The following is a 72,089-nucleotide window of genomic DNA, read 5'->3' on the forward strand; positions in this document are numbered from 1 at the left end:
AGCTAGTTTTAGTCTACCATTTGCACAAATTAAACCATCTAATAAACAAGGATTGAGGGCTTTCAATCTACTATTTTTGTTTACCATCCTGTGATTTTTCAAGTCCTTTAATTCTCTTTTAAAGGAATGTTCTTGAGATGATTTCAGCAGACATTTTAAGGCTGCTTCTAGTTCGGTGACAGTTATATTGCCTCCGATTTTATCTTTAGGATTCCGACAATTATTTATAAATCTCAACGCCAAAGCGGTAATTCTCTTCAATTTGGTTAGCGATGAAAATTTTTCGAAAATCTCCCATTCTTGAACATTAGCTGCCAGTAATACATTTTTACTCTTAACCTCAGGGGGATTCAAACAGGACACCTTGGATAGTGGCCAAGCGCTGATCTCTTCTGTCAACCAGCTTGGTCCCTTCCACCAAATTGAAGCGTTGACTAACCTTTCAGCTGTGGTACCTCTGGACAGTATATCCGCTGCATTTTCGGCCGATGATACGTGTCGCCACTGGTTTGGATCGCTGATATCCTGTATTTCCGCTACCCGGTTAGCCACAAAAGTGTTCCACCGCGCTGGTTGACCCCTCAACCAGCATAATGCTATAGTTGAATCGCACCAGTAATGAGTGGCCGATTCCTCTATACTTAACTCCAACTTGATATTTCTAATCAGTTTGGCTAGTAGCACAGCACTGCATAGTTCCAACTTGGGCAGTGAAATACATTTCAGTGGTGCTACTCTAGACTTAGAAGTAAGTAGATGTGCATGTCGCTTACCCTCTTGATCAGTTGAGACGACGTAAGCGCAGGCTCCATATGCTTTTTCCGAAGCGTCGCAGAAACCGTGTAATTGTATATTCCTTGGCGCTCCGTGGTTAATTCCCCTCGGGATTTTCAATACATTTAGTTGTGATAGTTCACCTAGATAGGCCCTCCAGGGTAGTAAAATTTCATCAGGTAGTGTGTCGTCCCATGCTGCTTTTGATTGCCATAATTTCTGCATAATTAATTTGGCCACCACTATTATGGGGCCTAGGAGACCCAATGGGTCAAAAGTTGAAGCTATGCACGACAATATCTGACGCTTACTTTCCGTCTTACTTGACGGTCTTTTAATTTCATATGATAAACAATCTGATTCATTATCCCAGATCAAACCTAGGATCTTTTCAATTTTGGAATTGTTAGTGATCATTTGTTCACCATTGCTTTTCCCAGCAATTTCACCCTGGCCCGACCCAGATGACAATTCCGAAATATTCGATCTCCACTTCCGCAGGGTCATTCCGGCGGACAGTAAAATATCATGTACCTGTTGCTTCAACCTGACGCATGCGTCCAAGTCGTCCTCTCCGGTCAACAGATCGTCCATGTAGAAATCGTTTTCTATGACCTGGCTTGCTACGGGAAATTTAATGCGATTGTCCATACCGATTTGCCGTAGACATCTAGTTGCCAGGAAAGAGGAAGGTCCCAAACCGTAGGTGATTGTCTTCAATTTATAATGCCTGAGTTCCTCTTCTGGAGAGTCGCGCCATAAAATCTTCTGCAGGCTGCGATCCTCTGGGCGTACGTTGATTTGACGGTACATTTTTTCTATGTCCGCCGTCATGACGTATCTATGTTTCCTAAAACGTAAAAGATGAGTGTATAAATCTTTTTGAATAACAGCTCCTACCATTAATGCATCATTCAGGGAAATACCGGTCGACGTTTTAGCCGATCCGTCAAATACTACACGCACTTTAGTAGTGCTGCTCGCTTCCTTTATTACCGCATGATGCGGCAAAAAATAGGAATGGTCCTTTGTTTTCTCACATAGCTCCATGTGATTTAATTGCTCATATTCTTTCATAAATTGAGCATACTGAGATTTCAGTTCAGGATTCATTAAAAATTTTCTTTCCAAACCTTTGAATCTTTTTTCCGCTGTGCCTAATGAGTCACCAAGTTGGTTGACACACGGCCGGCGCGGCAAACTCACTACGTATCTACCATCGCTCTCTCGGGTGTGCGTGGCTACAAAGTCGGCTTCACAAGCTTTCTCCTCGTGGTTATAAAAACTTGGAGGCATCACCTCTTCCATTTTCCAAAATTTTTCAACTTGATTTGACAATGTATTTATTGATAAACTACAGATTTCTGGTACTGGCCTTTTTTTATGGTGAGCGTTGATCGGGCCCGAGATGATCCATCCTAATTCTGTCCTTTGGAGAGTAGGTCCGGTATCCAATCTTAGCCGATCATTCTTCAAGATCTCCCAAAAACTCTCAGCGCCCAACAGTATATCAATTGGTGCTGCTATGTTGAAGTTTGGATCCGCCAATTCCAATCCTGGCGGAAGCTTGAAATCCTTCCTGGCCACCGTTGCTTGTGGTAAATTTGTAGTTATTTCCTGCAATATTAGACATGTGATATCTTGTTTATAATTTGTTTTTAAAGATTTCATTTTAATTGCAACCCGTTTCTTTATATGGGTCACGTTGTTATGTATACCCGACACGGGTTTGTTTATGCTTTCACACTTCAAATTCAATTTTATTGCGAACTTTTCGCACATAAAATTTGATTGGGCTCCTGAATCAATTAATACCCTTGCTTTATGCATTTCATTATTGCGATCTAACACTCCTATGATTGCTGTCGATAATAACACAGTTTTTTCCGCCTTCACCAAGGCGGAGTGGTTGGACACTGAAACTCGTTCAGTTTCCATATGGTCGCTACCTCCAGGGCAGGCTTCACCATTTTTATCGGAATCATTACTCGGGTGATTCCCTTTATGCAATAACGTGTTGTGGCTATCGCTACCACATAACTTGCATTGTATATTAATTTTACAATATGAGGCCGTATGCCCTAACCTCAAACATTTGAAGCAGGCCCTAGACCTCTTTATCATTTCGCTTCTCTCTCCTGAAGTTAACTTTAAAAACTTTTTACAATAATAAATTTTATGTCCTTTATCGTGACAACATATACAATTATTGTGGGCGGCTGCTAAGAAAACTGATTCCTTTCTAGGAATGTTATTGTTGCCGCCATTTATTTTCGGGTAGGTAACATTTTTTTTCGATTCTGTATGTAACATTAATTCTAAAACTTGCGCCCTCGACGTTAGACACTTGAGAAATTCTCCTAACGTTGGTAATTCTTCCTGTAATGTTGTTTGTTCCCAATGCTTTCGCGATATTGCGTCTAATTTATTAGAAACTATATAAATAATTAATGCATCCCATTGATCAATTTTTAAGCCTAAATTTTGCAGAGCCTTTAGGTTCACATTAGTCTCATCAATTAAATAGCGCATGGCTACCGGATCCTCTTGTTTCATTTCTTTAAGTTGAAACAAAGCTTGTATATGCTTATGAACGGTAGTTCGTAAATTTGCAAATCTTTGTTGCAACAATTCCCAGGCTGACACGTAATTTAAATCTGATACTTCGAAATTGGCGATCACTTTCGCTGCATTCCCCTTTAAGCAGGATTGCAGATAATAGAATTTTTGCACATTATTTAACGTTTGATTATTATGCACCAGTGTCTTGAATGTCTCTAAGAAGTTTACCCATGTTTTTTGATCACCATTGAATTCCCTTAATTGGAGGTTAGGAAGTTTTATTGCTACCTTGTTTTGCTCAACGGATTGTAACATTTCTTTTGCTTTCGCTAAAATCGAATAATATTGATTCTCAAAACTTTCCCTTTGGGAATTATTCTCGATGTCGTCAGAATCTGGTAGAGATTCTATTTGATCTTGAATTAATTCAAACTGGTTTAATACGTTTTCAATTTTTTCATACCTAATTTGGATCTCGTTTACCGATAAACTATTTATTGAATCCCCGAACCTCGTGAGTTTACCTTTTAAAACTCCTCGTTTGGCGATTAGCGATTTCATATTATCCATCTTAATTGCGTAAAAACCAAAAAAAAATGTTCCCTTTAAAATATTTTCTGCGCAATCGTATTATAATTGAAACCACAAATAATGAAATAACCAAATCCAGCCGTACCTTGACAAATTCTTACAAATAATATGTTTGAGCTACCTAACCTTAAAAAACCAACAATAATAATACACAATGACTTGCATCTATGCTGTAGGTAGCCGTTTTTTTCTTTTCAAATTATTATATTAGCAAAATACACAGTAAAACATAGCTTGTTTGAACTTGGAAATGATTAAAAAGATAGGAAGGCACAAGGTTACTCATCTGAATTTCTTCTGGAATTGGCATCAATTTTTTCCATCAAAAGCCTTTTGTTTGGTGCTGGTTCATTTTTCCGATAAATCCTCTGATTATATCCATCCGCTCGTTAGGACCATGTTTAGAATAATTTGGGGCTTGATGGAGTCTTTAAAATAACAGACGCATGGTTTAGGTTGCACAAAACTGCATTTGTACTTTATTTAATGTTACGAGTTTAAATTTATTCCTGACCCGGGCAAAACACTTTTACAGGTGGTCAGTTGACCATAATTCCTGACTGTTACTATTTTTTGGAGAGAAGAAGTCAAAAATCCACTCGGCGAGGCTTTTTATAATCTAATCAATCACACACATTGACAATCTAAATATCAAAACAAATACGGTCATAGAAGCCAATGGTAATTAAAACACCTATTTTATCCATAGGCCCTAGTTTTACTACTGACCGCTAGGTGCTAGGCAGTGCCCTGTAAAATAAATGGTTGTGCACTTAGCTAATAACTTGTACATTTTAAACAACTTCATTTTATGTCATTTGTTTTCACAATTATATACCAAAATTTACCTATTTTACAATATTTAACTATCTTTTACCATCATTGGCTCATCACTGCTCAAATTCATAGTTAGGTTTTTCCCACGAAAAGGTGACGATTGAGAAATTCACCAATTTAAGAAAGCCAAACTACTGCATTAAGTTTGCCTCTGTAAATGACTAGTTATAAAAATTGTCGACAGAGGGAAAAATATTCGCGGCGTCAAGACTCGATGGCAGTAAAGTCAATCTAACACTTTATTTTTAACATATTACATACGATTGCTTAACAAAATATCGGTTTATGTATTACAGTATTAAAAAAAATTTTATGCATTAAAAATAAATACACTAAATATTCGTCAATATTAATTTAACATTGTCAATTTTTACTTTGGTGTTATTTTACTGTCTATGAAAGATTGCGGGGCCACTTAAGATAATCAACGGTAAAAATGTTTGAAAACAGGCAAATCGAACGTTGCTGAACAAATCAATTTACTAATCCGAGCCTGAGATTGGTCGTTCAAAGAGTTGGGAACAACGGCCGTTACTGTCCAGACTCGGGACAAGAGCGACTTTCAATATTATAAAATTATAATTAAAAATTGCCAATGTGCCCTTGTCCGAATAAATATATTGGACGAGATGCGAAAATATTTTTATTCTGAAAAACACGTGTTCCGACTTCCTAATTACATATTCGTGCTTAACTGATAGTTTGTTATGATATTTGTCAAATCGGTCGTTACAGGCCCCTCCAGCCCCATTTCAAACAGGAAAACGAATAATTTGACCAGATTATTTAATAAATTAACAATATTTCACATCGGTAAGCTTTCTTACTGTGTGAATGAGTGAGGAGTATATGCCAAAACCAAGATCTTTGGCGGTCCATCATCTCTGCTTACCCCTGCGAGGAAACATCTGTTAGTTATTTAATATATCAAATTCAATATGAAAATTCACCCCAATCTATGCAATTAGAACAAACACTTTCTGAAAAGTTTTTTAATAAATTTCTGCCAAGTAACCATCACGTCCCAGTGAGCACCGAATAAATCCCATAATTTTTCATCGGCTTCTCCGATTCGTCTGAATGGACTTTTCTCACGTTCTAGATGCATTTTCTCTCCAGCCCGGTACAGTAGTTTTCTTACTACTGCACAAAAACGACAGCCTTTGCAGGTCCAGCACCGCCGCAGAACCTACTTAGGTTTCGAGACACGAATTCTGGGACCGGATAGTTTTATTGGCTGATCAATCTCACTTGCAAACATGGAAATTGGCTGCAGTGCTGTGTAATTTATGGTTCTAGTAAATTACCCTCACACTGAACAGATAAATAGACTAAAATAGGTGCGTGTCGGTTATCCGAAATAAGTTAACTTTTAACATATTTTTGGTAGAATTGACCAAGTATCTTCAAATTGGACCTCGGAGTCAAAAAGGTTTTTTGTTGATTAGCTATATCAATTTGCTGTTAAATTCGGATAGATCACCCGAACAAATGGACAAAGAACACCCGTCCAAAAATTTAGACCCCGTATCAACAAACAACCCAATTTATAATGTTCACCTATAACAAAAAAAATCTTTTATAAAATTCGATTGTGTGTTAGTAACTCCGGTTCAATTTAATCTAGAGCTGAGATTTGCATTTAAGTGTCACCATTCTCGAAATTGGAAGTGTTTGTTTGGTGAATTCATCGATAAACCTGTAATATAATATTTTTAGCAGAAAATTATTGTCATTTGAATTTGTCATCAAATTATTGAAAATTGTCATTTTCGAAATTGGAAATGATTTGTCGAGAATTCAGACTATCCGTAATTTTTCACGATAAATTTATTATTTTATAAAAATACTAAATTTCTTACCGTGATCCTGTCGACAGGAACAAAATACCAAGAGTACCAAGTATCATAGAGTAATTATTGTATTCATCAATTGTTTTTATGTTTTATTCGTAAGTCTCCATTTTTTTAATTGATATATATCAATTTCTATAGTTTTATTTTTAATTTCTGCAAATATTTTTATTATTTTACTATCGTGACAGCTGTTCCGGCGTTCAAGGCCATTTTCAGAATGTGTTTAGGCCACATTGAGTTGTCTTATTTATATGATTTTATTTACCCCCACCCAATTTCCAACAATGATGTCTAAAATGATTCATTACCGGTTAAACTGATTTACTGAGAAAGTAATTGTAAAAATAGATTCTTTATTCCGCGGGGTACTTTAAAATCTATTTTTCCCACATTAAATGGTAAATTTCTTAATTATTCAATAATGATGTGACTGCTATTTACATGCTAACCATTTACAAGAAATAAATTAGAGATAAACTGTAAATTATCGGTAAGTACTTTAATAAAACATATTATTTTCGTAATTTTTTTTCAAGGCATCAGTATAATAGAATAAAAATGAATTAGAAAAACGTACAACAAAAACAAGCCGATCTCGAACCTTAAATTTGCCGAGCAGATTTGCTCTACCGGCCCCCTTCTCAGGGGGTTACATACTAGTATAACTAAACTAGACTAACATGAATTCAAGAGCGCAAAAAAGAGCGAGAGCACTTTGTGAAAAGTTCCTTCAATAATGTACGTAAAATCTTTTTTACCTTTGTAAGTTCCTTCCCATTTTTAACCCGAGTGTTTGCTAAAGAAACGAGAAATATGAAAAAAATAATCATATAAGATATCATATGTCATTTGTTTCTTTAAAATTAATAAGAAAATAATATTAGGTCATGATTCTAAATTGCTCACATTTTTGGAACTTTCAAATAACTTAAAAGTGGAGGTAGCTAAGTAATATTCAACCTTCAAATAAATAACAATTATTGTAGGAAATTTTACGATGGAAACTTCCATCAACTAAATGGCACCTTGCAAAAAGTTGGATATCTACTCACGGGCAATAAAACTCACCATTACAGTTGCAAAGTGCAGTTCCCCGAAGTGTTGTGCAACTTTTAAATGAACTTGTTTAAGTGGGGGTTTCTAAGTGACCGTCTACGGCGAGTTATGTTCCGTTCTCTTTACTTCTAAAGTCATTCTTTTCAAATCGACGGCTCCGAATTGAAGTTCGCTTATCTCAAATTTGCTAATTATTCAGGAAATGCAATTAAAGACAAGCCCAAAGATTAAGATTTGCTTTTTGCTAAAATTGTTGATAAACTGCAGAATTTTATTATAATATTAATTTATTCTTCTTCTTCTGTCGTGCAGTGATTTTTAAATAATACTAACTAGTTGTACCCCGCCAAGCATTGCTGTGGTTTAGTCTATAGCGCGTATTACTTTTACATAAAAAAAACATGTTTTTCCAACAGATGGCGCTGTTTTAAATAAATAAAATATTTACTTAATAATATTCAGATTACGTTATCAGGTGACTTCTACATAGTAAAGTTTATAGAGTACATTAAAACACACGGGTTTTCGAATGCGACACGTCGCGTCGTGCCAAAATTTTCAAAGCAATCTGTGAAGAACTTTTTGTGATTTGGAACAAACGAAAATTGTTTTTTTTTTATATATGTATAGATAGATTGAACACTATTTTATTTATTTCACAAGTATTTACATAGGTAGATACCTACTATTTATGCATTATTATTGCATTGTACTACCATGAGTTAATAATATCATTTTTATCTTAGTATGCATTACCTAGATTGGGGAAAAATATTTTATTATTAAATTTTTGTTGGAATCAGAAAAAATCCTTTTTGAGGTTATACCCATTAATGTAATATATCATTGAAGAAGAATATAACACTAATAAATCTAAATAAAAAATAAAAAGATACAAACAAATAAAAATGTAAAGGTCTCGACTGGGAATTGAACCAAGGATCTCTGTCAGGTCAAGGGTCGTTGAAAGACGCCCAAATAAAATAATAAGGAACCGAAATGGCTGGATTCATGTTAGTTTAATAATATGAATCACAAATGTGTGCCTAAAATCAAATTAGCATCCAGCATAGTTCATTTAAAAGCATTCGAAATTATTGCCTACGCCTTGTTTGTCTGCCCTCGTAAGGGGAAATGCAATCATGTTGAGTGCATTCACGTCGTACCCATATAATTGCATTTATTTATTAAACCTCTGTGATAATTTAAGTTATTTTAGATAAACGGAATGAGAAAAGTAACAAAAACCTTTTTGCTTTAGCTATAGCTTTTTCATATAAGATAATAACTGTATTATTATTGTGACCAGACCAATGTTTTATCTTTCGTGGGAAAGATAAATTACAAAAATATATCATAAAAAGTATAATCCTTACCTTTTATTGTGTTACTTGTGTACCATCGAGATCTTAGAATTCTTAGTTTTCAGTTGTTGTCCCGTTGTAACAGTAAATAAAAGTATGTCAATGTAGTAATAATTTATATAAAATCAATATGTGGATAAGTAGAAAAAGAATTTTTGTTTAGAGTTCGTCTTGCAAAGAGGAAGATGAAAAGTAAGGACTGTTTTTTTAAACAATTTGTTGAATTTCGAAGTTAAAATTAATTTACGTGAAAGTTTCATTAACGTTGTTATTATTTTATTGGTTCCATGATAACTCAACACAGTGACAATTAAAGAAAAAGACAAGAAAAAAAAACTATACTACTGAACCTAGTTTTTGTTATTTCAGTTTACTTGACTTTAGATCACTTTTTAAAAGTGTGTTGAATTGTTATTTAAATAATTTATCTGGTCATCTAGTCCCCTATTTCATCTTGGGCCGGTTGTTTCAAAGCAATCGGATGGTAAGAGAACTTAAAGAAAGAAAACATTCCGAGAAAAATTAAAGAAAGACAAACATTCCCGGTTAACGAATAACCCGACAATACTTGAAAATCTCCTAATACCACCACAGTAAGCGGAAAATGTTGCTTGCGTTGTGATGAAGGACTCTACCAGCTGAGGAATTTAATATACCTGAATAGGACTTTCACAGAACTTGAATATTAATTCGGAATATTGAATTTTATGAATTATTCAAATTTCGTGAAACAACCCCATGAATTTCTGCTGTTGCAAATTGGAATATGGAATGGTAGGCGTTGAAAAAGATCAGGATTATCAACTTATATCATGGTCGAGTAACCAACGTTTAAAAGGTACTCATTATAACTCGTTCTTCATCAATAAAACACAAGTATACAAATCTTCAATCTTCTCCAAATTATGATAATCTTCTCCTCTTATCTATTAATATAATAAACCCGTTATACGGGCACAATTTCTCCTCTGGGCCAAGCGGCATCTTATAATATATATTAATTTGTAGGTGACTTTAATTAAAAGCTGGACTGGTTTAAGTTTAATTTCATTTAAGCGAATGCTTGACCCGTTTCTACCCTTAGTAATTATGGCGAATATTCTCTCAAATGGGACCTTTTAGATATTATTAAATTGAATTAGCATGTTTAATGTGGTATACGTTAAAACAATTTATTAAGAAAACGTTTTGCCACGACCCTAATATTTTTTTTAAAGTTTCAAATCAATATAATCTCCAATTTTTTGTAAGGTATATGTAATATAAATGTCAAATTTTCATCAAGAGCCAAAAGAGATGAATTTTTTCAATGTGTTTTTTTTTACCTTTGAATTATGAGGTAAAGAAGAGAACTCTACAGATTTGTCAATATTGTAGCCCTAGATTTTTTTTGGTGATAAATTTTCAATCTAATAATTTAACTTATCTGTCTTTATTTGTAATAACAGTTAGACTCAAAATGTTTCTACAGCATTATTTAATTATTTTGTGTTTTTGTGAGCTAAAAAAGCTTCAATTTACAGTTTCCACAATATATTAAAAATAATAAATTAAAATCAAAATAACACACGATCCTTGCAAATGTTGAGCCAAAAACAGTTACGAATGATGAAATTAAAAAGGCGTACACTTCATGTAACTACTAGAATTACACACAGGAGGAAATATTCACGGATAAAATAACACGAGAGAATTACACCTACTAGAATTAAAGACGTCAATAAAATCTATCCTGATCTACCTTTTTCATAATACATTTGAACATAAACACCCCTGGCTTTTTTAATAAATGTGTTTTAAATTTTACACAACAGATAAACCACCATTATTTTATTAAAAATAAGAGTTGTTTAAAATTTAAAACACGTTTATTATTAAGGCCTAGAGTGTTCAAACAATAATTTATGGTAATTGGTTGTCGGCATGGTATCAGTTGTGTAAAATTTAAGAAGCTCAAAATTTAAAACAACCAACCAATAGATTTATTTTAAATTATATAATTACAGTATGTGTAAATAAAAAAGGCATAATTGTAATTTTATAATTCTAGGTGTGGTACGTGAAATTTACACCTACATAATTTTGTCATGAGTCATGTTTGGTTTTCATACCTTTTGTCAACCCTACATATATGATCTCCCAATTCCAACAAACATTATTCATTTTGTTTCGTTTTTAAATTCATTTACAGTCCATAATTCATGTTCAATGTTCATCTTTATATGTCACTCGGAAGCAGTTTTGATTGCAACAACACCAGTAAAAAAATGGTTGAATTTTTTTAACCGGTTCAGTGCCAATCACTCCCTTGGGCGGACCAATTATTAGGTAAGTTTAACGGTAACAAAAGCTCCTCGAAGCGAATGTGTTTTTTTGCTATGCTTGTCTTTGTTTTTGAACTACCTACAACCTATTTTAGTAGTTCTTTTAACAATAAATATATAATATTCCTAACTGCCATTAGGTTCTTATAAACAAGCAGTCTGACTAACAAGTCCGATACAAATTTTCCAAACCCGAGAATTTTTTTTCCATTCATTAATTACATCGCAAATTTCACAAAAAAATAATAAAATAAGACTTTTTCATCTTTTGTAAATATTTCTATTATATTTTCTAAATGTCAGTTATTCTCTTCAACACAGTCGATATAATGTAAATATAAAATACCTTTGTAAACACTGTATTTTTGTTGGGAAGCATTATTTTATTGTTTGGAGAGGGTGCGAGTTCACAACAGTCCCCGTGCTCGAGAGTGAACCATTAAATCAAATATTACATACAAAAATGATATATGAACACGAAATCCCTAGAAGGGGTGAGAAATGTGCGCAATTAGTCGGAATAATGACTCTTCATCCGGCGATATGCGTGGACTAATGTTTTTTAATTAATCTGTGTTTGTACTGGCATCATTTACACGCGAATAAATACAAAGCTGATGTTGTATCATGACTAACTGGCTGAAAATTAAAGTAATCTGATTAATTAAAAAATGGGTAGATACTAAGTCGTGCGAAAAATTTTTTTCAGCGATTTGTTATATTTTGGTGCAGTTTTAGAATGTGGTGTTTGAAAAACATATATTCTTACACGTCGCCTCCGATGATGGGTACATTGATCAGGAATGACCCGATGTTTGCAAAAATAGTTACGCCATTATATCATTGAGGCTAAGTTTAATATTTTAGTGCGCCCCACAGTTGAATTTGGCTGCCACTTCTGAATCTGAACCCCAAAATACCTGAAAAAACCTTTGACTATGCAGAAATATACCATCCGTTTGATGGATTCCCCTCCTTCCCAATCCTTAGAGCACAGGCGTCAAGTAGGTAGAATGTCCTTGTTCTAACGGTATTACAATGGAAGATACTCCAACGAACTATCGTCATTGATCTCTTCAACACCGGTGTTTAATCGGAAAATACGCCGCGCGACTTTACAAACGACGAATTATTTTTCTACTCCGTTAGTTTGTTCACTAATATTTAATGAATAATGAATGTAGCATGCATTTCTAACAAATCAGTACAGTTCAACACAGCTTTCTAAAACTGAATTGATAATAATTAAATAGGTACTTCGGAATGCTAGAACGTAAGTAAAAGTACCATAATGTTATTATGATCAATGGATTAAAATGCTTTTGGAATTGTTTTTAAAACCGATATCAGTAGATGACTATTGCAAGCATAAAAAAGTTTATGATTTCAATTAATCTAATCGTTTTTTTCCAAATCCAGATGCGGTGGCTAAAAGGAAAAGAAAAAACGATAATTAGGAGTAGGGGGAAGGATGTGGCGATTGACAAAGATGGATCGTGCGAAAAAAGTGGGACAAGGAAGAAAAAAAGCAGAATGTGGATAGAAATAAATTACTCTTCTGATGGCTGGGGTGTGATCGAAGGTCTGATTAAATTCTATATCCTCAAACTATGGTTCGCTTGTATAATATTTTAAATTCCAGTACTCGTTTATTTATTGATACATTGGAAAAGAAATCGGAAGATAGAATGTCATTTAAATATAAAATGAGAAAAAAATACCTTGAAGAAGAAATGGTTGTTCCGAAACCGTTCGTCATAAATAAATAATATGTAGTAGTTTGAGCAGATAATACACAAAAAATATAATTTAGGTGTTTGAGTGGAAGGTTAACAAAGGGGGGCGGGTAATTGCGGGAATTCCGGCAATAACAGAACGGTTTTCTGGAAATATATCTAGAATGTGACTAAAAGATAAATTAATTTGGTTATTCAATATGCTAGCGTTATTATTACGGGATTTTTTTGATTTCAAGGGCTTCTAAGTTATCTAATCTTTTGCTTTTTATTATTACGGTGAAGAATTTCAACCCATGTTTCCTTATTAAAAGTATGATTGGTGGAAATTTCCACCAATATAAAAATATTCAATATCCGACTCATACATGAATGCGAGACGAAGGAACGAAGCAGATGTAAATGCTAGATGTACTTGTTGGCGTTGTCGGTCATTTCTTCTGCGTGTGTCAACTACGAACTGGCGCGCTTTTCTCCGTTACAATTGTCGTTGTTGATTTCGTTCAGCTCGTTCCTCTTCTGATTGAGATTTACCCAGTTGCGACATGCTCACACGCACATTTTTGGTATCTTGTTGGATTTGTATGTCTGTTCTTTCTACTGTACTATTTCGCATGTTTGTTGCTTTATTCGTTCGACGGTTCAAATGGGCCCCCTTGCGTCTTGCTGGCATTGTCACTGTAATATACGCACACAAATAGATCAATTAAAATAAATCGTACAAAATTATGCAGGCACTGCGTTGCGATACATAACAAATGCCAAATGAAACGTGAAAAAGTCGCGACGCACAGTGGGCTGAAAATCACCTTTCATAGACGTAGAGACTTGAATTTTCAAGGGTATTTTTTTTTGGCTAGAAATGGATTTTGCTGATCATTACTATGCTATAAAATTTTGTACAGAGCAATTGCGTGTACAAATGAAGGAGTTATCATTTTTTAAAGAAAAATTTGTATGGCACTGACATTAAAAATGAGGCTATCTCTGGAATCATAAGGTTGGCCATTCTGTCCTTACACACAGATATACTACTATTTATTTGTATTTTTTTTGACATACTTCGTATTGTGACGCAACTTGCGATTTTTTTTTTTTTTAAATCCTCAAAGTTGAAAAAAACACTTTTAAATGTAAAAAAAATACAAATAAATAGTAGTATATTTGTGTGTAAGGATATAATGGTCAACCTTATGATTCCAGAGATAGCCTCATTTTTAATGTCAGTGCCATACAATTTTTTCTTAAAAAAATGATGACTCCTTCATTTGTACACGCAATTGCTTCATTTAAAATTTTATAGCATAGTAATGATCAGCAGAATCCATTTCTAGCCAAAAAAAATACCCTTGAAATTTCAAGTCTCTATCTCTATGAAAGGCGATTTTCAGCCCACTGTGCGACGCTTTAAATAAACCAATTACCTTCTCGTGAATGACTTGCGCATGTGTGGATGAATGTTCGATGAGGCGAACGCAGTGCCATCTGTTATTCAATAACGTAAATAATTTCGTTCCGTTTGAAATATCATACAAAAATACTAAAATCACGATTGAAAAATAGTAGGATAAGGGTAGGAGGGTGAAAATTTGGGTTTATAGATATTTTTTGATACGAAATAATAAAAAAATACAAAAAATAATTTTGTCAAAAAAAGTAGAAAAAATATTCTGGATAGGGACACCCTAATCACCTAACGGTATGAAATATAAAGAACCTATTATCGTGCGACCACAAATATGTGTTACACGAGATTTTTATAAATATCTGTATATTGAAACCTTTTTATACGTGTTTGATGCTTAGAACAACCGTATAATATTATAGTAACTATTATCAAGATAAAAATAAAAGGTGACATAAATAACAAAAAATCCAACCGTGATAATATTATGATGCATTTCTATGATTTAAGAACAAAACATAAAATTGAGATATTAATTTTATTTTTAGAAAAGGTAAAACTGATAAAAATTGAAATTATATAAAAGAGTAAAACAAGAACAAAAACAGCGACTTTTTTATTAGAAGTTTTAAAACAAAACTTTAAAATATGATACGTATGTTATCAATTTTTAAAAATAAAATATAAATATTGTGTTATTGGTGCGTGCATGAAAATAATACTCAAACATTTTTATATATCCTTCACGAACCTAAAAATCCCTGTACCGAGTATTACAGCAATTTTGTGTGAATGACATTAAAGCCAAATCTTGGGTGAAGAGAAATTGCCTGGCAGCCATCTTGTATGACAAACTTTTGAAATGATTTGTATGCAAAAGTATTCAAAAATTTAAGTTGGTGAAGGCTTGGTTCTGGAATAGCTCTGTCTAGGTCCATTTAGGTTCATGGTAGCCTTGAAAACACTCACTCGTTAATCATCCAGAATTAGTTTTCACCGAAGATAATATTAAAAATTAAAAGAATGCTTTTATTCGTAAAAAGAAATACAAAAACCACTGAAATAAAATAATGCTATTATTCATAAAAAGAAATACAAGAACCACTAACCATGAAATAAAAGAATGTTATTATTCATAAAAAGAAATACAAGAACTACTGAAATAAAAGAATGCTATTATTCACAAAAAATATACAAGAAGCACTGAAATAAAATCAAGAACCTCTGTAAAAAAGGCACGTTTCCTCCACCGACATTTCAATTTGAGAACATCTGCTATTCAGGCATCTACTGCGACCACTGAGCAATCGCTTTAGACCTATTGTGTTTTTTAAAATAGTACGTTAGTTTATAAGTCCTAGTCTAAATAATAAAACTTTATAGTTCTTTGCATCCGGTATTCTTCGTGCTATGCCAAAACTAACCGCAGAAAACCATATTCATAGAATTAACGCTTGTAACACGGCATCCCTTCTTTATACCACAATCTATACAACTACACATCTGCCCTCATATTGGACACTGCAATGAGGTCCAAAACGTTTTCTATAGAAGGAAGAAGGTCAACACGGGAAAATAGCCCAAAATTAATCACCAGGAATGTTAATATGATTTATGTTTTATTTTAACGACTTGTCCATTTTTCTCCTCTCGCTCCAATCATTTGAAAAATATTACAATAATATCAACGTTAAAAAAACGTAATAAAAGGCCAAGTGTTTTCCAGTAGGTAGTAAAATTTTATAAAATAAAATGGCTGAGAGTTTAATTTTATATTTTTGTTATTTTTTAATGGCCTATGTCCTTGTCAAATTAAGTTCTAAATGTGCTTCCTAAAGCCACACTATTCGTACATGCCATTGTTAAACAACAAAGTTTTAATTAATTCATGTTATGTTTTAATTATTCCTAAAACTACAAGGTACCGGGTGTGTCGTAATACACACAACATAATTCATTACGTGACCGAAATACGACTACAGGGTAGCCCAACAAACAAAGTGTGCACATGGCTAAGCCACGATACTTTTCCGGTGTCATCAAACATTTACATGAGACTGGATCCACCTTACCCACAAAAACGAACAAAATAATCAAGACCTTTGGTTTTATGTCCAAAGGTTTATCTTTTGGTTTATCTTAAAGGTTTGAGTTTTGGAGAAGGCGCTTTGTAAACGTTGGTAATTAATAAAATATTTAATCCCGCAAAAGCTTGAATGTTAACACAAAAAATATGTTTTTTGATACCTAATAAAAAAATTATCTAAATTGTTTCGCCGAAAAATCACTACTTCTTAACAGATCCTGTACGTTCCATATACATTTTTAAAATTATTATTTAGAACTCCACAAAAAATCATCGAGAAAAATAATTTCGCTCAAATCCTATGTCACCTTTAGGGGTGCTGTTTAGATGGTCTTTTGAAAGAAATGAAGGAGTAAACCTGAATGTTGAAGAGATCCATGTTGTAGGAGGGAGGAAACGAGGACGGCAAATCTGAAGCGTTGAATACAAGAAGGATTCGTAAAAAACAACCTGTTTTCGGATGGAAAATGACAACAAGGTACGAATATTGGAATAAAATTCTTCCATTGAAAAGCTGATAGAGGACTTAATTTAGTTGACCGTGTCCACTTAAAAATTATATTTGAAATATTTGTGTTCTATAATTTTACTCATCTTGCCTTAAATAAGCTTCATGGAAAACGAATTGGCTAATCTGCAGAAAATAAAGAAAATAATTATTGTGAGCTACAGACAATGGATTTCGAAAGCAAAAAGCCATCATTAGGGAGAATATACTTGTATAAAAACTCTGTAGCCATTAGAATTAAGAAGAAAATTCGTTTAAGTTTCAAGGGTCTACTTTCCACTTTAGTGATAATAATATACTCGATAGTTCGTCACATCAATTTGGCTTAGAACCAATAATTATAATAATTATATTATTAATACTGAAAGCCCTTCCAAATTAAGTTAGCCTTTTTTTACCAATTTCTCCATTTCCATTAATTAATGGAAGATAATTCCTTTCAAGGTAGTCCCTAATTATTACCTACGCTCTTATTGGTTCAGGATAATAATAATTGTAATTAGGGTGGGTTTTCACTTCCCTTCTTCGGGCACGTACATAAAGGGACCGTCTAATGTGAATAAAAGCAATTAAGGCAACTCTCTTAGAGGAAACTGATTCGAAGAGCCAAAGAAAAATTACAGTTAATTGATTGAATTAATTCCGTAACATAAAGCAAACTCTCTTACAAAAATGAGTTGTTTTGTTTGTTATTGTGATAACTCATTTAATTATGTTTAGTGGATGTAACTAATTGTTTTTGGAAATAAGCAAAAATACATTTTGCGTAACTAGTAACTGACGGCCGGCATAGTCCAGTGGTAACGCATTGGACTGCCATTCCGAAGGTCGCGGGTTCGAACCCGGCGTGCGCAAATAAATTTTATTTGATTAATATGTGTTATTTCACAATAAATTAATTAAAATAATATATAGTATATTTGCGGCACGTTCCAGAGTGGAAGATACTACCATTATCGCCCTGGTGTAAGACCACCATTCAGAATTGAAACGTTGCTCCAAATGGCTTTAGCCGTGTTTAGTGACTAGATCTGAATAGCCAGGTACTTCCCCACCTTCCTCTTTCTCTTCCCCACTTACCTTCAGCCTCACAACATCCCCCAATTGGGGATGCCATAGTCTCACTGGCTCCAGACGGGAGCAGTTGGGACTCTTGTGAGGTATTCACTATAAAATAAAAAAAACTACAATAAAACTATCACTAGAACTCTGGCGTGATAAAATCTTTACGGCTTTAAATCAATTATAAAATTTGTGTGGGCGACCAATAGAACAAAAATGTACAGGTGAAATTTTTGTAAATTAATTGAATGTTTAAGTTAGAAGGTACAATTTAAAAAAAATCGAAAACTTTTCAAAATGCCATCGGCGTCCTGAACGTTCTTATCGATAATTACATCCATTTGGATTGCGGAATATTTTTAAGGTAATTTTTTAGGCCTATTCTGATGCATTTTATAATGATTAGGTAATATATTCGATGCAAAAAATATTTCAAGCGCATGATTTTGCAATCAATTTTTAGAATTAATTTGATCTCAAACTTGGAAGTTACTCCGAATTCTCATATATCATACTACTTTTCGGCAAGAGTTTTCAACGTCTTTCCAGATAGTATAAAACATTCGATCTTCAAAATAAATATATAGAAAAAAATGACTACCGGTGCACTTACCCAAATTCTAAGTAATTGATTCAACCAAATCATCCAGGGAACATATTTTAACAAAAGTGTATTCATAGGTATAATGAAATAATTTGCATAATTGCTGCCCCAATACAAACTAACCTGGTGAGGCGGGTTATTAGTAACCCCAACTTATAACTACATATTTCTTTTTAGACAATTTTTTCTGTTCTTATTTATTATTTTCTAATGTTAATTTTATGTACCTAATTTACAAACCTATTCACAATTAAAGGACTTCTGGTTCCTTACTATTATGGAAAACTGGGGAGAAAGTACGTATAAAAAACCACCAGTGAATAGCCACAGCACACAATTTGTGGAAAATAAAGGTCTGAAAACCCCACTTATACCCAATAAGTATGAAAGCCAAATGTTACAATAATGTGTACTAGTGATTTTTAATAAACTCAAAAAAAACTTTGCCCTTGAGGAAAATTAGAAACCTGGCACTAAAAAGGTAAAATTGTGGATAGTAAAAGAAAAATCCATTTATCTTTATTTTATTTTAAACATTATTACATTCATCTAAAATGTGGGTAGTCATCATTTGTTTTGTTTTCCTTCTTCGAATAATAATCCGAAAATCAATATTTTTCTGTTTTCTGCCCAAACAAGTGTGTTGTGCCTCATTAAACTCCATAGAAAAGAGCAATAAAGGCATTAGGTAGCAATAAATATGTTAGAAAAGTTGTTGTTCCTCAAATATTTTTAATAACTTGTGTTAGTAGTATTCTACATCCTTTATATAAACTCTTTAAAGAGTCTTTATCTTCTGGTTTTTTTCCGGCTCAAAGAAAACAAAGTTATTTAACACCTTATGCAGGGTTTTCCGGGGTAAAATACGCTAACTTCAGGAAGTGATTAAACACGATGATAGAAGTAAAAAGATGATTTTTTTTTAATTTCAATGTTTATATTACCATAAACAAACATATTTATGTATTTCAACTTCTTAGCCTAGAAACTACCTTAAAACCTAAAAATTCGGAAACATAAAATTATTTTTTACTTGAACTATCATGTAGAACCACAATTTTGAATAGTCGTATTCTCTCTAATTTTCTCAGTTCTCTCAAAAATCTAAAATCCAATCCTCTTCTTAATACTGATGGTCACTATGTATGCCTTATTCGAGTGCTGATAGCCTTCATTCAAAGCTCTGAAGATTTTGGCTTCCTAGACATGTTGGCGTCATGTTACCCTCACAAACCACATTCCATATCTGATATATTTTCCATCGACCCCGCATTCATAGACCCCGCAATTTTTGGTCAGAGTATTGGCATATTACCAGTCAGTCGAAGAGATCCATGCTATGCCTCAATACAAAGAACTATCCCATCAAAATCATGGTTTCAAAAATTCACCATATCTCACAAAAATAATTATTCATTTATACGAATGAAAATTGGATGTTGTTTCGTTCCTTCGATCACAACTTTTTTGGTTGTCCCTCTTAAAACAAATATTTTTCATTCTATCAGTCCTTCTAAGTCTGTATTCGACTCAAATCTTCCATATAATTTAGAAATTTTCCAATTTAAACAAAATTAATATGTAAATTCTCCTTCCCTCTTTCCATAATTTGAAATGATGAAGTAGAACACCCTTGAAGGGTGAAAGCCAGAAACACTTTTTGAAAAAATATGTAAAACATGTAAAAAAACATGTTGTCCCTCTTTAAACAAATATTTTTTCTTCTATCAGTCCTTCTAAGTCTGAATTCGACTCCAATCTTCCATATGATTTAGAAAATTTTCAATTTAACCAAAATTAATATGTAAATTACCCTTCCCTCTCTCCATAATTTGAAATGATGATCTATAACACCCTTGAAGAGTGAAAGCCAGAAACACGTTTTGAAAAAAAAAAGTGAAACAACAGACTGTGTACTCCGCAGATTAATGATTCCGTTAATGCGGTGTAAACACAGTCCAAATAATATATTTTTTTTATTTTCTATGAAAGTTGTATGTGTAAATACGCTCCTTATTTTTTAATATTTTTTCTTAATTAAAAAAAAAATGTCAGAGTATAATCTGCTGACAAACAGACACATAGCAGCTTTGCTGGACAACATTTTTTTACAAAACCTATATTATGTTTAAATTATTATTAAAAGAAAATATATGTCAATAAAGATGTTTTTATTGTTATAATGTGGGCAGAGATTAAACTCTCCATTACCAAAATTTTTAATCTTTCATGCAGAAATCACACATCTTCCTAACTTACCTTTGCAGTTATTTTCCCGAGAAAAACTATTCTAAAATATCTTATAATCTTGTCACGTCTGGTAGTTCTGATTTTTTGCCAAGTTATTAATAATGTTGGCGCAATTAATAATTTAAGTTTCCGATCACAAAATAAAATAAAAACACAATATTTTCTACTATTTTTAAATTTTGGCGTGTTTAACCCTGAATTAATAATTTTAGATTGTGATTTTTTCATACGTTATCAAAGTAGAATTTTTTTACATTTTTAACTCAAAATCGTTTCTACAGACTGAACAGTTTCCAAAACACAGCTTTTCAAAATTTATCAATTTTTTAGAACTCTTTGCAATATTTCGTTTTTCTGGAATTTGACAATCTTGCATCAATCAATCAATCTGGCATCTTTATTATTTTATCCCCTTCCCTCTCAAGGTCAGGCCATTTGAAGAACATCAATTCGCGTCTGGCACATAAGTTCGCGTCGCTCTTTCCCACAACGGATTTCACTATTTCACGGTATCACCCATTTCCTAGGTCTGCAATGTTTACTAGGTTACTTCCGATACAGGACGCAGCTCTATTTCACTCCTTGATATACCAGATAAATCATCCTTATATACAGTTTATTTATAAACAAATAAATTATCTTTCATAATTTTCTCTTCAACAGTACAATCCTATTACAGGTGCAGAAGTGGTTGGAAGCCGAACTGAACCCTCTCACATGAAGGTGGATGTTCACCTCACGAGACCTCAAACCCAAGATGATGGCCAGAAACGCAGCTCTGAGGTTGAAGCGCTCTTCAGTCTGCAGCCACTGTAGCGGGGCCTCTTGCGACAATGCGCCAGACATCGCACTAGAGTTAGATTCCCACTCCCCAGATAGCGATGATCTGTACAATATCGAAATGCTGGAAGATGAATTGTGGACATCTCTCACAGAAGACATCGACGATCCTGCTCCAGGTGTTTCCAGTGGAGAAACCGACAATGCTTAACCGGACCCTTTCAATAGGGCTAAATTTACTTAAATAATATGAGTCTTCTTCAGTATTATCATTAACTTAATTTTAAGTTAATTTTTTTGAATTTGATATCATTAATTATTGTTATTTTCTTTCATAAGATCCTCAAATAATAAGTAAAGGGAGTAAAACAATATTAATTGGTAAGAGTCGTTCAGTTCAATTTTTTACATGGATGGAGGAGGAAGGGAAGGGGTTCGTGGTCATGAAACGTTCAGACAAGGTTTCGATAATGTATTATATATATAAGAATAGGGCTAGAAATCAGAAATACGAATAATTTAGAGAGTGGTTCACCTGTAGGTCCCCTCAAACCTATTCAGCGTCCATTGAAATATGGGAGGGGAATTTCCCGAAGAAAGTATTCCTACAGGGTCGGAATTCTCAAAATAAACTATATATATATTAAAAAGTCCCGAATTGAAAAAAATATAAATTTTGAAAACTATTGAGTTTACAGATACGGTTTTGAGCTCAAATTGTAGTTATTTTAGTTTACCTATCAAATTTGCACTATAATTATAATCAATAAGTAGTCCTTCAGGGTTAGAATTGCAAAAAACTGAAAAAAGGTAGAAAATTTTGTGGGTCTTGATTTTTGAAAATGTTGCGTTTGGCGCTCGATGTCGGAAACTTGAATTATTCTTCAGGCCAACATCATAAATAACTCTGCAAAAAATAATAACTACCATATCTGACGCAAGGTCTGATGTACGTGTTTACTGGACTACTAAAGTGTATATATATCATTTTCGAAAGATGAACATAAGCAGAAATATAACTGATTTAATGTCCTCCGTTCCATAGTACGCCATTAAATTCTTCCGACGCGACGCGATAATACCAGGAGCGCATATTAATGGCGAGATATATCTTATAGCAGTTTACCGGAATAGTTGTGACAGCTTCAAGCGAATGCCAATAAAGTTGATGTTTTCATTGCGCATATAACTGCCAGGTGAAATAATACCGAGTCTTTGTATTCTTGCGATCCGAATACAACCAACTTACTATTTTATAACCCTTGTTCTGTTAAAATAATAAAAATGCTGTCAGAGTCAGGAACCAGTGGGATTATGGTATCCAAAAAAATCTATGACGTTAAAGAAAAGTTTGATGCCACTTAATTCTTCTAACCGAACTAATTATTTATAATATTGCAGGCTATCGCACCGCGTAATTCCTAATATTGTGATATTTGAGATCAATAGACGATATTTTCTACCAGAATATTACAGAACTTCGAGATATCTCATCCGCTCTCAAAATCACGAAATGTAACCGATCTAGAAAAAAATCATTAAGTTCCAGTGCACTTGCCGTTGAGTTGAAGATATTATCGTTAGTAGTTGACAGTAGATAAATATCACAAATTTTATGATGGATTATATTCATTTATTCAGAACTATGTAAATATGGCTCATGCAAAACTTATTGGTGGGACCCAAGCGCGATGTCAACTCGGCCACCGACCGGTAAATTGGTATGTGTGTTTTTTTCCACATAACACAAGTATAAATAAACATTCTGATGGACTTACAAAATAACATATCCTTTGTTGAGTGTTGTGTCGTTTTTTATAAGAATTAACTTCATTATATATTTATTTTCAAACAACCAGAACGCCCAACCTTAGTTTAGATTTCAAATTTATTTTCTATCCAATCTTAAAAAGGACATTGAATCTCTGAAATATAAATCGAATGACAAAATATCGGTTGATCCTAATATTATTAGAATCTCATCTCCTAGGTCACCAAGAAGATAATTCGGATAAACTGTTAGACACTTTGGGATTTGAAATATGAACAAACCTGTCTAGCTTTTTCTCCTTGAAGGTCAGAAGAGATTTTATGATTAATCTCTTTAATTGTTATTTTGTATCGTTAAAAGGTTTTGGTTTTTGATTACATTTTTGAATAATGGGTATTTTTCGGCTAGTTTATTACGTTTAAAAACCAATATATTTCATTATTTTTCCAACTTAATACGCAAACAAACGTTAAATCTAAATGTTATTATATTTTTTATGTCAATTTATTATGATTTTTTTGACCATTGGAGCGATTGGTGTCATGATGATTTGTAGCGTGGTTTTTGTGAAATATTACAATATATGTAAATTTACGATATTATTAAATTAATGCTATTCCTCAAAATATTGATATAAAAACATATAAAACAGCTTCCTGGGGTTTAAAACCAGTAAATTCACCTATATTTTGCCATCTATCCAATATTTTTAAGTACAATAAAAATGGAAAATTATGACAAGCGATCTCTCAGAACGTTTTTGCCAAATGGTAAAATATGCCAAAAGATCACTCCAGATAGGATATGAGGATAGTTAGTTTGATGATTAAAAGTCTGCCACAACAATATTCAGAGATAATAATAAAACATTAACCTGGTTATTAATCACACCAATAAATCGAAAAACCTTCCGGTATGTCCTTCAAAACACGATTGGCTCTACTATTATGAAATTTTGTACGTCGTTGTTTTTTTAACAATAGATCTTGATATTACAATTTTCTCTTCGAAACATCGTATTCTTTGCCATTGAGCTTTAAAGCGCCAAATTATTAACTTTTTCAAAAAAAAAAAATATTTGGAAGCGCAAAAGAGTCCCAACTGCTCCCATCCGTCTGAAGACAGTGTGACTATGGCATCCCGGATTGTGGGTATGTTTTACGGCTGAAGGTAGATGAGGGGAAGGGGATGGGGAAGATAAAGGTGGGGAAGTACCTGGCTATTCAGATCTGGTCACTAAACACGGCCAAAGTCATTTTGAGTAACATTTGAATTCTGAATGGTGATATTACACCAGGGTGATACTGAGAGTACCTACCACTCTGAAACGTGCTGCGAATATCCTATATTTTATTTTAAATTGGTAAATTGTCAATGTTGAAATCTTCAATTTAATTTTTAACGACACGCGCAAGTAAACACAATTTGCGCACGCCGGGTTTAGAACCAGCGACCTCCAGCTTGCTAGTCGACAGACTTACCCCTCGATCACGGAGCCGTCAAACGTTTTTTTTTTTTTTTTTTTCGAAAAAGTACTTTCAAAATTTATCATTTGAAATACGTAACATATAAAAGATTTTAATTTATAACATAGTTTTTGAAGTCATAGAACAAAAAAGTAAAATATTTGTTTTTTAGTATTTCTGCCACAACGAAGAGAACTCTTGAGTTTGGTGAGGACTGTAAAGCTTTGTCATTTAAAATTTTATTTGTGAAAGGCAATTTCGAAACAGGAGCAAAGCCGGGTAATGAAACTAGTAGGTATTATTATTAAATTTCCTCCTGAGATGATTTTGAAACTTCAGTTATCTTTGAAATGAAATCAAACATGTCACTCACTATCTGTGAATCAGCGTACAACTTGTTCAATTCAACTTGCGTCAAAAGTCTATAAAAGCTACAGTTGAAATCGAGAATTCGCTTAGTGAACACTGATTATTTATTCAACTTGATGAACTTCGTATTAACTTTCACATTACTTTAAATTATCACGAAATAGGTTGCTTTAATATTTGAACTTATTGGTTTCAGTAAATAAGCAACTGATTGAAAACCTCACTTCAATTTTAAGGTAAGATTTTTTCTGTTAAAGTAGTTGTTTTAATCATTCATTTGCCGCACTGAAGAGATTAACCGATGTGTTGTAATTATGAGTGTGTCCGTGCATTCGTGTGTCCAAAAACAGCTCATTTTTTTTTGCTTTCGGTGAAATTAACGGTATATTTTCAAATTTCAAAACTCTCTGTTCAACAGATAATCAATTTCATTAGCTTGTCTGTCAAAATTCACACTTCGTGTAAAAGTGCACTTTAGATAAGTTGTCACAAAACTACAATACATAAAATCATTGTGATTATTTTATTGTACACCAGCTGACGTGTGCCCGGCGTTCCTCGGGTTTACAAATGGTTTGGAGTAAAACTTGAAGTTGTGAATTATAGTGTACCTGACAACTGTGTGCATTTTTTTTTCGAAATAATATTTTTGTAAAGATTTGAAGAATTTTCGTTTTTAAGTATTTTGTTACTTGATCATTTTATGTCTCCCATATGGGGTCCCGTACTTCTTGAACTATTCAAAACACTCTGTAAACACCCCTAAATCATAACAACATTGAAATCGGTCGAGTAGTTTTTGAGTTTACATTCACGTACATACGAATATCGTCTTTTATTTGGAAAGATTATGTTCAATTTAAAAAACTTTACGAACGGTCATTTTGGAAGAAATAACATGATGTTATTATTATAACTCAATCAAATTAGTTTCTCAAAATAAGAAAATAACATGGTATTATTATTATAACTCAATTAAATTAGTTTCTCAGAATAAGAAAATAACATGTTATTATTATTTAAACTCAATCAAATTAGTTTCTCAGAATAAGAAAATCTGTGCATTTTGATTCTTTGAAACAAAAAGGTAACATTTGGCCAAAATTGTTTTTTTTGCATCGAAATACTTGCTATTTTATATCTTCAACATACTGTCTGAAATATGTAAAAGTTTAATGAATGTACGCAGCTAATTATTATTCTACAAACTTAAGATTTATTTTTTAGAACAACAAAATTTCGTTTGCTTTGTACTGCAGTTGCATATTTCATCTGACAATGACAGAAGAAAAAAAACAATGATATTTATACGCAGAATCAGAAAACAAATTATCTATACCCAAAAGAATATTTTATCCCTACATAATTATAATAATCAGATAGAATGTTGTTCTGAGTTTAGCTATTTTCTATTTGTGTTTATTTGCTTTTTTTTTGATATTATTTATGGTTGTGTTCTTTGCATATTTTTTTTAAAGCATATACAAAAAGTTTATTAAAAAACTTTCTTCATAATCTCAATAAAAAATCTACCGAACCACCCTAATGTTAATGCCTTTTAAATAAACTTTCACCCGCCATCTAGAGGAGTGCAGCAAAGTTGAGAAGCCGTTTCCAGATTACGATGGCGGAACAGGAAGCCGTTATCCTACAAGATGGACGCGATAAGGTTAAATATTCACATTCATAAATAAAATAAATAGTATTAGCCCATTCCTGCAGTTTCAAGCGCTCACAGGAATTCCTCCAACCTTCAGCATGATGAAATTTAGATTTAGTTATTCAATTATCTCAGTACAGCGGGTATACTTGTAAGTTACTCTCCAGTAGCTAAAATAGTTGCTTATAAAATTACCTGCTTTGAAATAGTATTCTCATTTTATCACAGGAATCCATTTAAGCTAATGAATATTAAAATTAAATTTATACATTCAAAGAGAATCGAATGTAATATACGTTATACATAATTATTTAAATTTATTAGTATTTTTTTGTATAGTTATAAACTATTTCCTGCAAACCTGCCAATTAGACTATGGAATCCCTAATTGGGATATGTTGTGAAGCTGAAGTATACAGGTAGGGGAAAGAGATGGGATGATGAAAGTAAAAAATACCTTATTATTCAGATTTTGTCACCAATCACGGCTTAAACCATTTTAAGCAACTCTTCGATACTGGATGGTGGTCTTTTTTCCCACTAGTATCTACCACTTTGGAAACTCCCAAAAGAATTTTATGATATAAAGGGTGTCCTGGGGTATAATACTTCGTGAGGTGATTCTACATGATGATAGAAGTAAAAAAGAAAAATAAGTATTTTAGAAATTATAAAGTTTTTTTTCCTTACAAACAATTCAACTTTTTAACCTAAAAACTACCTTAAAACGTTGGAATTAAAAAAAAAGTTTTTTGCATTTCTTACTTGTAGTATCCTGTAGAATCAACCCCCGAAGTCAACGCACTTTAACCCCGGTCACCCAATATTAATCCGTATGAAATGTGAAATTTTGCAAAACACAATTTTATTCAATATTATTTACTTACGCACGGCGAGATTCGAATCCGCGACCTCCGGATTCGTAATCGAAGAATGTCGAATTCATTCGTTTTATATTTAAAACGAGCGTTCGTTTTGATGAAATTCTGTTCAAAACAACAACCGTTGTAACCAAAACGCCACAACTCTGTTTTCACTTCATGTCGACTAGTTTAAATTGTTAGTACTTTATAGATAGTATTTTTTTACGATGTTTGGATAATGGTGAAATAGCTATATGGTGATAGCGAGAAAGATAACAGAATTGTATATTTTATTTGATATTATGAATACATATTTAAACTTAAATAATTTTCAGTATACCGGATTGATAAAATTGGTGTAAACACTACTATGGGTTTTTTAAATTAGTTTTGATTGGTGAAATTAAGGATAAATGAAGGGGCAGAAAAAAAGATATTTTGATCATTGAGTTATTTGAATACTTCTTCTGTTGATGAATTTGATATCATTAAAATACTACGCAAAATTTTAAGTAATTTATTTTTAACTTACTCCAGAATCGTAAAATGAGTCTAAAATTACCGGAAGTCAGCAGCAGGCGGTCGTCCAGAGCATCCTTAGCTTTTGGTCAAGGCCTAAGAGCAGGATCTGTGAGCAGCAGAGAAAGTTCTCCAGAATCTTTCGGTTCTGCTGAAAATGATGAGAACTACAGGGAAAGAAAACCCGATTCAAAGGTATTGGAGGATCTAAAGCATCTGGAACTCTTAGAGACTGGAAGTGGAGATGATTATAACAGGTAACTACTCTCTTTCTTTTTATTAATTTTTTTGGAGCAAACTTTAAAAAAAATTATGTCACTCGTTTCTGGTTAAAATGAACTATAATATAACATATATTTTTTATGATAAAAAGATTCTTTTGCGTCTTAACAAATTATCTATTTGTAGTTTAATCGTTTTCAGTGAAAATTTTATTTCTTTCAGTGAAGTGTCAGACGACGAGTTGGTTCAAATACCGGAAGAAAAGATAAACAGAAAAAATAGCATTATGTTAAAGACGTTGGAAAAAACCGAGGGGTTTTATTCCGAAGACGATTTAAGTGATATTGATATCATGAAAGAAATCGCCGAAGAAAAACTCCAGGAGTTGGAAAACGTAAGCACTACAAAGTATGCAATAAATATAAGATAGAAAAAGTGTTTATTTTTTGCTTGACAGCTACGAATTCATTTTAGTAATCAACACCATAATACGTCGTTTTGATCACTGAAGACAATATTAGCAACCCTCAAATGAAAATTTAAAACAGAAAAAGATTGTAACGCATCTAGCAAATGGTTTAAAAAATAAAAATTTACGTGTATTTGAATTTCATTTCTGTTTTCGGAAATCAGTAATGCAAATCTTAGAAGCGGAAATTAGCCCACTTCCCCAAATCCGATTGAGCTGAAACTTGGCAAATAGAATCGTTGTCGATGAAAATAAATTTTGTTAACTTTCGGTGGCAATCATGTACACACACGCGGATATTACGCATTTGTCTAAAATCGGATAACATTACAGCAGTGAATATACGAAATTAATATCGGTCCTAACCGATCGGCACTTGGCAAGATTAGTAGAGTTGTCGACTCCGGTTCCTGCCTGGTAGGAAGGCTCAATCTTCAGACAAACAAAAAAGGTTTTAGGAGGCATTATAAAATAGATGTATGGTCAAAAAAAACTTTGTGGTTTAACGGATTGATTACGGGTTATTAAAATCTTGTCGTGTAATGTTTTTGCACTTCAATTGGAATCGAAAACACAACTCGACGCATAATGAGCAAGCCTCTACACTTCAAGGAATGACGGAATACGTATGGTAACGAGTTAGATTTAAAAAAAAAACTTTAATCAACGGTATTAAATGTAATTGATTTGAACGGTGTAGAAATGCAGGACAAATAATACTAAGATTATTAGTCAGATATACAGTTAGATCCCCATATACATCAAAACTCCCGATTACACGATTACATTTGGTTTTATACTAGTCCCAGCGAGAGTTTGTATTTTCTGTCTTTATTGTTCTTGTATTTTCTGTCTTTTCCGTTTTTAAACTAGACGCATCAGAAGAAAGAGGACGAACGTCAATGTCCGTACGAACTCTCGCTGGGACTAGTTTACTATGATCGTTGAACATCTGTTTCAGGCGTTCGAGCTTTTCGATATGAATGGAGACGGCTTGATAACGATCGCTGATTTGAAGAGCACATTCATCACCCTTGGACAGGAAGATATCTGTGAAGAGGAGCTTAAGAAAATGCTGGATGATGTAAGTGAATTCACTATTCATTCTAGATTCTAATATTCAAATTATTTTTTTCTCTAACGCACATGTTATCTGGCGCCGCCGCACAGTATCATTTTTTTCAGTTAAATTAATTCATTAGGTAATCATTAAAAATACTAATTTCCCTTGCGGGTCTGTTTGTTACTAATTATAAATTTGAATCAATGAACTGGATTTATTTGTGGATGTAAGTGTCTTTTAAAAATTGTATAGGATTGTGTCAGAAATTCAGGCAAGCGATAAAATACCTGCATATAATATAATACTTTTATACCAGATTTTTAAAAATTTATTCTTTATTCGTATACTGCTTACTTATTTTGTTTAAATTTCGTAGTGTTAGTCAGGGTTAGATATATTTTGTGATTTATTTCCTGCGATGATTCCATTTTCAAGAAAACTTTAAAACTAGACGTACTAAAATACTAGACATACTAAAATAATAATTATAGTTTTTTTCAAATTGTGGAAAATAATGTCGTCCGAAAAATGTCAAAATATGTAGTTTATTAAAAATTTGTCAACACGCGTTGTCAAGCTAGCCAGTAATCCACATATTTTTTAAGGTGTGTATTTGGTAGGTACCACAGTAAATTATTATTATTCTAGTGCTTTTGGTGGTTATTTAGCCAGGACTCCATTTCAAGAAGGAAAATATTTATATTTTAAAGAACGTTACAAAATAATATGTATTATTCCAATCTTTTGATGTTGTACGTTTGTCAGTACCGTCCAAGAATTCCAATTGCTTCCAATCGCCTGGAGATTGAAGGTACACCCACCCTGTCCCACCCCGGTATAGGTGACTTATGGTCACCCCTTCGGAGCTCTCGCATGAATCTAATTTTTTTTTTAATAAACGGCTCTACAATTTATATAAATGAAGCTAGGCCTTCAATGTCCCCGCATACGGTGTTATGAAGCGGTATGCAAGCGCTTACAAGTACTAAACTAAGGACAACACAGATAAATAAACAACAAAATAATCAAGTTCAAGTGTCAGGCAGATAGTTGGTGGAGAGGACCCACACTCCAGTACCTGTAAACACATAAAAGTAAAGAAAACAATAGAGTGACGGGGGAGTTTCGCCGAACCACGACTGGCAGTCCTGTTGAGAAATTGGTGGTGGTTGGGGCGACTGGTGCAGGTCAGGACTTCCACACCCCTTAGCCGACCACCCGGTGGTGCCCTGAAGATAAGTATTGGAAAAAGAAGGATAAAACCCTAAAGAACCTAGGGGAAAGAAGCGTCAGGAGGTCGGAGGCAGGGTGGAGGTTACCCCAGCCCGCACAGTCACCCCTCTGACCACCAACGCTCATCAGGGGTGGCGCAGGTGATTGGCGGAGTCCCCCGGTAAGAAAGAATAATAAGAAGCTCCAGTCGTGCATGCGGGGACGAGGCCCGTTATCCAACCCCTAATGGGGAAAATAAACAAAACAAAACAGACAACGGAGTTCAGTTCTCGCCTGTAAACTCGTTGCTGTTACTAAAAAAAAGAAAAGAAAACCGGAAAAAATACATGCAAAAAGAAGAGAAAATAAGAGGAAAAATGAAAAACAATAATCAATCCAAAAAGTGCCACATAAGGGCAACGGTAAATAAGTAAAAACAAAAGTAAAGGTGTAAAAATAAGATCTGCATGGTCTGTAGAGAAGACAGTAAGTATTGAATAAGAATAAGAAGTAAGAGAGATAATTAGTAAACACAAATATATAAGAGTGCTTAGAGTGTCTGTAAAAAGAAAAACAGTGTGTTATCCTTAGACAGGGAAAAAGAAACATATGAAAAGAAAACAGAAAATAAAAATTAAAAGTACAAGACAAGTTAATTAAAAAAAAACAAAAAACAAAATATAAACGAATGGAAATCATCTGCAACAGCTGGTACAGTAAGAAAAAGAAATAAGATAAGAATAGTAAAATAAGAAAAACAGAATAGCATATACAATAATGAAAGAGTTGTAAAAGAATAAGTCATGGAGCAGGAGCAGTACACCGGGGGTTCCCAATTATTACACTAGTCAACGACTCTAAGCACAGGCCATCTCTCAACCCAGATCTTAGTAAACTTCCTCAAACATTCGAAATTCACACTGTTAGAAACAAGATCGGTGTTCCACACCGGTCTAATGGGGACATTCAGACCTTCTATCATTTCGTCTCTGGCATCCTTCAAAATCTCACAGTGCCACAGAATGTGCTCGGCCAACTGGTAATTATTGCCACAAGCGCAATTGGGGTGGGTGGACAGGGCAAGGCTGTGAAGCCTTCCCCTGAATTCCCCATGTCCTGAAAGGAGCTGCGTAACGTGATGGTCCAGTTTGAGGAAGGCCCCTTCCATTCTGAGTTTAACTGAAGGGAAGAAGGAGAAGGTCCATCTTCCCTTGCTCGACCTATCCCAACGGACCTGCCACTCTTTGAGCGACAGGTCCCTCATCGTTCGGAGCAGTCCTGGGAGAGTTCCTGGTCCACCCGGTGTCAGAACGACACCAAGGTGGTTTGCCGGGGATCCTCGGATTAATCGCTGCTTCGCTAACACTTCCCTAATCTCTAGATCAATTGGTAGTACACCAGCCAAAATTGGCAAAGCGTCCGAGGCGACGGTTCGATATGCCCCAGATAGTGCCAGCAGGGGAGTGCGTTGACCCCTATTGAGAGCTAGAAGTATTAAGCAGTTATCCAGGCGGTGCTCCCAAACAGAGGCAGCATATGAGACTTGCGCAACATATACCCCCCTGTAGAGAGCGTGCAGAGCCGGTCTGCGAAGTCCCCACTCAGCCGTGGAGATTCTTCTTAGCTTCAGGAAAAGCGCCTGAGCCCTGCTGGATACATCTTTGACATGAGCCAGAAAGGAGGACGATCGATCTAGAGTGACACCTAAGTATTTGACGTTATCCACAAATTTGATATTAGTGTCTCCCATACGGATGGTAGGGTTTCTTTCCTTACTGAAAGAACCCTTCATCAGGAGACCCATTGTCTTCTGGGGAGCGAAGGTCATTTTATTCCTCTCCCCCCATTTAAGGAGGGTGTCCAAACCTTCACCAGCCTTACGTTCAACTTCTCTTCTACTGTCCCCAGAGACAAGAAACATTTTATCGTCCGCATAGTCGATCATGATACATCCTTCAGGCAAGGGTAACCTAGAGGAATCATCGAAGGTTATATTCCAAAATTCAGGACCTAGGTTGGAGCCTTGAGGGCACCCCATATCGACTTCGCGTTCAATAACGGTGTCGCCATGAGATATAATGATGGTGCGGCCCGATAAGTAATTGTCCACCGATTTAAATAAAAGTTTTGGGCAGTTCCTATTTTTAACCTTGATGCGTATCATGTCCCACCACGCGTAGTCGAAGGCACCAGTGATATCGAGGAAGATTGCAACTACATACCTCTTAGTACAAACCTTAACCCAATTAAGCGCAAACGACATGGCGTGCACGGTGGATCTACCGGGGACGAAGCCAAATTTAAGATCGCTGGACGGGGAGAGTGATTGTCGTAGTCTATGCCGGATAAGTTTTTCCAGGATCTTGCCAAGCACTGGAAGTAAGGTAATGGGCCGATAGGCCTTGACATCAGTTAGTGGCTTGCCGTTCCCCTTAGGTATGACCCTGAGCACGCCTCTCTTCCATTCAGAAGGGAAAACTCCTCTTCTCAAACACGTTTCCATCACTTGGAAGAGTTCCTCCCTAGCGTGGATCCAGACTTGCTTCGCTATCACACCGTTGAGTCTGTCATGCTCTGGTGCCTTCCTAGGACCCAAACCCTTAATTATTGAATCAATTTCTGCTCTAGTGACTGGAATGACTCTATCCTCTTGGGCGAGGTCTCTAGGTGGAAGCCGTGCCAGGTGTCTTACCTGTTTATGGTGGTCACTTTCCCCAATTACTGATTCTACAGGAACTAACTTGCCCAAAAGTGTGTTGAGAGTAGAGGCCACGTCTATCGTCTCAGCGTTCCTACCTTTTGTGATCCCAATGAGACTAGACAAATACCGATCCGATCCTTTTCCGGATTTTTCAATTGCGCTGTGGATTTCCCACGGGTTGGCGTTGCCCACATTATTAACCCAATTATGCCAGGCAGCTCGTTTCGCAGAAAGTACAGCGTGTAACGAGTTGAAACTACTCGCCCCGTTGTCAAGCGCTTGGAAGAACTAATTAACACAAGAAGCGTGCATTTGTGAACACAGCGACGGCCGGGTACATATTCATAGACCTCAGAGATTGCAAGCCAGTTCTAGGGGAATCGGACAACAGTCAGGAGGTGCGTCACGGAACGGATTCCAGAGAGATTTGCGTCATTAAAAACGTGAGCGATTGTCATCATGCTAATTAGATTTTACAAAATGGTTTACTTTAAATAATATAAATTTGTTCTTCACAAGATATTTGGGAAGAGCTGGCGCCCTATATAATCAAGCAGGATTAATATTTGAGATGTGAAACTTATCCTTTTAATTTTTACTACCCGCAGATTAACATTTTAGTATTGTATACTCTCATCACTAGTCAGATTTTGTTTAACGATCTGAACATGCCCTGATCTTAATAATGAACGTAGAGTCTCTTGCTATTTAACATGATATTAATGTAATTTAATAGATGAGTATTTTGATAATTAAACTCAATAAATTTTGTTCTCAGCATTCACGCAATTCTTTGATTTCTGATTCCCTTATTTAATATTGTGCAACACATGAGTTTTATGTTTACACACTTTTCAGAAATTACACACCAATAAATCTCGGTACATTTGGCCTCCCAACGTGGTTTAAACCTAGTGATGTGTTATTTTGTGGGTAGGATGTAAATTTGTGCTCAATGTTTTTTAGTGTAGTTAAAAATCTCAAGTGTTAATCTTGCTAATTTGTGAATTTATGATGACAGTCGCTCGCGGTTTTGATGCTCCGGGGATCTGTTTCGTGATGATATTCCATTAAATAATCATTCTACAAATTTTATATATTTGAGTGTCCCCTCTAGAACTCTAGCGCTCTGCGTTTTTCACTGTTTATTGACTTACAGTATGCTGTAATCAAATTTTTTTTTTTGGTACGAGGCAAGATTATTGTCGTCGTGTATATTTGGTACATGTGCTAATTATTTATTTCATACCTACATAGCATAGTTTCTTCACGTCATGTCGGAACCGCAAATTGTTACGAGGAGTCAGGCCAAGATTCAGGATTCTGTGACAATGCTGAATAAAAATGAAGCTTCGCCGGAGGGACAGGCGGAAACGCAATCCTCTTCCTGCAAGCCATTCCCCGTGCACAAATGGAATCTGGTTTTTGACGGATCCACATGCGTACGCAATTTCATAGAACGTGTAGAAGAACTAGCAGATTCTCGTGGTGTAAGTACCAATAATCTATTTTCTAGCGCGATTGAATTTTTCACAGGCGATGCTTTGAACTGGTTCAGGGTGAACCGTTTTACTTTTAATTCATGGTCAGAGATTGTTGCGGGTTTGAAGGAGGAGTTCGAACTCTTGGACCATGAGAAACGTCTTGTAGCTCAGTTAAGAACTACATGTCAAAAACCCAAAGAAAACCTGGGTTCATTTATAACTACAGTCTTACTATTGAATAATCGCCTCTCTAAGAAATTGCCGGAAGAGGAAATATTAGAAATTCTAATGTGTAATATGTTGCCAAGATACATACATAAACTTTCTCTTACAGTAATAACTATTATAATCCTATATATGTAATCCCATGCAATAATAACTATTATAATCCTATTGTCAAAAGAAATTAAAGGTATTTCATAACAACAATCAAAGCGCTCAAAACGTGAATTTCAGAGAACCAGTGAGATGTTTCCGCGGTGGTCAACCTGGTGTAAAGGCTCCTGACTGCAGATGCAAGTAACCGAAAGAAAACTAGCAGCCCGGGTTACCTGTGCAGTGGGCGAGGAGACGTCTTCTCTACTGTGCCGTGTGACTCCGAAGTGGTCTAATTGGCTTGCTGTCGTGGAGAAATTCTACCAGAACCTTAAATTTTGTTTGGGTAGGTCTTAACGTTTGATTTTCAATTTAAAATATAAAAATATTAGCCTGTATCTTACAGTGGGAATGTCACTTCATGCTTGTATAAGCCTCTGAAAGTGAATTTTTCTTTTACATTGCACATGTTTTTTAAATAAAACCGCTGAGGCTTTGTACAGCTCGTAAGGGTTGACTGTAAGGGTGGGGTTGATGTACATATTTACATCTTATGTCCACAGGGCATAGAGGGCCTGTAGCGTGTAGATGTTTTGCCTACATGAGACAGGAGTACTATGTGCTATGTGATATAGTGGAAGCAATTGGCTTTTGTTGCAATTTTCTCGGGAGAAAAGTACTACATGCTTTTTAGCCTCTGAGAGTACTTTTTCTTAAATGCCGCCATGCTTGTATAAGCTTTGAAATTCTACCAGAACCTTAAATTTTGTTTGGGTAGGTCTTAACGTTTGATTTTCAATTTAAAATATAAAAATATTAGCCTGTATCTTACAGTGGGAATGTCACTTCATGCTTGTATAAGCCTCTGAAAGTGAATTTTTCTTTTACATTGCACATGTTTTTTAAATAAAACCGCTGAGGCTTTGTACAGCTCGTAAGGGTTGACTGTAAGGGTGGGGTTGATGTACATATTTACATCTTATGTCCACAGGGCATAGAGGGCCTGTAGCGTGTAGATGTTTTGCCTACATGAGACAGGAGTACTATGTGCTATGTGATATAGTGGAAGCAATTGGCTTTTGTTGCAATTTTCTCGGGAGAAAAGTACTACATGCTTTTTAGCCTCTGAGAGTACTTTTTCTTAAATGCCGCCATGCTTGTATAAGCCTCTGAGTGTGCACCTGATGAAATAGTAGATAGTGTGTTTTTTTTTTTGGAAGGTGATAATTTATTAAAAATGGAAAATCATAACGTTAATTTCCTTGTGAGAGCGTGTTTTTGTTTTTGGGTTTTCTTTTTTGTTTTTTTAAAGCAAAGGATTAAATTATCGTAAATTCAGTAATTCATACTATTTCCAGAATAAAGAGGATTTATTGGAAACTCATAAACAGTGTTTTATGTTTAGTTGTCCATTGATTTGATTTTTCTATAAATTTGGACTATTTTGGTCATTTTCCTTCTCTATTATAGAGGATTTATAGGAAACTTTCTTTTTGGATATGAAAGCAAAATTTTTTTCAATAAATTTAATAATTGTAATATGCTTTCAGGAGCGTATTTTAATAATTTTATATATTTTTGTTTTCATTATGCGCAATAGTGGAAGCGATTAAAAGATTCCATTTAACGTGAGACCATGACTAAAACTTATGTTCTCACATTGAATGCAATTTTATATTTGTTTATGATGTTATTTTGTTTGTCCGTGTCCAGGTATTACTAATATATGTATTTTGCTATTTTATACTTGTTCAGTGTGCAAGGGTGACCTACCCTTACCCTTACGCATTGAATGTGTGCATATGGAATGTACATAATACTAAATTTTGTAAATTTATATGTTCAAGTCATCAAATATTAAGTTTGGATGTGTGTGAGTACATAGTACATCCGTTTGGGATTTTGATGATTTTCATATGTACTTTTGAAGTTTTCATTTTGAAATGGTTATGTAATTAACTGTTTTCAAGATGCGCTTGCTAGTCCGAAATGGTGGGCGTATCTTCAAGATAGTTTATAGTAGAATACGGTTGGGTTTTGTGTTTCGTTGTCTTGTTCTGTTTCTTTGTCTTGTTCTGTTTCATTATGCTATTATTAATAAGTTTTTTATGCCCTTTGGGGATGTTACATACTATAAGCTGGAGAAATAGTGCATTTTCAATTGCATGTGGTACAATACCGTGCCTATATTTATCAAATTATTAATGTTAATTTGGGTTATCCCATTCATTAATCTATAGTATCAAATGAGTATGTATATTCCTTGCAGGATCTGCTGGATATTGGTTACAATTTTCTTATAATAGATTAAATGATTTATAGTTAGTACTATTTATTATGTTGCTTTGAGTTAGAAGGCAAACCGAAGAGTTCATTAAGAATCTTTGGCATTGGGTTACTATTTTCATCACATGATAGCAATCAGATGCTTAGAATATCTATTTAGTAACTTTAGGAAGTTATGAAACCCTGCCAACGGTTTTCTATGTAATTTCTTTTGGTAGTGCTTATTTTATCCATTTGGGTTTTTTTTTTTTCTTTTTGGATTCACATTTTATGTTGTTTTTTTATCTTTACAAATTAGAATAAAAATAAATATAAATTAATTAAATAGAGAGATTTGAAATCCTCAACACAAAAAAATGCATGTGGCATATGCCAACGTCGGTTTACTTTTAATTTTATTTTAAAGATAATAAAGCTTCCTTCTTCGGGTTGCGGGGGCCATTCTTGAGCTCGGAATGACCTCAACAAGTCGAACTAGCATTCGATAATTCAATCAATACCTTGTTCTTGATCGAATCATGGAATGTTAATTGGTTCTTTATTCTTAGAGATTTACAAAATAGAATAAGAATAATTCAATCTTACTGCTAATTTCATCATCGGATTACATTTTAACTGAAAATTTAAATTTTGATTTATACTATACTACAATGGGGTATTACAGAATTTGTTTATTCACAAGCTAATTTATGTCTCAAATTTTATCAATATCAAAAACAAAACTTATTTTCACTCAGATCTATAGGAAAGATAATAATGTTCATCTTCATATAGAAATCTTAATATCTATTTCACAGTTAACAGCTTAAATTTTTAAACTTTGAAATAACTTGTTAGTAAAATTATAATAAAATTTATTTATAAAGATATTTAAAATATCATTCTATTTTAGAGGAGTGACATCTAGGTGGGCTGTTTTGAAACTTCAATTTATAACTTTATAACTAAACAATCAGTTCTAACTTAAATTTTTTTCTAATTTTCATCAGTAAACCATTTTATAGTATAGCTTAGTCTTCGCAACATCAAGAATTAACATCAACGGTAAATCGCAATCATCACTACAAATTCAAGACCTTAACATATACTGCCCGGTGGAATTCATTGCTGCTTTTGGCCAAAACAATTACAATCTACATGGAAGGAAGAACTTCATATTCATATGGACATCTTTATACAAAATGGACCTGTCATCTGCACTGGACAATATCAAGAAGACTATCAAAATTGAACTTCAACTTTCTTCTTCTACATTGATCTTCGGCTTTCATCTGTACACTCTTTGGATGCTCATCCCAGCAATTTCAAAATTCATCATGGCCAGATTAGGAGGAGGATTTTCGCCTTCATACAATCACCAAACAAACCTCTAAGCTGATAATCACCACTTCTGCCTTCAAGACCTGGACCCTGTACGTGACCTTCATATTGGATACAAATTACCTGGTTTCAAGGATACATTCTGAAATCAATTCTTCCAGAGCATATCACCTATTGGCATGATCAGCAAGCTTCCTGTCTTGAAATGTGTAAAGGCGCCAGGAGGGCCTCAAATTTCCTTGGAAATTTTTTTTTGGAGGGAAGGGAGTAATGTAACGAGTTGAAACTACTCGCCCCGTTGTCAAGCGCTTGGAAGAACTAATTAACACAAGAAGCGTGCATTTGTGAACACAGCGACGGCCGGGTACATATTCATAGACCTCAGAGATTGCAAGCCAGTTCTAGGGGAATCGGACAACAGTCAGGAGGTGCGTCACGGAACGGATTCCAGAGAGATTTGCGTCATTAAAAACGTGAGCGATTGTCATCATGCTAATTAGATTTTACAAAATGGTTTACTTTAAATAATATAAATTTGTTCTTCACAAGATATTTGGGAAGAGCTGGCGCCCTATATAATCAAGCAGGATTAATATTTGAGATGTGAAACTTATCCTTTTAATTTTTACTACCCGCAGATTAACATTTTAGTATTGTATACTCTCATCACTAGTCAGATTTTGTTTAACGATCTGAACATGCCCTGATCTTAATAATGAACGTAGAGTCTCTTGCTATTTAACATGATATTAATGTAATTTAATAGATGAGTATTTTGATAATTAAACTCAATAAATTTTGTTCTCAGCATTCACGCAATTCTTTGATTTCTGATTCCCTTATTTAATATTGTGCAACACATGAGTTTTATGTTTACACACTTTTCAGAAATTACACACCAATAAATCTCGGTACAAGCGTGTTTAAAGGTCGCCCTGGACTTTCTGAGTTCGGCCCAGAGAGGGGCTGTCTCCTCCTCCGTGCAGCCACCCCTCCTGGACAAACCCAGTGCCCTATAAGCTCTCTTATAAACCCCTTTAAGCGAAGTCAGCTCAGGTGACCACCACGTCGTCCGGATAATTGTCTTTGGGTTTGTTCTGCCCAGAGATGAGTTGGCCGCTGATACTACAGCCGAGTTGAAAAAATTCCCCAAATTGTCCGGATCGGTAGCTGCTACGTGGTGAAAATCCCTTAATGTATCTCGTAGAGCTTCCCCAAAGTTATCCCAGTTCGCCCTAGTGGTGTTGAAATTCCAGGAGGATCTTGGAGCTTCGGTTTTCTTGACACCAATCGTAAATGTGATAAGTCTGTGATCCGAATTTATTGCGCATTCGTGGACCATCCATTTTGATATCCTGGCCGCAACTGATTCAGAGCAAAGAGTTAAATCAATGTTGCTCTCTCCCATCGCCTGGAGATGTTGAGATTATGGTAACCATAATTTGGGTATGTTGTGAGGATGAAGGTAGTAAGAAGGTCTTAGAGAAAGTTGAGGAAAAACACGGCCAAAACAATTTCAAGCCACTTTTCGATTGAGATTGGTGGTCTTTTACCACGGCGATACCGAAATATCTAACGCTATAAATATATAAGTTTCTACCGCTCTAGGACGAGCCATATATATTATGCAATATATTAATGTGAATGAATAAGAATTGCAATAAAATACATTAATCTTACAAAATTTACTTGCACAAGGGGGTTTGAACCCAAGACTTTTGGATTCGTAGCCGAGGATCACAACCACTCAACCACGGAGGTCGTTAAATATACCAGGGTTAATTTTGGTTAATCTTGTTATAAGGCTCCTTTTTGTACTTTTTGCTTAATTTTCGAGAAAAATGGAATGTAACCTTTTTTGTTTGGGTTATTATTATTTGTATTATATGCACAAAAATCTTATCACGAGAGCCGGAATGCATTTAACGCCACTTTAAAATAAATAAACGGAACCAGAATGGGAGAAAAACTCGGACCACGTATGCGGATTTGTACACCAAAACAAGGAAAAGAAATTTATTCATGTAATGATTTTTAAACGGATTTTCTTACCACTATTCATATTAATGCACACTATATCAGAATAATTGAATAGAAACCTCCATATTTTCTTTTTAAAATTCAAGACCCACAACATGGGTACCGGCAAATCCAATGCGGTTTCTCGTTAAAATTAAAACCTTAATAAAAAAGTTGAATTAATTGAAGAACCACGGGCGTAACGAATTCCGTAATCCGTACCAGGAAAACAGAACTACCAGTGGTATTGCAGTTATCTAAATGAATTCAGGGAGCCGCGAGTTAGAGTAAAGTGCGCGTATTGTGAACCGCATACGTGACAATAATTATTGTGGTATGGAAGGGCGGTCTGCGAATGGCCCGCGCTGTGGAATTACGCCACTGCGCAATAATTGTGTTAAGTTCAACCAACTAATCACTGGCTATCTTTGAGGTCGGTTGAATTGCAGTTAATAGTTTGTTGATTGTAATCGGATTATTTTGTATTATTTAAAACGATACATATTAAAAAAAATGTAGGAAGTTTGTTTATTAATTTTTTTTATATTAATAAACGAGTTAGAAGAGTAGTTCTTAATCTTCTTACAGGTGTTGATCAATCGTCATATTGACATATCGGTATTTTTTTAAAATTAATTATAAACGCCCTGAGCACTTAATTTAAACCTGATATTATTATTCCTGAAATCCTGGGAAGACCCAATACCACCGACCAAGTATTATCTAGACAGGGCGTGTGAATTTTAAAATTAATACCGAAACTAAAAATAATGGTAAAAAAACATTTATCAAAAAGAGAGTGCATTATCTCACAGTCACAAGATCGGAAGAAGCATTGCTTTATACCTTTTGTTGGTCTTCACGGAACAAATTTGTCTTTCAGCAAATTCGTCCCGACGCTCACTGGCTTTAGGTAGGGGCTCTAGCGGACATTATTAACAATTTAATCAGCTATATGAACATTATAAATAAATGTATATCTAAATATATGACTTATATATTTACATACATGCCTTACATATAGCTTCAATTAAAATCTATAAAATTAACAATCTAATTTCTTTCTAGCCGAATAACTACGTCACGTTACAAATTATGACAACACCTTTGCCACAAAATTAATGATATATGTTGGTACCGGGTACGTTTTTAGAAGCTATTACTAATTGAACATAGTTTATATTAAGTTCGGTTGTCAAGTTCATCAGTATATCTTGTGACTAAAAGCTTTTTAGGCTCGCTATTGGCCGATAAATTAACAAATATTACATCATGGGATTTGAGCCACAACTTCTTACTCTATTTTATATTGTAGGGAACTTGCACTTACTATTAGGCTTTCGAATCGAGGCATCGGAATTCGATGGGTAGTTCTATTATGATTCTTTTAGGAGATGTTATTTTTAGATTGAAATTAGGTAAGAGTAGGCTTATTTATTATTATTAAGCACGACTAATTACGGAGGCAATCGAAATCCACAAATATCCAATTGGTATTAATAGTGATGACGGGGCTTAATAGTTCTTGGTGTCAGGTACTTGACGGTTAATTTGAAACTAAACGCCGAAAACCATATTTATAATGTTATTAATTATCTACATTCATTAATTTGAGGATTAACGCTTGTAATGCGGTATCACTTCTCCGTACGTGAACACCCACTTATCAACAGTCTACACATCTATCCTGATGATGGATACTGTAACGCTCTCCGAGAAGTTGGCTGAAGAAAGAGGAAGCGCAACACGGGATAATAACTCAAAAATATATCACAATAAGCCGTAAAAATCTCAAGTTGAAAATTAGTTAAAAAATGTTGTTTCAGCGATTAGTTTTGGTATCGCCGCACAGTGGCTTAAATTTGAGCGCTGGCGCGACATTGACCCCAGATCGGCATGTTCCCGAAATGATTTTTTTTTACCAATGTGTTCTCAATTAATCACTGACATTAAAAAAACCATTGAAAATAACATCCGAAGCTTACTTACTCGGTAATTACGCACAGAACTGAGATGTTCGGGCGCGCAACTATGCTGCTGTATCTAAGCGAGTTTGAAGGCGTGCGAAATCAGGTTGTTTGTGTACTTATTTTACAAAAAAAGTATTTTTTAAAATCACTTGAGATATTCTTTAAGATACTTGCTTTATTTAAATAACTGAAAAAAATATTTTTTACATAAATTATAACTGTTGCCTTGATTCAAAGTTTACCTTTTTTCCAATTTTTTTTCCATTTTTTGCCTTTAATGGAGTAGAAATAAAAATCTTCACGAGTCTTCACGCTAATTTTAATAGGATATTATTGCTGTGTCTTTTTTGTACACGAAAAAACAAAATCACCACCAACTTTAGCCAGCCACTCCAGTAATTGCATTTTTAAGAAATGATTGTACTTAATTTTCGTCAATTTTTTTTCAGAATCCAATATTTGACTCCGAAATGTCAAAGATCAACTGTATGTAATATTTAGTTCTACGTACCGTTAGAATAAAATTTAAGTTATTCACAATTATTCACTGTAAATTTAAATTAACATCTGAAACTCAATTATTATGTAATTAGTCGCAAATCAGGGGTACACTGATATTTGGGCGCGCAACTATGCTGCTGTATCTAGGCGAGTTAGAAGGCGTGCGAAATCAGGTTGTTTGTGAACTTATTATACAAAAAAGTACTTTTAAAAATCACTTGAGATAGTCTTTACGATACGTGCTTTATTTAAATAACTGAAAAAATTTTTTTTTACTAAATTATAGCTGTTGCCTTGGTTCAAAGTTTACCTTTTTTCCAATTTTTTGCCTTTAATGGAGTAGGAATAAAAATCTTCACGAGTCTTCACGCTAATTGTACAAAATTGTTCACTGTGTTTTTATTATCTGTTTTTTTAGAATTGTAATCTTTAAAATACAAACTTAGCGCCCAAGTTACATGCTACTTTTTATAAAAGCATTCAAATCATTATCAACATTCCAACTAATAAGAATTAACAAAAAATAAGTGGTATTTCTTATTAATACTTAAAAAAACATCAATGATGCTAAATGGTCGAACGCCGAGAGCGATGTCGCGCCAAATCATCAAAATTGGCCTCTGTGCGCCGTCAAGCACCAAATGCCAAGAACTGTCAAGCATTGGTTCATTATACGATAAGCCTTTTCATGAATTTATGATATTTTTTCCTGTGTTCCATAATATTGTTGTTAACACAGTACTGAAGATATTGTTCAACAAACACTTGACAAGTTTTGTTGAACAAAACATTTTTCTGTTCTTTTTTTCTTTCTTCAGGGTGCCAAACCTCTGGACCTGGATGCCTTTGTGAAGATGGTTGGCTCCAGAACTCTTCACCTGGACCCTGAGCACGTGGTGACTGGAGCCTTGGCCAAGTGGGACTACGACAAGTCTGGCCTCATATCGCTGGAAAGGTAATAATGTAGTATTTTCACAAACGATTTTATGATATTTTTTTCTGATTCTGATCATCGAATTAAAAATGTGCAATCTTAATATTTTCACTCACAAATTACTGATTTTTAAAACTTTATCTAAAATGGAATATTCCCACCAGGTTCCAATGGACTAGAACGTGATCCCTCCATGTGTAATATTGGTACAAGAAATTCACACTTGTGCAATTTCGTCACGTCAACATAATTTTTTTTTTACGAAATAGTCATTAAGCTTATGACTTTGTGATGTCATTATTTATTTATTAAAAAAAACAAATAACTTTGTTTAAATCACTTTTATTTGTATACACCTTTTACACGTTTTGTGAACATCATCAGGATTAAATCTACACTAGTGTACGATGTTCACAAAATATGTAGAAGCTGTATATAAATAAAAGTGATGTAAACAAAGTTATTTCTATTTTAAATAAAAAGTTATCATTATCACCATAATGTCGCAAAAAAAACATTTTGCATAAAAGATTTGTTTCACTTGAGTAAGACTGCAGTAGAGTGAAGTATTAATCAAATTTTTCGTGATATATTTGATATTTAATATGATTTAAGATTTTCACGGCCAAAAGTATTTTTACTACTTGTTTTTGGGGTGTTATGCCGTGTTGCGCTAACTCCTTCTTTTGCCAACGTTTCGGACAGCATTGCAGTGTCCATCATCAGATCATCAAATCATCAAATAAATAACACATCTGCCCTGATGATGGACACTGCAATGCTGTCCGAAACGTTGGCTAAAGAAGGAGTTAGCGCAACACGGCATAACACCCCAAAAACAAATAACAAAAATATTTTATATTTATTTTTGTTGTTCAAAAGTTTTGTTTCTATACTTCAACTGTTAGATTGTTGACTGCCTTGAAATTTTTCTTCCTCGAAAAACAAAATTATTTCTGCACCGTCATAAATAGTTTTTTTTTACATCACCAAAAACTACTTTAATAATTTGTTTTGGGTGTAAAAGTGTATTATTTTACTCATGTCCAGTGGAATACAATACTTTTTTTTAAAGAAATGTACCAGATTCATCATTTGGCATTCTGCTCTGTCCACTTTAAAAATACTACAAAACGCCTCTCGTAGTTACTCGTACACGGGGAGTATCGCGATTCCACGTCGGGTAGCATTTTAAATATAAATTTTGCAATATGTGCCCGCTTTAGTATTCTACTGGCAACGCCGAGTTGTGGTGTTGCCAGAGTTGGCGATATTACCAGGCAAGTGTTGCCACTGTCCGCTTCTCGCGGGATTCAAGTTGACACGTCTTCCCTCGATAACCGGCCGAGTTATCGAGGTCTATGTGTAGTTGCGATGACGCGACGTATGGGGAGTTCTTTTATTTTTATATATCAACTCCGATTGGTATAAAGCTGCTGTTTTGCGAGCCATTCAGTGTTTAAATGATTATTTATTGAATATCTGGCAGTTCTGAAAACTAATTTAACACGTACGTGGATAGTACGCCAGTCACTTTTTTTAAAAATACATCTTTCGAATTTTTTTGACAATGAATGAGTGCACATCTTGGAAGCGTAAATTAGCCCATTTTCGACACCCGATCGAGCTAAAACTTGAAAAATAGACTCCTTGTCGATGACAATGCATTATATTTTAATGGCACGCAAACGCATTTTTCTAAAATTGGCCACTAGCCGGCCCAAGAGATGGCCCGAAAATTGAAAATAGATGTATAAATATATTAAAAAAACTTTCGATTTTAATACGGGTGGATTTTATTGTTGGGGTTCAGAGGCAAACTATGTAAAATTGTTTTATTTTCCTACCTATTCTATTGGTTTTCTCAAAAACATGTAAAATTTTATAAGGAAACGAGAGGGAGGGGTACTGCTCGCAGTACGTAAACCACTAAATTCAATAAGAGTAAGAGAGCTGGAAACAGATGGTGAACACCTCTGGGTAAAAGTCTGTAAAGATAACTTTAATGTTTTTATATGTGTAGTATACTTCTACTGCACAGATGACAGCAAAAATAGACATTTTTCTATGAACATTTAGACAGTAAAGCCGATATATTATTAAATAAGAATATTTTAATTTTGGGTGATTTCAACTTGAATAATAAACCCGAAGACGTCTTAACTGATCTTTCATATTTCACAAACTTGAATGGACCTACACAGTACAATAAAGTGAAGAACAGTAACGACAACATTCTCGATCTTATCCTTAGCAACATAAATGTGTGTGACGTGATGAGAAGCGAGGAACCACTGGTGAATGAAGACCAGCATCACCCGACGCTGGACATTTCCGCGCGACTATCAAGAGCGGTTCTGTGCTGACGGCGACCCCGCCAAAACGTTCGCCGCGACCCCCGCTGGCCCACGCCTTCGCTTTCAATTATAATTTTCACAAATTTAATTATAACCGAGCAAACATAAAACTGTGGAATAATATTCTATCGTTGGACATTTTTGTACACCATAAAATCTGAAGACTAAGCAGTGAAATATTTGAACAATGTACCTATTGTTCAGTATTTTTGAATTATGTATACCAATTAACAAACACAACATCACAAACGATGTATATCCGATATGGTTCAATAAGAGCATTATAGATAAACTGAAAAGAAAGGAATCGCTCCGAAACAGATGTCTATTGCACAAGAAGCAATCCGATTATATAATATTTTCAGCGAGTAGATCCGATCTAATATCTGAAATCAATTTTGCTAAAAAACAATACATGAAAAATGTTCAGAATGGGATCAAAGACGACATAAAGTTTTTCTAGAACTATATTAAGTCACGAAAAGTTAACCCAACCTCACCAACATGCTTGATTGAGGAAGGCGTAACTTTTACTAACCCTGACACAATTGTTAGTAGGTTTGCTGACTATTTTCATACTTTCTATAGTCAAGTAACCCCGAAACTTGAAACCAATTTCCCAACAGCATCACCCTGGAACGTTGAAGATATCTCACTCGGATTGACCAACATCCGGGAAATAGAAGCTTGTATCCGGAATCTCCGACCTGATAAGGCTACTGGTCCGGACGGTATTCCTCAATTCAATAATTATAAAAATCTCTCTAAATATCTGTGTATCCTTTGCGTACATATATAATTTTATTTTTTATTTTATTTTATTTATTAGCGTTATAAACAGTCTTTATAAATGCATATTTGACAGTGATCAGAGTAGTTATGTCATTGACCAATAAAATAACGACAAAACAAACCATAACAGAAAAATACATAACAACATACCTAATACAAACAATTTTGATAAAGTACATCAATTATCAAAAATGTATTAATCAATTGAAATATTTAAAAAAAATCAATGAACTATTAAGTTTTTTGGTTAAATAAGATGCAGTATCACTTTTTTCGGATGCTGTGAATTTAGCTAGGTTCGTGTTAAACACATCGATGTTTGGGCATAATCTATTAAATGTGCTACAGCTTCTTCTTATAAATACATTTTCAAGGTAATTTGTATTGCTTTTAGGTATATAAAATGTATCCAAAGATCGAGTAACTCTTTTTGGACATTTGAAATGAATATTTTGTAGTAAGTATGGGCTATCAATATGGTTATGAAGTATCTTATAGAGCATCAATAGGTCTCTGATATCACGGCGTTGTTCAAGAGATTTAAGGTTTATAGGGACATAGTATTCATCATTTCGTACGCGATAAGAGACATATTTGATAAACTTTTTCTGAACTCTTTCTAGATGTGCTTTATAAGTAGAACAATGAGGGTTCCACACTGTCGAAGCGTACTCCAGGTGGCTTCTGACGTAAGAGATGTAAAGAATCTTAAAAGTTTGTGGATTTTTGAAAACTGAACTTACCCTAAGTATAAATCCCAACATTTTCAAAGCAATAATATCTGCATCATGTCTTCCACATTTCCACAGTATTGGAAACTAACAAGGGTCAGCCCCATTCACAAAGCTGATGAAAAGACTGACGTCAGAAATTATAGACCAGTTGCAGTACTGTCAACAATTCCAATTTTTTTTTAATGATTATCTGTGATAAAATCAGTCCACAAATCACGCCTTTCTTAAGAGGTAATCAACATGGCTTCTTACCGAAGAAATCAACGGTAACCAACTTACTCTCTTTCTCTCGATGGGTAGCACAAGGCCTAGACTGTAGGCATCAGACGGACGTAATCTAAACGGACTTGTGCAAAGGCATTTGACTGAGTAGATCACGATATTCTAATAAGAAAGATGCATAAAACAGGTTTTAATCAACCCTTACTGACACTTTTTGCGTCATATTTAAAAGATAAAAGTCACTATATAAATGTAAATGGATACGACTCCCATAAGTTTGCAGCTCTGTCAGGAATTCCTCAACGATCAAATCCCGGTCCCATGTTGTCCCTTATTCTGATAGATGACATTCAGGACTGCATATGTCACAGCTCATGTCTCCTATTCGCGGATGATATGAAACTGATGAAGGAAATCGAGTCAGATGATGATTATTCAAAACTGCAGTCTGACCTCGATTCAATCATGATATGGTCGGTAGAAAATAAATTTAATTTCAATATAAAAAAATGCGTTGTTATGACTTTCAAAAGACAATGAGACAAATTACCAAAGCCTGGAGACCAGGCGTACTGCTGGACTCATGGTATTTGAATTAAAGTTACTAAAAAACCTTATCGATTGTCCATATCTCCTGTCATGGTGTGGCTTATTCATTCCTGATAAATACTGTCGAAATCGTAGCCACGACCTATTCTGTATACCGCAGGGTCGGACAGATGTCATTGCCCAACATAGCATGACAAGAGATATGACCTTGCTAAATGCCCTACCAGCGGATATAGATGTGTTTAATATCACTATACCATATTTAAAAAAAATATGTACATGTATTGTTAGTTATAATAATGTACCATAATTGGACTTACCTGTCTGTCGTTCAATAAATAAAAAAATAAAATAAATAAAAAAAATCAAATAAAAGTTTCCATATTTTAGAAAATCATTTCATTGATGTGCTTGCCACTTGTATTTTGTAAACGTTGGTAGTTCCATGAAATAAGAACGTATAATTTGTAGTTACATATAATAAGTAACAGTTATTACCCACGGCTATAAACGTCTTACATGATATGATAGTGATTTATTTTTGCCGTTAGTGAGTATTGCAGTTTGTATTATTCTGTGTTGCGCTACATACTTCTTTAGCCCAAAAGCTAAGAATGATTTAGAGAATAATAACGGCATAATACCCCCAAAATAAATCACTACAATACTTTTTTCCGTGAAATTCTCGGTTCCATGATAACTCAACACAGTGACAATTCAACCCACTTTTAAAAGGTGATATAAAGTCATTAGAAACGATGAAAAAAAAAATAACCTAACCTAACTTACTTAACCCAGTTTTAAAAGTTTTTGTTTCATCACTTTCCATGACTTTATATAACTTTTTAAGGATGTGATGATTTATCCGGTCACTGAAAATCTCAAATCATATCTGCCTTATACATGAATCTATGATATCAGCTGGTGATTGTGTTTATGTTGGGTACCTACATATAAATTGGAAAATTAACTAATTCTCATCTAACTGAAACAAGACTCGTTGTTGGTGGCAAACACGCACACACACGGAAATTTTTAAAATACATTTTTAAAGTTCACACCAGTTAAGAACCAGACCCTGGGGAGGAACTTTCAATCCTCAAAAAAAAAAATATATACTTTATTTTATTTTTAAATACATCTATTGGCAAAAATATATGTGCTGTACTAGAAAAACTTTACTTTTTAAGGGTTGATTTTTGATTTCATCCATGATACGCAAATTCGGAAAGTCAGGTAACTTAGTACATGGATAGTAACAAGTTCTATTTTGGGATCGAATTTTCGCATTGTTTCTATGTTTCGTCCAAAATGCAGTCCATATTATATTGGGCACAGTAATATTATTATTACTCGTATATTAAGACAATATAATCTCTCAATTATTATTATATTGAAATCCTTTTCTCTTATTTCTTATTCTTATCTCTTTCTTTCTTTTACATCCTTTTCTCTTTTCTATTTGATAAAATTTTGTTACATATAAAATTTTTATTTTGTTATATTAAAAAATAAAAATTCTTTTCATTATCATTACACTCTCTGAAAAAATATGTTAAATTACTATTTACACGCGTTTTCTCCGCCTTTTTAACACGAGCATTTGCTCTAAAAAAAGGTGTATCACGATGTACTGTAATAAAAAGAAAATAATCTTAATGTAATGTAATAACATGTAATTGTAAATTTAATATTAAATAAAAATTAAATTAAAAAAAAAAAAAAAAAAAAAAAAAATCGAGTTTCTTCTGTTAATCCTCTGTGCTCCACAACAGTTATGATAAATTCTGGCTTACAGTAGTCCAATTCTGGGAACAACTAACCCGGTATTAGCCACCCATTTACATAGAGCAAGGGCAGGCTCTAAAGTTGGTCAGTATTTAAAGCATCAAGCATGTGAACATCGAGTAACTATTAGTTTGAAGAGATATTTTGTATTTAAGCTATTTGTAGTTCACAAAGAGTTCAGTCTTTGTAAAATCAGTTGAATTGATATTAATCAAACAAAAAGTTATGTCTTTTTAATTTTTAATCTCTATTTATTTGAACAACAACCAAGTAAAACTATAACAAATCACAATTAACATAACTTGGGAACTTTTATGCTAAAATCGCAGATACTTTTAATATTCCCCCTGTAAAATATAAAGCTGCACTATTAACACATTTTAACGCCACTTATTTTGATGAGGTCACTACATAACAGGCTATTGTCATTGCTTCTTTCTCTACTGTTATTTTATTTGTTATGTTTTGACGAAATTTAATTATTTAATTTTTCTCATTAAAATTTAATACTGCACTATGTATAATTGTATATGTAAAAAAATAAAATAAAAAATTTCTATGTAAATGGCACTTGGGCCGTTAATTCTAAATAAATAACACAATGTTTTTTCTTAATGTATCTTCATTAACAAAATATTAATATTAACATTGTTTTGCTATGCCTATCTCACTAGCAAAAGTTCCCGTGTCGACGTATTATGTTGGGGTAAATGTAGTGCGTACGAAGCATTCGTTTATTTTTTCATAATTTTTAAGTTATTGAATCTCATCATACTTTCCGTTTATATCAAGTAATTATTCTGTTTACATCGTTAACCGGTGATGTTTATCCTGAAGGCATTGTTAGAAGCTAACAAATTTGCATCTTCATAATTTGCAAATATTTCTCCCCAAGGAAGCTATAATAAATGAAACAGATCGGTAGGTGGTAAAAAAATATGATGTAAATTCATTTAATCTTTCTTTCAGTTCTAATAAAATTATGAATTTAGTTAACGTAAACAAGAATTGGGTTGCTTTTACGAACACAATATGATTATAGCCAAAAAAAAATCGATCCTGTAAATTCGTTCCGTGTAGGTATGTCATTTTGTTAATAGCATTAAGCTCCTAATATTCATTCAATAACAATAAGTCGCCTTTTTTGTAATCGAAACATATTTCTCTTGCGAATCTCGTATTATCCACAAAATATATCACCAAATGACTCAAACAGTAGAAACTAGGTCGCATCTCAGTACAAGTATTGCCCCTACCTAGAACTGAAAATTACACCCTGAACACTGAACACTAGGAACACCAACACTGATGAACAAGAGAACACGAACACTACTAAATCAGAGAAAACTTATAATACTACTGAGCAAGTGAACACGAACACTATTGAACCAACACGAACATTACTGAACAAGTGAACACCGCTGAACAGTTTGCAACTTTCAGACTAAATGAACGTTGTTGGAGACAATTTCCAAATACGCTGATTACCATTGTGGGGGAAGTTCTGATGTAAATAGATTTCAGTGGTTTACATGTCCGTTTTGAGATAATTGCACTGTACTTTGCAGACGCGTTGTGCATCTCCGATCTGGAGAATTGCAGTTGCAGTTAATGCTTCTCAGATAAACTTTTAATCTAATTTACAAGATAGACTACTTGGGTTGATTTATTTGAAATTTTATTTGAAAGATATGCATATCGAATACACTTTTTTTGTGTGAATACCAAACAAGAGTACAAACTGCTCCCAACCGTCTGGAACCAGTGAGACTATGGCATCCCTAATTGGGATATGCTGCGAGGCTGAAGGTAGTGGTAAAGGGAATAGTTTTTGTTGAATAAATTGAGAAATAACACAAATGAATCAAATAAAATTTGCTGCGCGTGCCGTGATTTGAACCAGCGACCTCTGGATTGCTCATTGGAGGTCATACCCCTCCATCACGGAGGCAGTTTAATATAAAATCTAACTGATAATCTGACTAAACATTAACTGATTTTTTATTGTAATGATTGCCCAGCTAAATGTCTAGCTAAATGTCTAAAATGTCTAACCAGTTCGGGATTTTCAGAATTTGCAGAACATCTAATTAATAAAGATCACACTTTTAACCGTGACACGGGTATTAAAGTCTTACACAAACATGAGATAGGTTTACGACTTAACAATTTAAAAGCGTTGTAAATAAAAAAAAATCAGTTAATTCAAAGGCTGAAATCATCAATAATCAATTAAATTTAACATTCAGCCCTATAATAAGTATGTTTCCCGTTATCCCAAACTCCCCACCCCCACTTCCCTCCCGCAACTGACACTGTCTCTCTCTGTTTTTTTATATCTCTTTTTCTCTTAAATATTTGTTTATATATATATGTTTATTATTCTGTATTTGTTAGTATTTTTATAACAGTCCTGATGATTTTACGGAGGTACCGAAACCGGTAGACTTTAAAATATCAATAAAGTGACTGAAACAAATTGTTTTTCTTTTTTTATTATTCAATATAATTTCGGTGGTGTGCACCTACGTATGTAACAATTTATATTTCCGATGCGTCTTGGTGCTTTAAATTTATCGGCGGCTGTAATTTTTTTTATTAAAAACACATTTTAGTAATTTTTCACGGATCTACGTTGGTTACACTGTAGTGTTATTTACGAAGTGCACTCATAATGCGGTGAGAGAAAAGGAAACTAGCAAAACTACTGGCATCAAGAAGGTTCCATTACCACTTGTTAGAAAATGATAGCAAGACTGATGAACGAAATGTGAACTTTGACTATTTAAAGTAAAACCAATGTAGCCAATTTGCATAAGCCAGTTCGACAGGGAGGGCCAACGAAATTGAATCTGTTAAAAAAAAATCTGTTTTTAAAATATTTGATCTATTTCACTCCAATTGAGATAAAATTTATGTCACTTCAGTTAGGCCCACAGCAAAGTTCTTTCGGTTTATATTTTCAGTGTGGCCAGCATTATCAACTCTCTAAATAAACGTAAAGAAAAAGAAACAACATAAATATACAGAATTTTTTTCTTTAACCCCGTACAGGATGCACTGAGAAAAATAATTTTTCGGCAGGAACTATGTCATATTTGGGGATGCTATGTGGAGGGTCTTTTAAAGGAAAGGAATGAAATAAAGTTCTGAAAAGGAAAATGTATGAAGGATGGGTAGAAATCTAGGGATCAGTATGTCCAAAAGTAACGGACTTATGAATATGTCCTTCATAAGTCCGTTACGGCACGCCAGGCAGCTAGTGGACACACCTGAACACACCTTACCTGCTAAATCACTGAACTTAGCCAACCATTTGGGGTGACCCACGGCAGAGATGTTGGTGACTCAATAATTGGTTCCCAGAGCGGCGGTACCCAAAACCTCCTCACAAATCGAATGTTATGTACAATGTGAATCAAAAATCATTATGTACAACACTTCGATACCTGTATTTAACACATTATTATAAAATGTTTAATGTCTTTCTATATCAGAACTCGCGTTCAAAAATTAGATACAACTAAATATTTATCTCGCGTATAATTTCATCTTTATTAATCACTAATAGATTCCAAGGTAAAACCATAATGTAGATTTTTCCACACAACAAAATAGGTTAGAAACCTGGAAAACCAACCGAGCGGATATTGCTCAATTAATTTAAAGAATTTTCCCAGAAAAATGCGGTCTGTTTCAGTCTGCCTGTACAGTTCAGTATTGATTTAGCGCTAAAAGGAATAAAAATGTAGCAAGTTTGACCATCAAGCTTTCTCTCAAAGAACTTTCGTGAAAATATGCTCTATGTGTGCTAGGTTTAAATAAAAATTACCACACAAAAGAAATTACGATTTTTCCGCCAAACGACCATGTCGATTGATTTATATACTTATTATACTTATTTTACTATATTATTATTTTAAATTTATTATTATTTATCATTATTTAAAAATATTCCATGGTGTTTTTTGTTTTCCAGAATTCGTCATGACCTGATGTCTGGGGGCGATCGCTTCAGCTCCGAAGAGCTGGACGTGGCTCTTCTCGAGGCACCCATCGTGAAGGTGAAGGGCAAGGAGATGCTGGACTACCATGAATTCTGTCAGATGCTGTGCAGCATCAGGAAGAGGCATTCACTGCATGATTAAAACGAAAATGTCTTAGTTTAGGGTAAACATCCCAACTAAAACATTATCAAAAGTAATACCTACAAACACAAGTTTAATTTTTAAAATTAAATAATAAATCATTATTAGTTAATGTATATCCTTTGCGGCAAGAATGTTTTTCCAAGATGCTTAATTTCTCCTAGTTTCCATGTTAATTTTTTTATGATTTCCCCTTATTAAACGTGTTTATCTCATTGAACCATGGAATTTTAGGGTGGTCTGAAGCCATCATGATTGCTGGCAAAGGGTTTTTATTAAATAAATTTTAAGCAGTCAAAATATATGTTAATTTTTATTTTGTCATAAAATTTACTTTCCGTAATACTTTGAATTTTCAGCTGGAATCACGAATAGAAGATTACATTTCTTTTAAATTATATTGTATATTCACTTTGTGGCACCATTTTAAATAAATAATAAACTTAGTTTATTGTTCAATAATTCTGCCGTTGAAACTTCTAAAAGGATATTTTTATGAACAAGTAAATTCATTAAAATATGTTTACAGTAATAAATACCTTATAAATTACATTTTCCCTATGTTTTGTATTTTTATTTGTGCATATTTGTTTATTATCATGTCTTTTAGCATCAATGAAGTTTTTTTTAAAAGGCAAGATCTATTATTACTGCTATAGTTCATAAATAATACTGTTTATATTAATCTAATAATTCTTATTACCAAAATTATTTTGAAAACGTATTACAATTAACAATTTTGTAATGTTTTTAAATAAATAAAGTGAATTAAATTGAAATACAGTACTAATTACTGTTATTTGTATCCTGATGAATGAACCATTGTTTCTGAAACATTTTTAAAAATGGTTCTAAAACAAAACGAAAAATTGAAATAATAATTATCAAAATAGTTTCTTAACCCTTTATAGGACAACTTTTTTTAACGATACGCCCTTAGTTGTTTTATTTATGTATTCTATATTAATTTTGATGAACAGAAAAAACATAATTTTTTTTTTTGCATATTTTTTTTGAAATTTTCGATATTCCAGCGGTATTTTTTCTGACCATAGGTAAAAAAAAAATTGATTTAAAATTTTTGTTTTCATTACAAAAAGATAGGTTGGTAGGGAAAAATGTACTTTTATTTATTTGCGTTGCAGGAGGATAACTGATTTGACAATTTTATAGAGAAACTGACAAGGACGCGATTTTCGCAAATTTACTCAACATGTGCGAACTTCGGGGCGGTTGGTTCGATTCAAAACATCTGTGCGTTACCTCAGAATGAACAACCCATGGGCGATTATAACTTGTAAACATAAAGAAATATAGACCTTAATGTTGCAGGTCTCAAAACTATCCGTTTTGAGCTTTATAAAGGGTTAAACTAAGTTAATTATTATTTATTTTCATTATCTTGGTAACTTGATTTTTATTTGATATTTTTTATATATCCTTTCAAGCTGGAAAATAAATATTCAAATATTTAATAATAAACCTTTTTTGTTATTTCATTGGAGCCAGTGAGACTATGGCATCCCCAAATTAGTGAGGATGGAAGTGAAATGAGGAAGACAAAGTTGGGGAAGTACCTGGCTATTTATATCTGGTCATCAAATACGATTAGAGCCATTTCAAATAACGTTTCATTTCTGAATGGTGGTCTTATTCCATTACGAAACTGAGAGAAAATATTATACTATTTTTTTAAATTATGAAACAACACACGCCGAAATTTGAACCTTTAATTTCCGGATTGCTAATCGAGATTCTTACCCCTCTGCCACGGAGTATAGTATTTAAATATTTAGTTGTAGAATAATTTTTAATATTTGTCTAGAAAAATACTTTAAATATTGAAGAAATATTATAAAAGATATTAAAATGTACGTTTATTTAATGAGTCTTCAGGTCAATACCTCAATGTGAATAAATATGCTTCTTCAATGTCTCCTTAAGGGCTTAACCTTTCCTTATCTGTGATGTGTATTTACTACACATTGCTTCTAATAACTTCATCTATAAATATAATAGATTCTGGATTCAGATTTTAGGTATTCCTCCGTTTTACATTTATGCACTGAATCAAAAAATAATATTTTACATAGTTTCAAATTAAATTAAAAATCAGAGATTTTTTTTAAAATCGGGAACAAATACACCAATACAATCAACCGTGTGATACTAATACGCGAAGAGTGTGCGAGGTAATGACACGCTATTGATGTCCCGCTTTAATTCGCTATGCGGGAACATGAGACATCCACACGTCTGCAGTTGTATTTTGATTTAGACCATCGATACCTACGACCGCACAGCTGTGTTTGTGCCAGCCGCCAGCCGCTAGCCAGTCGCCCGCGAACCGTCGTTAGATGTGGACCCCTCGCACGTTTCTTTAGCATCTGCCGATGGTTTTTTCATGTTTTCAGCAATTAAATTACAATTATTATCACGTTTGATATAAAATATAATAAACATAATCGATTAGCTATGAATATTCATATTTTTCCGATATTTAATCGCTTATTTTGAGATGTGTATTGACTACACAGCACCGGAACGCGTGGATTTTTTTAGAACAGTAAGGGAAAGGTTAAGTTAACAGAATTTTCAACCAAACCGCATAAATGTTTTAGCAGATGAACATATTATTTTATTTAAACGACTTTAAATGATTATGGATTAAAAAAAGTTAGAAAGACAAAATATATCTGAATGGTCACGGGTGTAGCCTGGCATAGTTTTTTATACATATTATTATTTATTTTATATGTTTGTGGTGATACAATACACACTATGAATTTACATATAACCTTTTTTTGTGGTGATATAAGACAACTATGAATATATATATAACCTTTTTTATGGTGATGTTAGACACACTATGAATATATTATTATATATTACCTTTGTTTGTGGTGATACAAGGCACACTTTGCATAAATATATTACCTACGTTTGTGGTAATACAATGTACACACAATGATTATTTTTTATTTATTTTATTTATTTATTGGATAATTTGTATAGCGCCGCTTTTGTGAGATATCACCTCAGGGGCGCTTTACAGTTGACCTGCGTATTCCGTTTAATTGAATAATTTTACCGATGATCATCGTTTAGTAACATGTTTATCTTCTCCACTCGAAACTGAATTATTACATTAAATTATTTTGAAAATAGATACAGTAATAATTGTAATCCAATTAATATCGCTGACGTTTCGCCGCACGGTTTGGTGGCATTATCCGATTAATTTAATATTATTTATCGGCAAGCCGCGGCCGGATAAACAGTGGTAAAAGTCAAATGTCAGCGCCACAACACACGGCTCATTATCGAAACTAGAGAACTGGAAATAGTTGGTTTTGACAGTAGATTTATATAAATTATGTTACAGAAATTTATTCATATTTTTGTTCAAAATGTGCCATTAATTATTTAAATAATTATCATTACAATTTTTTTTTTGTGAAACATCTTTTGGTGCGCGTGGGTGGGTAAAACCGACTCTTGCGTGTCAAGACAGGACGACGCTCATGCACAGAAACGGGACGTAGCTCTTGCATGGATTGACCCTTCATTCGGCCAGCCTCTTGACTTGTCGGTTCTTTCCGTCGGTTTTTACGACTCGTTTTTTATTTCAACAGCTCATGGATGTGGATTTGAATCTGTGTTTCCTCCCTCCTACAACAACTCTTCAAGATTCATGTTCACTTATATCTTACCCCAGAAAGATCCATCACACTCCCTCATGCTTCCTTAAATATAAATAGGCCCTGAAGGAAATTATTTTCATAAGGTGGTGGTTATTTTCATGAAAAAGAAAAAATAAATTTTATTTTTTTTCTAATTGATGCGATGTTGGATTATTAGCTCTTAATTTTATACATAAAAACTTAATTAATTTTTACGAAATTATTAAAAAATATTGCTTCTTTCCCAGAAATAATAATGGTAGGGAACATGGATCACTTAAAAAATTCCTTCCCGGCGGAAAATTCAACCTCCTTTCATTACCGCGCCGCATTACGTGGAGATAATTCAAATGAAAAGTTAATGAAAATTACTTTGCTGTTTCATTTTCCAGCAAGATTAAAACAATTTTGACACAATTGCATTTATACAGGGTGTGCTTTTTACCGAGAACTAAAATACCGCTTCCCGTAGCGGAACAGCACACATGAATTGGAAGAGTACACGTGTATGTACGTGTACATCCAATCCGTGTTGTGCACTTTCTATGGCAAAAAGTGGCACAACGCAACATTGCAGCTTGAATTGAATGCACTCGTATGCACTGGCAAAAAAATGGTTATGTTGGAACTTGACATAATTAAATTCAGATATTAATATGGTGGAATGGTTTGTGCTGTTTTTATGATTTTTACAAAAAAAAACTTACTTCATTTTTGTTGTGCTTGTTTAAGATGGAGTACGTAAGTAACTAAATACCACCTCAATAGAGAGGGTGGAACTAAGACGTTCTTGTCTTGGGTTTTCTACGATGAAGAAATGGAGCAAATTGAAAACACAGGTTTAAAAGAAGTAGTTTATTAAAATAAATAAAATTAAATGTATGAAAATATTTGATTCTATAAAAAGAAAAACATGAATCATAAGAGATGTATGCGGCATGAAATTTCATAAAAAATATATAGGTAATTTGAATACATTATTACAATATTAATAATAACACTTGGGGTATGTGGTGGGTCTGAACGTGATAGGTGGGGATTGGTGAGTTTTCGGGAGAGAGGAAGGTGAAGGCTATTCAGACCTGGTCACTCAACGCGGCTGACTTGTTCGCAATCACAGGTCAGTAAAGATACCATACGGAAGAACATATGTTCTAGCATAGCATGGCATGATAAGAAGAAGGGTGCTATTGATCGAAACGTCTAAATAATTAGATACATATCATTAGCATTCAATGCATGTGAAATAACTCTTAGTAAATTATTCAGAGTGTAAGATACTAAACCAATCTTCAGAATTGAAACGTTGTTTGAAATGTCTTTAGCCGCATTTAATGACCAGATCTAAATAGCCAAGTACTTTCCCAAACTTTCTTTACCCCATCCCCACCCCCAACTACCTTCGATTTCACAACGTATTACAATTAACGATGCCACAGTTTCACTGGCTCCAGACGGTTGGGAGCAGCTGGGTCTGTTGTGCGGTATTCACATAAAAAAGTTTAATGCGTTTTTTGTAACTCAATTTTTATATTAATATAATAAATAATATAAATAGATAAAAACCAACTCTACTTCAACTCTGGGCTATTATTTTGTGATTTTGAACACATGCAAGTCGTAAATCAAATAGTGCCCAAAAAAATACGAGATCCATCTCGTTAGCAAGTCGAAGCCCTCACAAAGACAGTGAAACCGAACTATATCGATAAGTGGTTATGAACTTACACCCATAGTTTAGCTGAATATTATTTTTTCCCCCTACTAACTTAACGAACACATCGACCCTTTCCCTGCATAACATCAAAAGCGTGAAAATTGCAAAAATCGTAGCTTGTATTTTTCAGAAGGGAGGTTTTTTCAAAATATGTTAGGTTGTGTTTTCATTAAATTAATTTAATATTAAAAACTTATTTATATTTTTGATGAAATGCTGATGATTTTCTTAAATTCAAGTTTTTTTGGCTCTTACGATGTTGTGTCGTGCCACTTGCAAAGTTCTATGCCAACACGTCTTATATCATGTATGCTATGATATAATTTTTGATGTTTGTTCGACACAAATGAATTTATCCACCCCACTAAATTCAGCCTCAAAACATACCCAAATTGAGGATCCCATAGTCTCACTGGAAATATTTTCGAATCATAATTATAATGATATAATTGATAATTATAGAAACAATAATAATAATAATCAAACAATGTAAAATAGTAAAGGCTGAAAGTCTGTGAAATGAAAATATTTCTTTGAAACTTTTATATTAATGCCGGCATTACTTCTTTCAATATTAAACCGAGAAAATCCCTTCGGCGTTGGGAACTCTAGTTTGCTCAGTCTAGTCTCGTCCCTCTGTGTTTCGACTGTGTTTGAGATTTAAAAACACAACACCACTTGTAGGTATTGCATTCTACATAACTAGTTGCCGCTATTCCAATGTTGTTTGCCCATCCCCCTTGAAAGGAAAACTGTAGAAGACTTAGGAAAATGATTAAAAGACGAAAAGTAAATCAAACAGCGTTATAAAATTATTTGAAAACCTCTACATTTCAGTAGACTTCCAGTAAGCAACTTCTCTCCACTATAATAAAACTTCACAATTCACTTTTCTACCTTTACTAGAACTTTCTTAAAAGTTCCTATCGTATAAAAGAGATCAACGGGTAGAAGAGAACATAATACTAGAAAAAAATTTAAGATGCAACTTATTTAGATTTTCATATTGATTACTGACTGTGGACAAAATATTGAAAAATTTTGTTATTTGGAAAAACGTAAGGTAATGTAAGGAATATGAAATAAATAGTTACTTGAATCTGGGAACTGAACTAAAAAAGCTATTTCTAGTTTGTTTTTTGGATCTGTTACAGCATATCTATTTATCTAGTTTAGCGTTATCGTTTAAATCTATAGAACACGGCTATGATAATATTAGCGCACCTGAGGTCGTTTTTTTAATCTAATATAGAAAAAAAAACTTATTAACTTCATTCGCAAAGAGTATTCTTGGACCAAGAACGCATTTTTTAATTTTTTATATTAGATTAGCTTTTGTTTATGCAAAATCAGTTAAAAAGCCTAGGTACACCATTTAAGTCTGTAGATTTTATTTTATTAATGAGATTGAAAGTTGAAAGACAAGTTTCAGATATAGTCTTTTATACATAATGCAGTCTGTAGGTTAGGTAAGGTTGGTAATAATTATAATTTAAAAAATAATAATCGTTTATTTCAGAATGTATAAAGGAGTAGCGCAACGCAATACATTCCATATTTTGAAATAATACAAACAATTTGACAACTTAACAAAACAAATATAGAATTAAAACAGAAAATTAGTCAAAGATGTCAAATCCAAAAATGTATGCAAATTGTAATTTATGGAGGATATTTGACCGTTTCCCGTCTCCTTGCGGTGGCAAAGAAGTCGAAAAAGTAGAAGAAAGCACTCGTCTCTTCAGTAAAATTTTCGTGGCGATGGAGTATCTCGGTAGGTGGAATAGTTGGCAATAAGCATTATGTATGCACAAATAAAAGCTAATATTTAACAGTCGTCCGTTACTCCTGAACTCACTGACCCCCCAGATTCCTACCCTCCTCTCATACCTTTGTCCTTCTAAAAACTTCCTAAAAAGATCCTCCACTCCTCATTCCCGAAGATAACAAAGACTTTGAGGTCAATTATTTTTTTAAAGGCCTCTTGCGTGGAGCTAATGAAAAAAAAATACTGAAATTGTATGGGTGTTGTAGATGATCAAACAAAAGCAAACGAATTAAAAAGTCGTATCGAAACGTATCACCATAACCAAAACGTTATAGACGCGCCCAAACCCAAAACTATTACAAATCTGTAATTTTTTATAGCTCTATCTAAATAATAAAATAATCTATTTTGTCAAAAAGTATAGGTTAAAATATCTCAGTCAATGAAGTCAAAAAAATTGCTCAATAAAGAGTTTGAAGCGCTTAATTTACAAATTGTCTATAGTTCTTTCTTCGCAGAGCTTTTACCCAACCCTTGTTGCAGCGAGGCATTAGAATAATGAGAGCTTTCAGGGAAATGGAAGCAATTTAATTTTAATAAATGTAGAGCGTACTGAAACCTAGCAAAAGGAGTCTGAAAAAATTCTACAGACCTTTGGCTTGCGTTAGTTTGAGTAATGACATATGACTGCTCCCTGAAACATGAATTTAAGATATGTGTCACACATTATTCTAGTATATTTTAAACTTCCTACAATAGAACAGAAAATGCTTAATCTTATTAAATTCATCATTTATTCGAAATTGATATAAAACGGGTTTCTCAACGCGTTGCGGATAAGGAGACTTGTATAATGTATTGCTAATGTAAACTCTACATGATGAAAAAAATAAAAACATTTTCATTTTAGATAGCGATGAAGTAAATCTCTTCATCGCTGCTTTTTTATTAAAAAGACATGAATCTATTTGCAGCGCTTTACGGCGTTTGAAAATTTCAATAAAATTTTCCTTTCCAAAACATTAAAAAGAATATTAACTCAGTAACCCAGCAAAATCACCTGCCGCCATAGGAATAAAAAAATCAAATTATGCTGCGTAGGTGCATGCAAAATTGAAGATAACCAAAAACTTGAGAAAGAACTCGTAGATAATGTATAAATATAGACGGATAAAGAAATTTATGCTAGACCAGGTGTGTGGTTTTCTCCCAATTATTTTACAATATTTTCACTGCATCCGTAAGCTGGGTGTAGTTGTAGAATTAAATGTTCGTTGATAAAAAAAATTAAGAATTGAATAAGGTTTTTTGCTTATTTTATTCACTTGACCGTATTATGTCTTATTCAGGCGTCCCTCTCCAGTCCCTCCTAGTATTAAAAAAACTGATTTTCAGAAAAAATAAAAGAACATCAGGTGCTTTTCAAATAAAAAAACTTATCGTGATTTTGGCAAGAAGCTCCAAATTTGAATTTTTCGTAACAAAATATATAGTAACATATATATAACTGTATCTTATTCAATATTGTCTAGTAATTAAACAATAATACATCGTTACAAACAAATACCACGATAGGGGATATTTTTTCAATGTTCATATCAACTTATCTGGATTGGTTTCCTTTGGAATGATAATATTAACAGATTTTAATAATAAAATCATGTCTGTGCGAAGTAAACAAGATTTGTACGTAACACCATCAGTTCCAGATACATTTTAAAGCTCTTTGGAATCCATTTTCAAATTAATTCGAATGCTTTTCAAAGAGTCCTGCGAAAGAAACGACATTTTGAAGAAACAAAAAACGTGACAAAACCTCGTTAAATAAGATAACACGTTCGCTTTTCAGGAAAAAAAAATATTCGGAATTCTTTGCGATTTTTTCGGAAGAGCACTTCAATTCTTTTCCTTTAATGTTACGAAATGAAAACAAGAATTTTCACAAAGGAATACAAAATTCTGATTAGAAAACGCTTTCAGAGTTTGCAAATTTAAAACACGCCAGTCTCAATTTTTCTCCGTATCAGAGATGTAAGAGAAATATAAATTATTCTCCCAATAAGTAGATTAAATTCTGACGGTTTTCATGAAATCTCAAAAAATAAAGATAAATGATTCACCTGACATTAAATCTTAACAATTTTTTATGAATGTAATATGAAAATAAGTTTATTTATTTGAAAATTCATGAATGTAACTTGATGAAATTATTGTTTACACAGAATAAAAAAAATTACTCATTTCAAAAATAGAATAAAAATAATTTTCTACTAAAATATTGTAGGCAGGTAGGTATCTACATGAGATCTTAAAAAAAATGTTTGTGTGATTATCGCACAAGAGTCCCAACTGCTCCCAACAGTTTGGAGCAAGTGAGACTATGACATCCCCTTTTGGGGTATATTGTGTGGCTGAAGGTAGTAGGGGGGAGAAAAGATGGGAAAAAGGAAGGTGTAGAAGTACTTGACTATTCAGATCTGGTCACCAAACGCAATTTAAACCATTTTAAGTAACGTTTCAATTCTGAATGTTTGATTTTAAGGCGATGCACAACGTCGTGTAATATTTTAAATTGAGCCGCTATCAATAACACACCTTACGTAGATGGCGATCAGGTTTAAATTCCCGCTTAACACCATCCGGCTGTTTTGATTTATGCAAGAAAAAACATGGCCAAAAAGTGCTTTTTATTTTATTTTGTGGATGTTCAGACATAAATATTTAATTTTTTTTCGATAATTTTATAAATAACTTAATTTGCCATATTAAACAATAAAATCATAACCGAAAATGGGTTCGTAAGTAGGAGATTTTGAACTTTAAAGCAGTTTTCATAGGCCTATACATTCTTTTTTTCTGGGCTTATAAAAAGACTTATCTAAAAAATACTCGATTATTTCAAAGGCCAAGATGTATTCTACTCGCAGTATTTAATTAAAGCATCTGAAAAATTTCTAGGCGACCAAATTTTTAAACCAAAAACACATGATTTTGCATAACTACGTATGGAATCACCTTAACACTGGAACTTACTGCAAATATACCATATATTATTTTTATTGAGTGAATTATTGCGAACATCACAAAATAGTTAAATATAATTTGCTGCGCCATCCAGTATCGGAACCCGCGACTTCCGTATTCTAAGACAAGCATCATAACCATTCAATGAAATCCGTATTGTTTTACTTGTCTGAAATAGAAAAGTTTATTCTTATGAAATATCTATATTTGACAACCAAATTTTAACAATGTTACGCACGGCGCACAAGGAAATCATATTGTTTAATTATTCATTTTGTCGTAAATAAAGAATTATCAAAATCTGACTCCGCCAGATTATTTATGAATGTGAATAATATATTACCACTTTGTGTCAAGAAGCGTATTGCTGTGAGCTTTTCGGTGTTCCTGCAGCTATGCAAAGTATCTGAATGTCTCTCTGGAACGTAAAATCAATTTCATTATTAAATTGTCTGTTTCTTAAAAGGGAAAGTAATGCATTACATGGACGTGAAGTGTCAATTTGCTAAGTATGTTTTTTTATCTATGTGTGATCTTTATTTTTTGGAAATGATTCAAATATCAGAACTTCCAATAACAGGGCCACAGTTAATCGATTCTTCTGCTTCCGTGTGGTGCAGGGGTCAGAGTGAATGAATACAGTGGACATTATTTGACCAAAGTGATCTGTACCGTTCATACATCACCGATTAAAGGCCCCAACTCTAATAATAATAATATTGGATGATTTATGAAGTGCAGTTTTTGTGCAAATTCACCTCATATGGGCGCGGCGGGAGGACCTTATCATATTGACGGTGAACAAGAATCAGTCTATTTAATTCAATTACATATTTATTAATAATTAAATTAACTATTTAGGTTATGTTTATTCAGAGCAGGCTGGGGTTAGTGTCAATAACTCAGTAGTGTAGGTATAATTTGAAAATTTCTAATCTGAAATTTTTCGTTTGTTTTTTAATTACACTCTAATTACGAAGCAGAATGTGTTATCTGAACCTACCGCAAGTGAGCAACGTGCATCTTATTTTCTGCCAGGAATTATATATTATGTACAATCTACATCGACATGAACGTTTTAAGTATCTGATAATATTAAAAGCAGAACAAACGTTCAGTGAAACAAACACAAACAACTACCAAACTACTAAAATTTAACAACTATCTTACTCAAAATACCTGACTCCATCTAGGAAGCATTTATTTTAACAACCCCCTTTAAATTCTGAAAAATATTCATTAATTTGTTTCAATTGTTTTTAATCAAAAAATATAAGTTTTCTGCTGTCGAAAAATCTGGTTTATTTTCAATAATTTATTACTAACATACATGATTTTCTTATTTGACCATGAATTACCCATCAGAACCCCCTCAAAAGATATTTTTAATTGTTTTGACATTCTAAATTTAAAACAAATATATGACAAGAATATTTTAATACATCATTTTAAAAACAGAAAATCTCCTAATAAAACTCGGATACATGATACAAGAGCCTCAAAAAGGGATATACGAGATGTTCCAAAATTCAAGACAAGTTTTGGCCAAAGAAACCACATATATCTGGCAACCAAACTTTACAACATCCTTCCTCCAAGTTTGAAAAAGATAAATAAGATTAAGGAAAAAATCAAAAAATGGGTGAAAGAAATTAATGCAGACATACTAGAAAATGTATTAAAAACATCATAGAAACTAAATAACAGAAAATCAAAGAAATCTACCAGTCCGCCTCAGCACAGGACTACCTAGTGAGGAAGACTAAGAACAAACAGATGAAATATTATAGATTATCATTTATTGTAACTCTCATCAAACCTGTAATTAAATAGACACTAATAAAAAAATAAAAATAAAAATTCCCTCACCAAATACAAGAGCTTTGTGTCTTTATGGTAAGGAAAAGCTAACATTAGTTTTTCCTTATCACTGTAATGTAATGTAATCAATTGCAAAACTGTAATATTGTAAAACTGTAAAAAATAATAAAAAATAAAACTATTAATAATTCTTTTTACCTACACATTCATGCTTTAGTATTTTTTTTTAATAAAATTGTGTTGATTTTTTGAAGAATTCACTTATTGACAGTATGAAGTACTATGTGTACGGAAACGGTTGATATTAAAATATGTTTTTTTTTAATAAATGAACCTAAAAGAACATTCTTTTTGATTAGGAAAAACTTTCAGTCGAACTGTAATGAAACATGTTGAGCTAAAAATTCTATCTTTGTGAAACTTTAAAAGTGTACATGTAACTGAAATAATTCACTCTGTAGATAAGAACATCTTTAAAACGAGCGTCTAATCACACAGCCAGATTTGCAATGTTTCCATAATGAATATAATATCTTTGTGCGGCGAGAATTTGCTGACTTTTCTAACGAATGCAGTCAGAGCTCATTTGGCGTCTCATAATGCCCTAACGACCGAGGCTTTCAAGGCATTGGGCGTCGGCGTCGGAGAGCAAGCAAAAGCTTCCAAAAGCAAGCAAGGAAAGCTTTCTGAAATCTCTTCGCAACTAGCGGGCATCCGTAAGAGCTTTCATGCTGGATTCTTAGATTTATTTACGTTTGCGAACATATCACGTCGTGATGTATAAGTCCATTTCTTAATTAATATTGATGGACGTATTGCATTTACTTACGATTTTCGATCGTGATTTAAGATTATTGCTTATGTGTGGTAAAACCGTGTATGATCATGTTCCGCAAATAATGCACGACTTATGTAAGCGCATTGAGAAAGTTTAAGAAAGAAACGCTTAGATGGTTTGGGCTTAAAGAGCGAATGCACGAACAAAGGCGAATGGTAGCAGAAATCGGAGACTCCAGAGGAAGACATGGCACGATCAAGTGAATCAGATACTTTAGTTGAGCCATGTCAAGAGTACTCAAGAGTAAGTATAATATAAGACTACGAGACGATGTATGAATGTGAATGGGGAAAGGAGTGTCTGCTAACACCGAGTTGTTTGACGGTCCGTCCTCTCGGCGTGAAACGCCGTGATGGTTAGTTGGTTAGAGATTGCGATTTCTTTAAAAAAGACGATATGTTTGAGCTTAATTTGTGAAGATAAAAATAAATTCCTAGAATAAAAATAATCTTTTAATAGCTTTGGCCGTGTAACCAGATCTATAACAAGGTACCTCTCCACCTTTTCTTTCCCATACACTTACCCTTAGCTTTTCAACATACCCAAAACGGTGATGTCTTACGGCCGTTGTTCCCAATTCTACTTACTGATCAACTGTTGAACCGAGATTGTGGCTCAACATTCCTCAAATGCACAATTATGGTCTTCTTAGTTCAACTCTCGTATCAAGCTAGAGGAACGAAACAGTTGGTTACTCTGGCTCAGTAAAACGGTTAGTTATAAAATGTATTAACAAAGTGAAAAATGATATAGAAATATCAAACGTCATTTGATTCACGCATTGTTTTTCGTATTGCGTAGTGCCAATTTTAATATCAAATTAATATGGACGGTGAAGAAGAAGATATTAATGAAAATTTTATAACAGATATTGCAGAAGATAATATTGAGTTACAAAGGCGGCGACAGCCAAACATTAAATGACAACAATTTTTTTAACCGTTTTCGATTCTCGAAAATTCCGTTTTGAATGCCGGATGATGTTGTAAACTCCAAAATATTCATTTTGCGTGAAGTTCTTGCTTTTCGGTTTTTATTTTGTCCAAGTTGATTAGTTTCATGTAAACACGCGGGAGAGAAACATCAATCGTCAAATTTGTACTAATGTATTTTCGCGCTATAGCAGCATTAGTAAAGTCAAGCTAAGTCTTTATTTCTAATATATTTACATGCGTTTGTTAAATATAAAAGGTTGGTTTGTGTATTACGGTACTTAAAACAAATTATTTGTATTAATAATAAGTAAAATATTGACTGATCAATATTTATTTGACATTGCTGTCATTTTATTGTCCATAAAATGGGCGCGGCCACTAAAAATTATCAACGATAAAGATGTTTCGAAACAGGTGAATCGAGCCGTACTGATAAAACAACTTGGCTGATAGGAGCCTTAGATTGATCGATCTAAAAGTTGGGAACAACGGCCGTTAGTCTTAAGCAGGAAGCAGTAGGGACTACTGTCCGTTAGTCATAGAAACAAAGTGGTTTTAGTCTTGGAGAAATGTCTTTGGTTTGATTTAAAATTCAATTAAAAAAAGTTCTAAATAAATTAAATATTTTAAAATAGAGATTCACTGTTAAATCTGTCTGTCTGTTTTTTTATTTGAATTTGAACAGTTTCAGAATAAGGTATACACAAAGCATTTTAACGAAACTTTATGTTATATGTTCAATTTATGGTCTCTAAGTTGTGGATACTTCTGAGCTTTCATTTTGAAATAAAAGCATTATGTAACATTTGCCTAAATTCGTTCGTCGTTGGTTCGATACTTTATCTTTTTAGTGCGTTAGAGTTGTTATTTTATAGGGTTTATCTACTTATGTATTAACTATTAAAATAAGTATTTAAAAAAACCTGGTGAGCTAATTATTACTATTATTTATTTATTGAATTAATAAACAGGCAGTTCACATCAGAATTCACGTGAAAACAATAAACACGGAAATTTAGAATTACGTAAAATGTTTTTAATTAAAATTAAATTTATTTATTATACTTGAAACATACACCTAACTAACACCTTCTTGTATCTGCAATATGAGAGATTTATCGACAATCTATCGCAAACCTAACAGATGCATAGTATTTTATTACTTGACCTGTTTGTGGCGAGTGTACAAAAGAGTTAGGTTTACACTAATCAAGAAGCTATAATTTTTAGGGGCCTGGATTATATGAAGGAGGATAAAATTAAATAACTTTATTTCATTAGTAGTTAACTTGGAAAATTTTCTCTGCATAGCCCTCGTGAGAGACCACCGTTTAAAACGGCTTAATTGCTTGAAATCGGATGTTATAATTGATGCACACTGCTTCCGACTAAAAGAATTGAATAGAATATTTAAAATTAGAAACATTTGCGACTGGTTGTTTCAATTTACACAATTCATTAGATATAAAAGTCAAAACTTAAGTTCTATTATAATTCCATCATGGGCCGGTTGCTTCACAGTACTTTAACAAAACTTTCACAAAGCTTGAATTTTCAACTTTTAAATTTGATAAATTGTTTAAATTCTGTGAAACAAACCGTGTCAAAACGACATCAGATTTCCCTTGAAAATGTAAAAAATCATGTAAAATCTTCCATTTTTGCAAATCAATATCTCACTGTCTTATTATAACATCCATTGTAGTAGCAAGATATTCGACACATTTAGTGGTAGCCCCCAGAACTTTTCAGAAGAAAATTTCTCTAATCTCTTGTTTTCAGAACAGTGAAAAACTTGACATATTACCATAACGTTTATTCGGTTAAAACGTTCTTAAACGTTATCAGGCTCAAGGCCCGCTTAACCACACCAACGTTGAACCGGCGTGTAATAATCCTTAATTGATTAGAGGGTTATTTTTTTACTTATATAATTTTTTTCACCGTCATGGTTGGAATTTATAAGTTGATATTTATTTCTATTTTTTTATTTTAAACCTCAGCTTTTTTAACAATAAAATGGAATTTTACAACATTAATCTTCTTCTTCACCATATCTTCCCCTACTAATTCAACATCACAAAATAAAGTTTCACTAACAAAAGGCAAGTTAAACACAAATGCAGTGTCACTAAAAAGGGTTTTTTGGAAAAATTTTCGAATTTTACACAAATATATTTTAACTAATTTTATTTAAGTCAGATTTTTCTGCACGATAGATGCGATGCAAAGATAATATTATATCCGGGAAAGAAAACGACATCGGTGCAGCAAGCCTGAGAGCTTTTCAGAAGCCAGGATGCAGTTTAGACAAAACACCGCCTGCATAATAATTGGAGCCAAGGTGTATGCGCAATATTCTGAAGAGTTACTCTAAAGGAAATACATTTTTGATCCCCTGTTTTGATGGGAAAGTAGAACAGAATCATGTCTGCAGTGAGTCTTTTGTAGCTTGCATTTAAAGTAAGCTGAATGGATTCTGACGAATGTTTTGTGATAGCTCTAACGTTACAATATGAATAACACATTGAAGTTTATCAAAACATTACAACTGCATGAGTATCTATGCTTTATTTAACCCCTAAGAACTAACGCAGACTCGGGTAAAATCATGGGTTCATAAAATCATAATTTTAGTATCGATAATTGCATTTTTTTAACGTTAGCTCCACACATAAGACCGTGGAGAAGCTCACAGGGTCATCTTTGGAGATGCTATGATGGATCTTTTTAGGGAAAGGAAGGAGCAGCCAGAATCTCACTTTACCCATCGC

At 33.6% G+C, this 72,089-nt stretch overlaps 2 protein-coding genes across 3 annotated transcripts in view; one reads left to right on the plus strand and one right to left on the minus strand.

The window, feature by feature from the left end:
* Nucleotides 1-4,342, minus strand: part of LOC149418068 (uncharacterized) — a 6,590-nt gene extending 2,248 nt beyond the window's left edge. The window contains exon 1 of one of the 2 annotated variants that reach the window (XR_016303152.1): nucleotides 774-4,342. Coding sequence is in view for 1 of the 2 variants with exons in the window: in XM_089639638.1 (XP_089495764.1) it covers nucleotides 774-3,906 (3,133 nt within the window). In the remaining variant the exon portion in view is untranslated. The remainder of the gene's footprint in view (nucleotides 1-773) is intronic. The other variant, XM_089639638.1, reaches the window with a different exon arrangement.
* Nucleotides 4,343-28,470: 24,128 nt separating this feature from the next.
* On the plus strand, nucleotides 28,471-55,529 carry LOC149418069 (uncharacterized). Its single transcript, XM_089639885.1, has 5 exons — nucleotides 28,471-28,700; nucleotides 28,888-29,059; nucleotides 30,096-30,218; nucleotides 44,824-44,960; nucleotides 55,361-55,529. Exons 1-5 carry the CDS (start codon nucleotides 28,471-28,473, stop codon nucleotides 55,527-55,529), a joined length of 831 nt encoding a protein of 276 aa, XP_089496011.1.
* Nucleotides 55,530-72,089: the final 16,560 nt, after the last annotated feature.

Source organism: Hesperophylax consimilis, chromosome 14, assembly GCF_061612785.1.
Source record: "Hesperophylax consimilis isolate HC1 chromosome 14, BYU_Hcon_1.0, whole genome shotgun sequence".
In the NCBI taxonomy this organism is placed as follows: Eukaryota; Metazoa; Arthropoda; class Insecta; order Trichoptera; family Limnephilidae; genus Hesperophylax; species Hesperophylax consimilis.

Bases quoted from the DNA above. Each gene is read 5' to 3' on its own strand.
- LOC149418069 (XM_089639885.1), top strand. From the start codon at position 28,471: ATGAGTCTAAAATTACCGGAAGTCAGCAGCAGGCGGTCGTCCAGAGCA. The intron at 28,701-28,887 runs GTAACTACTCTC...TATTTCTTTCAG, and splicing joins AGTGGAGATGATTATAACAG to TGAAGTGTCAGACGACGAGT. The intron at 44,961-55,360 runs GTAATAATGTAG...TTTGTTTTCCAG, and splicing joins GGCCTCATATCGCTGGAAAG to AATTCGTCATGACCTGATGT.